Source organism: Hippopotamus amphibius, chromosome 9 (assembly GCF_030028045.1).
Source record: "Hippopotamus amphibius kiboko isolate mHipAmp2 chromosome 9, mHipAmp2.hap2, whole genome shotgun sequence".
NCBI lineage: Eukaryota > Metazoa > Chordata > Mammalia > Artiodactyla > Hippopotamidae > Hippopotamus > Hippopotamus amphibius.
In genome coordinates, this window is record NC_080194.1 from 722,116 (window position 1) to 783,063 (window position 60,948).

Consider the following 60,948-nt stretch of genomic DNA (forward strand, 5'->3'; position numbering starts at 1 on the left):
CTTTCCTATCAGGGGCCATCGGTTTAAATCTCACAATATCACCCAGGAAATGGACACATTATTTCCAACTGGAGAAAAATGTTTTGCATTTCTATCAATAAAACTCAGCTTTTGTGGTCATTTCTTAATTGTTGTTAATGTGACATTATGTTTGCACCCTGAACCTCAAACAAATCAGCATGTAATTGGCACATGAATTTTCCTAATTGTCCTGTGGAGTGTACAAGGTGGATCCAAAGTAATCCAAAAAAGCGAGACCCCCTATGTTTCTGTACGTCAGGAGAGGATGGAGAAGAGGAAAGGATGGGGCAAGATGAAAACTCAGAAATAGTGACAAATAATCATCAAAAACTGAAAATCCGGGACTTCCCTGGTGGCACAGTGGTTAAGAATCTGCCAGTGCAGGGGACACGGGTTCCATCCCTGGTCTGGGAAGATCCCACGTGCTGGGGAGCAGCTAAGCCCGAGCACCGCAACTGCTGAGCCTTCGTGCCACAACTACTGAGCCTTCGTGCCACAACTACTGACGCCCATGTACCTAGAGCCCGTGGTCCACAGCAAGAGAAGCCACCACACTGAGAAGCGCACACACTGCAAAGAGTCGCCCCCGCTCGCCACAACTAGAGAAAGCCTTCGTGCAGCAACAAAGACCCAAAGCAGCCAAAAATAAATAAATTTAAAAAAAAATAAACAAATCTTTTTTTAAAAAATGAAAAAATCCCTCAAAATGAAAGATAATAATAGCTTTCTCTGAATCACCATTCAATCTGCACAGAATACTATCACCAACAGGAATCCTGCATTTACCAAAAAAAGGAAAGACAAAGCATTTTTTTCTAACTTCTTTTTTGTAGATTAATGGCTAACAACCTCTGGTATGGTAATTCAGCATCTTCTAGAGTTGATACAAATGTATAGGCTAAAATTCATAAGCAAATTTAATTTTTTTTGATAAAAAGATTTTTAAAAGTATGTGACCAGATTTAGAAATTGAAGAAAAAGTTAAGACTTTCAAAACTATATGTTACTAAAAATAACATTGACCCTTGATATTTGTCTGCGGAATCTCTGGAGAGAAAAAGATTTCATCCCTTGGAGATAAACAGGGCCAACTCATCCGCAGTCTTCGGTTTAATGAGCTAAACTCTTCCAGATGGAGAGCGTTCAAGGCAAAGGAATACTTCTGAGCCCCCTGGAACTGCCAACAAGCATAACAATATGTTACATGTAGAAGAAAATATGTGTCTTTTATCTTTGCCTTTAAAAGGCAAAGAAGGAAGTACTTGGTAGCATAATGATTTCCAATTTGATTATTGAAGAAGAAATGCTCTGGTTTTATTCAGCGTTGAACAGACACTGAGTGTTTGCTCTTCTCCTGTGCTAAGTTCTGGGGAGGGAGAAATAAGACAAGACTCCATCCTTATGGAATCTGTGATTTCACTAGAGGTTGCTTTCTCAGTGCCCAGCACATAGTAGGGCTGGATGACTCTTTGTTGCGTGAATGAGTGACGGATACAGACACTTGAATAAGGAATTGCATGAATAAAGGTCTGAGCAAATTACTATGGTTGGAGGGAAGCATAGGCCTCAAGCTCTCAGAGAGGCTTCACCAAGAAATGTGTCAGGGAGCAGTACAAAAGGTATCCAGACACAGCGAACAGCGTGCTGTGTCCTCAGGCAATGGCCAGTGACCTGGTGTGCCTGGAGCGTCCTGCGTGCCTAGAATGTGCCTGGAAGGTAGTGAGACCAGTGAGATGTGTTGGGCCTCATTTGAAGAGGACCCTGAAAGCCTGAGTTTGGACTTGATCCTTTAGCATGTGTTGGTGTTTGTTTTTGTTTTGTTTTGTTTTGTAGTGTTTATTTATTTGGCTGCGCTGGGTCTTAATTGCAGCACGTGGGGTCTTTTAGTTGCGGCGTTCAGGATCATTAGTTGCAGCATCCGGGCAGGGGGAGGAGCGGGTCTTTAGTTGTGGCATGTAGGACCTAGTTTCCTGACCAGGGATGGAACCCAGGCCCCCTGCATTGGGAGCACAGAGTCTTAGCCACTGGACCACCTGTGTGTTGGCATTTTAGAAAGGTGGCGACAGACAGTACAGGGCACGCCTGGAAGGGAAAAAGGAAGTAATAGATACCAACGGTTAAGTGCCCTGTTTGTGACCAGCACTATACATTTACATTAAATTTCATTCAATCCTTGCAATACTCCCAGTGGGTACGTAATATTGTCCTCCAGTTTCTGAGGGGGAAACTCAGAGAGGTTAAGCAACTTTCCCCAAATTACACAGCTAACAAAAGATGGAACTAGGATTTGAAAACCAGACTCTAAAAATCTTGTTGGAGAATAAAAATAGGGACTTCCCTGGTGGCACAGTGGCTAAGAATTCGCCTGCCAATGCAGGGGACACGGGTTTGAGCCCTGGTGTGGGAAAATCCCCATGCCATGGAGCAACTAAGCCCGTGCGCCACAACGACTGATCCTGTGCTCTAGAGCCGTCGAGCCACAACTGGTGAGCCCATGTGCCTAGAACCTGTGCTGCACAACAAGAGAAGCCACCGCACTGAGAAGCCTGCGCACTGCAACGAAGAGTAGCCCCTGCTCCCCGCAACCAGAGAAAGCCCATGCGCTGCAATGAAGACCGAACACAGCCAATCAGAAATAAATAAATAAATAAATAAATAAATAAATAAATAAATAAATAAATATTTACGAGAGAGAGAGAATAAAAATATCATTGGACTCATACAAATTAGAAAACATATACAGTGGAAGTTTGGAGAAAGTTAGTGAATATGAAGATAGACGCATGCAAGATGCAAGAAAAGCATGACTGTTCAAAAGGATATTCACAGTAAGGGAGATACAACACAGGAAGTGGGAAGATAATCATAGAAAAACCACAACATGTGTTTTTAAAATGCAAAGCCCCGGGTGGGGGGGAGGAGAGCAAATGATACAATAGTGCCATTCACTCTGGCATCCTGTGCATTTGGTTTTGCTCTGTACTCTTCTTTTTTTTTTTTTTTTTTTGAACTTTAAACAATTTGTTATGAGAGTAACAAAGATACAGCTCTTGATCTTGCAACTCTAAAGCCCTAATCAGAAACAGATGGTGCCTAGTGTACCCTGTTTCCTAGAAACTGCGGAATTTTGAGGACAACACCCTCTATGCACTGCACCACGGATTTTGGTTCCTTCGCAGAGACTAATACATGGCTAAATAATGTGGTTGCTGGGCACTGTAATGGAACATCTGTTTTTCTTGCTCCAGAATCTTTTTGAAGGTTAAAACGTCTCTCCATTTTTGTTGTATTTTTCTTTCTGATTTCCAGTAACTCATTTTTATTGTTAAAATTTTTGAAAATATTGAACAAGGAAGAAAATTTAAATCCCCCATAATCCTTCCACCCAGCAACAACAAATGACCCTGTTAAAAGTTTAACATAGTCTTCTAGTTCTTTTCCTACACACACACACGTGTACACACGCACATCACAGAAAACGGGGTGTGTAGAAACTGTTTTTTAATACGTTTTGTTTACTGACTTTCTCATTAGCATTTCCATACCACCAATACTTATGATGACTAATATTCTGTCATATTACGTAAATTAATGTATTTAAACGGATCTCTTTTTCTTTTTCTAATTTTTATTTTTATTTTTGGCTGTGTTGGGTCTTTGTTGCTGCGAGCAGGCTTTCTCTAGTTGTGGCGAGTGGGGGCTATTCTTTACAGTGCGTGTGCTTCTCAGTGCAGTGGCTTCTCTTGTTGTGGACCACGGGCTCTAGGCATGCGGGCTTCAGTATTTGTGGCACATGGGCTCAGTAGTTGTGCCTCACAGGCTCTAGAGCACAAGCTCAGTAGTTGTGGCACACGGGCTTAGTTGCTCCACAGCCTGTGGGATCTTCCCGGACCAGGGATCAAACCCATGTCCCCTGCATTGGCAGGCGGAATCTAAACCACAGCACCACCAGGGAAGCCCCTAAATTGATCTCTTTTTCATTCAACAAATTCAATTCGTTGAACATCTACTATGTGTCAGAATTGTTCTTGGCACTGGGTGCATTGTGGTGAGTGAAACGGGCAAAGTCCCTGCCCTCATGAAGTCTACAGTCCTATTATTGACATCCAGCTTGAAATGTTTTATTATTAAAAAATAGCACAGTGAGGGAATTCCCTGGCATTCCAGTGGTTATGACTGCTCGCTTTCACTGTCAAGGGCCCTGGGTCAATCCCTGGTCAGGGAACTAAGATCCCACAAGATGTGGCCAAAAAAAAAGCATGGTGAAACCTGGAAAACACTACCTCTGCTATATGATTAACATTATTGGTGAAAATTATGTAGACAGCTGGTACCCCTGATATGACGTAACAAGAATGGCCACTTACCTCTGCGTTCTTCCTCCCAGGAACCAATGACCTCAGTCTAGTCATGATTTTTTTAAAAAATCAAACCAACCCAAATCAAGAGACATTCTACAAACCACCTGACCAGTGCTCCTCAACTCTATCAAGGTCATCAAAATTAAGGAAAATCTGAGAATCTCTCACCATCTCTAAACGTAACGTAGTGTTCTGGATAGAGCCCTGGAACCGAGAAGAGACAGTAGGTAAAACTAGGGAAATATGATTCAAGTACGGATTTTGCTTAATAATCAGGTATCAATATGCGTTCATTAGCTGTGATAAATGTGTCCTACTAACATAAGCAGTTCACAGTGAGTGGGGGCGGAGGGTAGATGGCACGTGTGGGAACTGTCTGCACTATCTCTGCAGCTTCTCTGAAAGTGTAAAACTTTCCTAAATTCAAAATGTATTAAAAAAAAAAAAAAAGAACACTGTGACAGTCATTCTTGTACCTGGAAGCACATCTCTGATGGCTCCCTTAGGACAAAGCGCCCAAAGTGAAATTGCTGAGTCAAAATGTATACATCGTTTTATTTTCCAGAGATTATTCTTTTAACGTATTTTTTTATATATAGAGGTTTTGCTGGCTTCTTAAAGATGTTTTAGCCTTATGTCTTTACTTCCACGTTTTCCTACGTGTAGACGTCTGAAGCTGGAAGGAAACCAAAGGGATCATGACACCCAACTGCCCTGTTTTACAGATGAGGAAACGGAGGCCCAGAGAACTGATGTGACTTGCCCAAGGTCAAGTGGCTAGCTGGCAGTGGGAAGTAGAGGGACTGCCCTGATGGTGCCGGGGTTAAGACTCCGCCCTTCCAATGCAGGGGCGCCTGTTTGATCCCTGGTTGGGGAACTAAGATCCCACATGCTGCTCAGTGCTGCCAAAAAATGAAGGAAAAAAAACCAAAACAAAACAGTGGGAAGTAGAACCCGTATTCCTGTGGACTCTAATCCGTGCTGGGCTGTCCCTGGGTGTGTCCTAATGAAATAAAATGTTCTGATTCATGGCAGAATTAGCAATCAACACGCAGACCTATGTCTACTTTCTGTAAGTAAATATAAGTGTTTGCTTCCTTTGTCTTCGACATGGTTTTGGTTGCTAGCAGCTAAAAGGACTTTTAAATAAAATTTAAAGAATGGATTCAGACACAACTCATAGAACTGCTTGACTACATCCTTGGGCGTATCAGTTTTCCTTTCTGAGCTATTGTTTCCCCATCAGAAAAATTAGAATTCCAACGCCTACTTCTTAGCCTCTGAGAGAGACCTTGTAGAAATTAAATAGCTAAGTGCGGATATATCTGCAGGAGCCTTAGAAATGTCATTTAAGGAAAAGGCAGTTGAATGGGAACAAAGGGCACATTTTCTGTTAAGTGGTCTGTCAGATCCCAAGAAAGTTCATTTCCTTGCCTGTATAGTCTCTAGACAAGGAAAAATCCCAGACTTGGCATTGGTAGGGAAGAAGAGGGCGATGGAAAGGAAGGGAGAGAATTGTTAGACTTCTTGGCTGGAGTTCAGAAACAAATAGTTCCCGAGCCTGGCATTGTTGGGGGCCAGTGTGAGGACCAGCCCTAGAAGGCAGACAAGGAACCTCAGCGTTCCTGACTTGGCTCTGCACACCATCACTCAACAGAAATTGATGCGTGAGCAGGAGACGTATAAACAGTCACTGGGTGTGGGCCTGCGGTTGCCAGGCCCAAGATTACAGTGCTACATTGTGACTTATTTAATTTCCAGACGTTCTTGTAGGATTTGGACGGTGACAAAGGCAAGCTAAAACAAAACTAACGTCTGGAATTTAGAAAAGCACTGGCCTCTGACCTCACACTGGGGCCTCTAGTCAAAGTTCTAACCCTTACTCAGGTCAGTGAGCATCCTTGCCTTGCAGTATGGAAATGACTTATTTCCCTTGCCTATAAACATCTGTCGGCACCTGCACCAAATTGAAACTTGGCAGGCAAAATGAGGAAGGGGTAATACTTCTTAAAACTCTCTTTTTATGGTTTGGAACTTTTTACTCTTTGAAGGAATAAACAGGAGAAAGAGACAACTCGCAGGAGGAGACGAAAGGAGACAAGAATTAAACAGCTGGCAAAATCTCCCAGTTGTCATGAACTGCCATCATTAGTTTGCAGAGGAAGATGCAAAGACAGGGGTAGGTTGATTGGCACTGCCCACGATCTCATAGCAACAAAAGAAGTAACAGCCCTGAGGTTTTAGGAAAGGACAGAATGCGAATGGAGCGTCTGAAGTGGGTGTAACGTCGCAAGAATCTAGATTCAAGCGAGAATCTATACTTAAAAACCTGAGTCTCTGGATTCTTAATTGTACTGTGTGCTTTCACATGAAAAAGCAGCTCTGGGCTTTGTGTACATGCAAGTAAAACTCTTTACTGGATCAGCTTTGATCTTGGTCTTTTTTTTTTTTTTTTTGGCACATGGGCTTCGTTGCTCCGCGGCATGTGGGATCTTCCTGGAGCTGGGATCGAACCCGTGACCTCTGCATTGGCAGGCGGATTCCTAACCACTGCGCCACCTAGGAAGCCCTTGATCTTGGTCTTTAAGCTCAATATTAATTATATTTTTTTTGAGATGACAACTGTCCCTGTTAAGCCTGTCTACACATCATTTCCTTGTTGGTGCCTCCGATTCCACCATTAGAGCTCCACTCCTTTGAATTAGGTAGTAAATGGATTATATATCACATGTTAATTGCAGTCAACTGATAACAGCTGTCTGACTCACTGTGTTGAAAGGATATTGAGATAGGAAAGGACTCCCAAAACCGATTAGCAAGAGGAGCAAGAAAGGAAAGAGTGGGCTTCCCAGGTGGCGCAGTGGGTAAGAATCCACCTGCTAATGCAGGGGACACGGTTGAAGATCCCACATGCCCCGGAGCAACGAAGGCCGTGCACCATAACTATTGAGCCTGTGCTCTAGAGCCTGCAGGCCACAGCGATTGAGCCCACATGCCACAACTACTGAAGCCCATGCGCCTAGAGCCTGTGCTCGGCAACAAGAGAAGCCACCTCAATGAGAAGCCCACGCACCACAATGAAGAATAGCCCCCCACCTCGCCGCAACCAGAAAAAGCCCGCGCAGCAACGAAGAGCCAACGCAGCAAATAAAGAAATAAAATTAATTTTATTATTAAGCTTTTATATCATTGGCATCTCAGTGTGAATTCATGTCAGATCATTTCCAATGCTGGTTTCAATTGGTATAGCACATATAGAAGCAAAATTCAGGATGTATGTTTCAAGCAAGGATGTTTTTTCTGATTTTGTGAATTCGATACACACAAGTGCTTACGAAGATATAAAAATAACATTTAAGTAAACATGTAATGAATCACAACATATTGAAATTTATGGGAAACATTATAGGAAAGGTGAAAGCAAGGCATACGGTCCCGGAGAATAAGTCCAAAGCACAGGAAGATCAGGTCTGGGTGTGAACCCTGGGCTTTCAGGGGCCATCAGAGGGCCCTGCTGTCTGACATCATGGTGGTTTCCTAAGCAGGTAGAAAGAATCATGAAAAGGGAAGTGAGATGTCACCGACACATTTCACTTATTCCACAATTTTGCCTTTTAAAGAAACTTCTCCTGCAGGGCTCTGGTCTGGGGGTTTCCTGGGGAGATTTTCAAAATTCTAGACAGCGTGTTGGGGCAATTATTAAGAACCTACAATGTCATCCTGGCTTCCCCGTGAGCTACCAGCCCTACAGTGATGTCTGCTCTGTTTCCACAAGACCCACTCACATGAAGGTCCCCCATGCTGAGGTCAGATCAACCTTTCAAAAACATTTTTTTAACTATTTACAAAGTTTGGTTTGAGATCCAATAAAATTCTTCTACCAAATGTACAACAAGAATGTATAGTAGAGTACTTTAAGCACTGAGTTGTAAGGAAAGACGTTTAAGTACATCTAAACTCTTCAGTAAGAAAGGAAATGCTCTCACAAAAGGTCCCCAGCTCAAAAGGTCCCCTTCTCAAAACTGCTCCTCACCCCAGTTCTCTCCATGCTTTTGAGACTTGTTTTGCCTGGAACGCTCTCCTTCCTTTTAGTACGTAGCTCTTTTTATATTAATTAACATATTTTATTGTTATCTGTATTCCTCCTCCATTTCTCTATTAAACTGGGAGAGTCCCAGAAGCAGAGAGTGTGAAAGTTTTATTCTGTCCACAAATACTACTTCATGAACCCTGAGGAAGTGTTGGTCACCGTACTAGGACCAGCGATACAACAGAAAACAAGGCAGACAAGACCCCTGACTGCACAGAGCCTACATCCTGAGGGATCTTTCTAACCCCAGTGACTAGCACGTGGTAGGCATGCAATCAAGCCTGCAAGAATAAATGAAGGATAAATGAAGCTCCTGCCAGGAATTTGAAATTTAGTCGCTGTGATTAACACAGCAACACATAGGTGAAAGGCAATTATTAAAAAACAAAAACAAAAACAAAAAAACGAGCAAAAATAGAAAATCTTAAGTCATTTGCATTGTGGTTACATCCCAAGTCATTTAGTCATTTCTGCTCTCTCTAACAGCTATTATTGAAAGTAACTGTCCAAACGGCAGGAAACCACATTCCTAGAACCCAAGGAAGTTTCGTAAAAAGTATTCAGTGTGAAATAATGCTAATTTCAATGAAAGAAATTATAACCTAAAAATTAACTAAGATCCTTATAAACGTAAGGCATGGCTACTGACTTCTTACAATGCTCCTCAAATTCACTGTGTCTATTCACGGGAGGTCAAATACTCCTGCACGCTATGTAGGAATTTTTTTTTTCAATTTTAGAATCTTTTTTATTCATAAAATGTAGCACAGTAAATTACTCTTAGTGACTTTTCGCGTACATTAGTAAACCCAAACATGCTTCTGTACAAACAAGAAGTCTGCATATCCACCAAAACAAAATGAAAAATCTGGATGTTTTTAACATATGTGGGAAATGACAATAAAGCAGTGTTTCCCTCAACTTTTCCCCATAGAACAATGGTCCAATGAATTGTTCCTTGAAAAGAGTATAGAGTCTGGGAAACACATCACACATAAGGCCCTCTTGGAGCTTTACAAAGCACACTATCATCTGTCTGTCTTTCTGTCTTTCTTTCTGGCTGCGCTGGGTCTTTGTTGCGGCACTTGGGCTCTCTCGTTGTGGTACACAGTCTTCGTAGTGGTACACAGTCTTCATTGCCCTGCAGCATGTGGGTTCTTAGTTTCCCGACCAGGGATCGAACCCACGTCCCCTGCCTTGAAAGGCGATTTTTAACCGCTGGACCACCAGAGAAGTCCCACACTATCATATATTTTTTTAATAAATTTATTTATTTTATTGGCTGTGTTGGGTCTTCGCTGCCGCACATGGACTCTCTAGTTGCAGCGAGTGGGGGCTACTCTTCGTTGTGGTGCACAGGCTTCTCATTGTGGTGGCCTCTCTTGTTGCAGAGCACGGCTCCAGGCACATGGGCTTCAGTAGTTGCGGCACATGGGCTCAACGGTTGTGGCTCACGGGCTCTAGAGCGCAGGCTCAATAGCTGTGGCTCACGGGCTTAGCTGCTCCGTGGCATGTGGGATCTTCCTGGGGCAGGGATCGAACCCGTGTCCCCTGCATTGGCAGGCGGATTCTCACCCACTGTGCCACCTAGGAAGTCCCCACACTATCATATTAATGTCTCTGAAAAGTTCTGCAGGAAGGAAATATGTTAAACTTTATCATCATTTCCATGCTTATTTCAACCACTGAATTCTTAAAAATATTTTTCCTATGAAAGTATCTGTAAACAAAACTTGCTGCACAAACAATAATCTTGGTAACATTCTGCATTGTTTCTAAATGGTCATCACCTAACCACTAGATGGCAGTATAATTCCATTTATGCTACAACCATACCATGCCAGTATATTTACAGTCCAAAGGACAACTGAGTGTTCTAAGAAGGAATATTGCATTTATTCATTTTTAGTCATTCTTTCAAACACTTACTAGGAACTTTTAAGTTCTGAGAGCTCTGATGGATGTTGAAAACAAGAGGAAGAATGAGACAGCTCACTGTCAAAAACTATAATTGGATTCCTGGGAAATGAAGATGCCCCATCAATTTACCCACCATTTTCGAAAGAAAGAAAGAAAGAAAGAAGGAAAGAAGGAAAGAAAGAAAGGGAAAAGAGAACGTATGAAACATGACTACATTAAATAGGCATATTGATTGTGTGACATTCTTTTTGTTTCTTTTAAACATTTTATTTTTTTCTTAGTTAAGCCAACAAAATTTTTAATCTTTTTTATTCTTTTTTTTAAATAAATAAAAAAATTTTAAGTATACATCACAGAAGTGAGAAAATGCACTGACAGAAAGCACTGTGATAGACAAGTACCTAAGAAATTATCACAGTCTGAACTAAGTGGCACAAAGGTCACAGGTTGTGTGACTACGAAGTCAATTTTGTCTCAGGGAGGACATACCAGTCCTCAGTCTAAAGGAGCATTCTGAGCCTTGAAATTAAGGAGAGCTGAAGGTCCAGCCTCTCTCCAACGTTTAGGCCACAGACCCTACAGCTTCAGTGCCAGGAAAGAGCTTGAAGGTCAGTCAATAAGTACAACACCCTCTTCTAAGAAACTGAGGCACAGAGATTTTGGGGGACTTCCTAAGTGACAGAGGTTAGCTGAGACAGAGCTAGACCTTGAACCCCAGGCTTCTAACGCCCGGCTGATGTTGTTTCCAATATTGTATCACCAATTTTGGAATTTAGAAAAGATCCTTCCCTAAATTCTTTCCAACTTCTTTTTCCCTGCTGGCCGCCCATCCTTAGACAAGAGGTGACACGTGTCTCCTGCAGGATTCCCCAAGGAAACACTCTGAGGCAGAGATTCGCATGCAGGAGGCTTGCTGGAGAGACTAAGAAGGCAGGACTGGGCAGAAAAGAGAAGCTGAAGCCTCAGATGATCCCACTCAGTGATCTGGAGGGGAGAGGAGTCCTTCACGGTTGTTCTAGATCCAGGCAAGGGGGCAGGACCTCCAGCCTTTCCACACGGACCGCTCATTGGACACAGGGGGGCACAACCATGGGCAAGGCGGCTCCCTTTCGCTAAGAGCAAAGCTCGGTGAGCTGACACCAGGGTGTGGGCAGGGTCCCACTCCTTTCTGGAGGCTTTAGGGGAGAATCTGTGTCTCTGCTTTTTCCAGCTTCTAGAGGCTGATAACATTCCTTGCTCATGGCCCCCTTTCTCCATCTTTAAATGCCAGCCATTTCATATGTCTCTGACCTTTCTTCTGTCCTCACATCTCTCTCTTTCTGACATCAGCAGGGAAGTGTTCTCTCCTCTTAAGGACTATGTGATTAGACAGGGCCCACCTGCATGATCCAGGCTCATCTTTCCATGTCTAGATCCTTACTTTACTCCCATGTAGTACAAAGTCCCTTCTGCCATGTAAGTTTACAGGTTCCAGGGATTAGGAAGCAGACATTTGGGGGTGGAGGGGGGGTGGGGGAGCATTATTCTGCCTACCACAATCTGGATTACATATTTTTTGCAAGGATACTTTACACGTTCATAGCAGCATTATTCGTAACAGCCAAAAAGTGGAAATAACCCAAATGTCCAGCAACTGATGTACACACGTGTGCATGTGTGTATATCTATATGCTCACACACACACATGTAGTACAGGCAAATCTACAGAAACATAAGTAGATAAGTAGATTAGTTTCCAAGGGCTGAGAAGGGGGCAATGGTCAGTGATTTGAAGGGGTGATAAAAATATTCCCCAATGAGATTGTGGTGACAGTTACACAACTATGTAAATATACAAAAATTACTGCATTTAGAGGGGGGGATTTGATGGTATGTGAATACTATCTTAAGAAAGTCATTTAAAACTGCCTTACAAGGAATTCCCTGGTGGTCCAATGGTTGGGACTCCAAGCTTTCACTGCCGAGGGTCCAGGCTGTGTCCACATCCTCACCCCTGGAACCTGTGAATGTTACTTTACATGGCAAAAGGAACCTTGCAGATGTGATTAAGTTTAAGTATCTAGAGTTGGAGAGATTACTCTGGATTATCTGGGTGAGCTCAACCTAATTACATGAGTCCTTAAACACAGAGAACCCTTCCCTGAGATCAGAGAGAGAGAGATGACATTGCTGGCTTTGAAGATGAAAGAAGGGGGCCACCAGCCAAGGAACGCACTGGCCTCTAGAAGCTGGAAAAGACACGGAAAGAGAGTCTCCTTTACAGTCTCCAGAACGAATACAGCGCTACAGACATCGTGCTATTAGCCCCGTAAGACCCATGCTGGACTTCCACAAAAGTGTGAGGCAACAGTACTGCTTAAGCCACTGAATCTGTGGTAATTTGTTCTAGCAGCAATAGAAAACTCATACCATAAAACACACAGAACTCTAATAAAAGAGGACATTGCAAGTGAAATAATATGGTAAAACCCAAATTTCCCCAACCCACGGGTAAAAGTACAGTTGCATTAAAAATGAGAACAAATTCTACTGACTTCTGCCCCCACCTACTCAGGCAGATTCTCAGACCCTGCTGAAGAGTCCCTCAAACATTTCTAGGAGTACTCAGGGGATGTCTATGTTCGTGAAGTAATCTGCTTATGAAACAATCCATTTCTAAGTAGTGTAAGTAACGCTACTAATTGTTAAGAATTGCTAATAAACAAGGCCCTACTGTAGAGCACAGGGAGCTATATTCAACATCTTGTGATAAACCATCATGGGAAAGAATATGGAAAAGAACGTCTACGTATAACTGAATCCCTGTGCTGTACAGCAGAAATTAACACATTGTAAATTAACCATACTTCAATAAATTTTTATAAAGATTAAAGTACCCCCCCCCCCAAATAATTGCTGTGCTGGCCAGGCTCCAGGCTCTACTGGGGACCACCCCTGCTCTACGGGACCCCAGTTCTTGCCAGGAACTTATTCCACCCTTTGATCACCAGACTTCTGGAAGGCACCCCCTCCAACGTGCCGCAGCCTTTAAATGGGCAAAGCTGCTCTGAGGTCATTTGCACGGGCGTGGGGAGGGAGTACTGGCTCTCTCCTTTGCGTGCACACTTCCTGAGAGCAGTCTCAGTGCAGCACTTGTGGGCCGTCGATGTTTTACTGAATTTGTAATGAGCTTGGTCTCTTTTTCGTCACAGTCCTCCATTCTGCCTCCACAGGCCGCAGCGTTCAGTCCAGCGGGAGCGGGGAGGGAGATACATCACACTGTACCGAGAACGACCCCTCCACGACAACGAAGCGCTACGGCCTCAGGCTGTACCAGGTGCCTCCTCTCCGAAAGCGCAGCGTATCCCAACACCCTTCCCAGTCCCCTTGCAGACAGATCTGAAGAGCAAGAAGTGAGGGCCAGTGAAGAGGTGACCGGAGCGGCGGCTCGCGGGTAGGATGGAGGGACTGCACTGCTGGGTCGGTGTCCTGGAAGGAGTGCGCTGCGGACAGCGGGGAGTGGTCGCCGTGCCGGCACGAAAGCGAGAATGACAGCGAAGGGCTGCGGTCACCGCTAAGAGCAGGAACAGCAACAGCAGAGCTCAACGGACGCCGACCGCAGAGGGAACACACGCCTCCCCCCCGGAAAATTACCGTCGCCCCCCCAAATCGATCATCGGCTCTGCCCTAAACGCTGGGGAAACCGCAACATCCTCAAGCCCCCAGACCACAGACGTCGGAAGAGGCAGGTGCCTCTGGCGGACGCCGGCAGCAGCATCCCCGTCCGGCCGCCCACGTTACGACCCCGCACACGCACACACGGACCCGGCCTCCGGGGGACACCCCGGCACCGCACGCGCCTCTGCCCTCCGCTCCGCTCGCCCGCCACGCCGGGGGCCGCGGAAGGCTGAAGCGCAGGCGCGGCGGACGGGCCCCGACGGACCCGGCGCCGCAGGCGCGGGCGGCCTTGCCCCTCGGGGAGACGGCCCCGCCGCCCGCCGCCCGCGCCGCCGATTTCAAAATGGAAACGAGCCCGGCCCCGCCCCCTTCGCTGAGGCCGCCGGGAAGAGGGCGCCGCCCCCGGGGCTCCCCGGCCGGCCCCGCAGAGGTTCCCGCAGGTAGAGCCGGCCGGTTCCCCTTCCCTCCGCCCGTGCGGCGTCCCGCCTGCCCGCTCCGTCCGCAGCTAACTAACCCCGGGGCAGGCTCGCCGCGCCGGGCCGGGCCCGCCCCCGAGCTCCCCCGGCCTCTCGCCCCGCCCCCGGAAGGGACGCCGGGCTCCCGTCGGGCCTCGCGGCGGCGCGGGAAGATGGCGGCGGCGGGAGCCGTGGAACGGAGCTTCGTGGAGCTCGGCGGGGCCGAGCGCGAGAGGCCGCGGCGCTTCCGGGAGTTCGCGGTCTGCGGCATCGGTACGGCAGCGTCCCCGCGGGGCGCGTCCGACCCGTCCCCTCGGGCGCCTCCCTGCATCCCCGCGTCCCAGGTCCCCGGGTCCGCCTGTGCGCCCGCGCGCCCGCAGCCCCGGGGTCAGAGCGCCGCCGGCGTCCGGCCGCTTGCTCTCCGCGGCCCCTTCCTCTCGTGGGGGCGGTCAGCGCGCCCCTCGCCGCGCCCGCGGTCCGGGCCGCCCCCGGAGGCCCACGTGCGCGCGCTGACCGCCCTCGTTTTGCAGGAAGCGCGCAGGCCACGGCCGGAGCCGCCAAGCACGGGGAGAGCGCGGGAGGCTTCCACTACGTGGAGAGCGGCAAGCTGTTCTCCGCCACCAGAAGCAGGTCCATCCACTGGTGAGTGCCGCTCCTCAGACGCCCTGGAAGGCCGCGTGGTCCTCACGGCGTCCTTCGGGCTCCGAAGCGGGTGTGGACAGGCGGAGGGAGAGCCTGCGTCCTGTTCCTACCAGTGGAGCGTGGAGGAGACCTAGAGTTCTAGAAGAGGTAGCCTCCCGGGCGGCACTGAAAGCAGAAGGAATGTCGCTTAGGGGGTAGCGCCCGAAAGGCCGGTTGTAGCAGGAGCCCGTGGTGTTTTCACAGGGCTACACAGCTTCTTCCTTCGTTCTGTGGAGGTGTTTGAGCGTTTACTTGTCAGGCGCTGCTAGGTGTGCTGGGGGTGAAGTGAGGAACAGAAACAGCGTTTTCATCACGCAAGATGTAGCAGCGTAAGAGTAGCTGTGGACGGACCTTTCATGGGGCAGCTTTGAGAAGGGCAAGACAGTAAGGTAATGACTACACGTAGGTATATAAATACAGATTTTTCATGCTTGCCTCAGGAGAAGTTTAGGGGCTTTGAGGGGCTAGAAATGGGAATACGAGATGTTATTGGTAGTGCTGGGAGGGCCTGAAGTAAGTCACATTTAAACTGAGATCTGAAGGATGAAAGGTTAGCCAGGCAAGGGGTTGAGGGAGAGAGCAGTTCAGCAAGTGGGATCACCGTACGTAGAATCCTTGAGGTGGAAAGAACTTGACAGGTTTGAGGAACTGACTGAAGGTCTGTGTGGCTTAAGTGTAGATGGGCAAATTGGAAAATGATGTGAGAGGTGCTTCGGAAGTAGGCAGGACTCAGATCAGGAAGGACCCTCAGGTCCTTTTTAAGGATTTTGGATTTTATCCTGAGTACATTGAGCAATCATCAAAAGGTTTTAAAGGATTATTAACATGATCGGGCTTCCCTGGTGGCACAGTGGTTAAGAATCCACCTGCCAATGTAGGGGACACAGGTTGGAGCCCTGGTCTGAGAAGATCCCACATGCTGGGGGAGCAGCTAAGCCCGTGCACCACAACTGCTGAGCCCATGCGCCACAACTACCGAAGCCCACGTGCCTAGAGCCCCTGTTCCGCAACAAGAGAAGCTACCACAATAGGAAGCCTGCTCACTGCAATGAAGAGTAGCCCCCGCTCTCCGCAGCTACAGAAAGCCTGCGCACGAAGGCCCAATACATAAAAATAAATAAATATTAAAAAAATAAAATAAAAAGTAAGACTATAAACATGATCAAAATCACACTTTAAAATAGTCTACTTTGTGAAAAGTAGATTTGGGTTGGATGGGTACAATACAAAAGAAGAATTTGCTTTTATGATGGATCAAGTATGATGACTCAGTTGTGGCTGTGGCTAGGAAAAGAGAAATAGATTCAAGATACACTTAGAAGGTAGCTTCATTAGGACCTGGAGATAAATTTAACAGAGGTGAGGGACAGTAAGGGAAAAGGAGGGAGAAAGGACAAGTCCCTGTTTTTTAGTGTGATGAACCATACATTGGGCGGAGGGGTTGTCATTTACTGAGATACAGAAGATGGGTTTTGGAGAGATGTAAATAATTCTTTTAGAGGTACTATTGAAGTATCTGTGTAGTAGTTCCTTGGCAATGTCAAGTAGGTGTTGAAATTTATAGGCTCAGAAGAAAGACCTGTGTTAGAGATACAAGTCTCATTTATTTAAGAAATATTTTTGAGAGATTTCCCTGGCAGTCCAGTGGTTAGGACTCAGCACTTTCACTGCCAGGGTCTGGGTTCAGTCTCTGGTTGGGGAACTAAGATCCTGTAAGCTGCTCAGCGTGGCCAAAAAAAAATTTTTTTTGAGTGCTTAATATGTTCCAGTCAATGTTTAGGGGTTGAGAGCTTAGCAGGGAACAAAGCAGGCAGTCCCTGCTCTCGTGGAGGGAGCAGATCAACAATAATAACCAACAAAACAAGTAAATACAGTTCATCAGGTGATAATTGGAATAGAGAACAGGGAAGAGGGAAGGGGAATTATTATTTTTAATATTTCACACAGGGTAGTCAGGCAAGACCCAGTGATAAGTTGACATTTGAGCAGAGGAAGTAAGAATATCTAGGGGATGAGATTTCAGATAGAGCCTTCCAAGAAAAAGGAACAAAAAGTGCACAAACCCTGAGACAGGAGCTTGTGGGTTGTTTTCAAACAGTGGCAAATGGCCAGGAGTCTACAGCTGAGTGAACAAAGGATAGCGGAATAACGTAGCCAAGGGCCAGATTAGGGCTTTGTCGGTTATTTTAAGGCTTTGACTTTTACTCTGAGTGAGATCGGAGGTTTTTAAGTGAAGAGATGGCATGATGCAAGTTGTATTTTTAAAAGGTTGCTGGTCTGCTGTGTTGAGAACAGGATGTAGTGGAAGAGGGTAGGAGCAGGGAGACTAATTAGAGGTTGGTGCCACAATCCAGGCCAAAAATGACGGTGACTTAGACTAAGGGTGGTATTGTTACAGGCAGTGAGAAATGTCCTGAGTGTGGCTGTGTTTTAAAGGTGATTTTGTTAGAATTTGCTATTGAGTCAGATGTAGGCTATATAGAAAAAGAAGATTCAAGGTTGACCCCCCAGATTTTGGCTTGAACACCTAGAAGTTATAGAGATGCCATTAATGAGCTGGAAAAGAGTGCCCGTGAAGCAGGTGTTTTTGTTTCTTTGTTTTTTAGGTTTGTTGCGTCCAGGAATTCGGCTTTGGACAGGTTTAGGTTGAAATCCCTGTTAGATACACAGGTGGAGGTGTTGAGGCAGTAGTCAGGTCAGTGGAGAGTTTGGGCTGAATAAGATACAGATTTAGGCATTGTCGGCTCTCAGTGACATTTAAGGTGGTGATACAGAGGAGGTCCTCTAGCGAATGGACTCGGGCAGTGTAGAAGATGCGCCGATGAGACGTCAGGGCATTCCCAGGGCAGTGCTTTCTGTGGTTCCAGAGCTACCACATGGCAGAGTTGTGCCTCAAGAAGAGTCCGCCCTGCATCCTAGCAGAGGAAGCTATAGAACGGGAAGTACCCACATTTATAAGGTCACTGTAGTTTGACGCTGTAGTAAAATATTTGGAGGCTACATTACAGTATAAATAATGAGGGTGTGTGGTGTGAATTTTCATTATAATTGAGTTTAATTGCATTGAATGTTCTTAAAAGATGGACTATCAAGTTTGGAAATGCTTCCATTTAACAGAGAATCATATAATAAAATTTGAATTTCATATAGTGCTGTGTTTTGTACACTATGTAATGTGGTCTGAGTTAGTTTATCCAAAATTTCCCATTTGGGAGAGTTCCATTGTTGCCATACATGTCAATGCAACAATCAGAAAGAAAAGCATAAACTTTTTTTTTAACAAATGTCTCTTCTTTTTAATAGGAAGACCTCTGGAGATACATTAGAACTGGTGGAAGAGTCACTGGATGTAAACCTGTTAAATAATGCAGTTCGCCTCAGATTCCAAAATTGCATCCTCTTACCCGGAGGGGTTCATGTCTCTGAGACTCAGAATCATGTGATAATCTTGATATTAACCAATCAAACAGTGCACAGGTTACTTTTACCACACCCTTCCCGGATGTATAGGAGTGTGAGTTGGTCAAGTATAATATCCTTTATTTTCCAAGCGACTCTGACTGTCATGAATTTAGTACTAGAGCAACGTCCTTTGGAATTGAAGAGTATTTGGATTCCTTGCTAGCCCTAACCAGGCATACTGTCATAGTTACTATTTTAAAATGATCAGACACATTTTAAGTTGCAAAAATAATTTCATTAAAAAGAATAGCTTTTAGGACTTCCCCGGCAGTCCAGTGGTTAAGATTCTGAGCTTCCACTGCAGGGGGTCGGGTTCGTTCCCTGGTCGGGGAACTAAGACCCTGCATGCCTCGTGGCACAGCCAAAAACAAAAAAGGAATAGCTTTCTGGGAATTCACTGGTGGTCCAGTGGTTAGGACTCCGAGCTTTCATTGCTGAGGGCAAGGGTTCGCTCCCTGGTCGGGGAGCTAAGATCCTATAAGCCCCTCGGCCAGGCCAAAAGTAAAAGAAAGAAAATAAAGTGGAGAGCCGTGATTTCAAAAAGAAAGAAAGAATAGCTTTCTTTTCAAGCTCAACAATTTTTTTACTTTAAGACCTTTGATAGCAATTGGGAGGAACTGAGCAAAATCCAGTTTGTTTTAACAGATTTTTCTTTCTGATTACTCCACAGGAGTTGGTAATTGAAAGTCAGATGCAATCAATATTCACTGACATTGGAAAAGTTGACTTCAGGGATCCCTGCAACTATCAGTTAATTCCAGCAGTGCCTGGACTCTCCCCTCATTCTACCACCTCGGCAGCCTGGCTTAGCAATGATGGGGAGGCTCTGTTTGCTCTACCAGCTGCCTCTGGGGGAATCTTTGTTCTTAAACTTCCTCCTTATGACATACCTGGTAAGAATGGGAACTGAGCATGGATTTAATTTTAAGCAGAGGAATACTGGCATTAAAATAGGTGTTAGAAGTCCAAGGCCATCGTCCCGTGCGGGCATTTCTCCTGTACTAGCCTGGGATGGTCACTCGTTGCTCGCCTCAGGAGTCCTAGTGGTTTAGTGCTTTTTCCCGAGAGGGCGGGATTTTACAGTGGATGAGGAACCATCCGGCTTCCGCGAGTGTGGGAAAGCATAGCTGGGAGGTGACTTAATTCCAAGGCCTTTAGCAGACATGAGTTGACGGGTTTTCTACCTTTCGTTTGAGGTCCTGTAACTAAGTTAACCGAAGCGAGGAAGCCCAGTGCTGATACCCTGCTCTAAGTCACCACTCTTCTTGCTCGGGTTATCTCCCCAGGTTGTCCTTGTCCCCCTGCAGAAGCTTCTCGGGCAGACCCTGTCGTTCCGCTGCGCAGAGCCCTCCTATCAGGGCTGTTCTTCGTCTCCCTCCGAATAAACCCAGAGCCCTTCCAGCGACACTCTGCTGCTTCTCTAACCTGGGCCTCCCCTTCTTTCCCCTCCTCCTCTGACCAGCCACGTGCCTTCCTGCAGTTCCCTGCACACCCCAGGCTTCCCTGCCTCGGGCTTTCTTGGGGCCAGTCTGCACCGCGGCCAGAGGGGCCCCTCCCTCGGCTCCTGTAGCTTCTTACTCAGCGTCCCCTCAGTGGGTGACCTGACCACCCTTTTAAAACCGTAACCCGCACCCACCCACCCCCCATTCACTATACCCTTTCTGTGTTTTATTTTTCTACACTCATTACATTCTGCTTAATTTGTTAACTGTCTCTGCTTCTCCCTGCCAATGGAATGTAAGTTCCATGAGGACAGGCGTGTTTTAATTTGTTTTATTTACTGCCATATCTTCAGCACCTAGAACTGTGCCTAGAACATGAAAGGTATTTGGTGTTTCTTTTGAAAGAATGAAGTGCTTCTCAGTAGCGATATGGGTTCCTGTTTGTAAATGGCAAAAGTTTCCCCTAGGAGTATAAAAATGCTGTTGTTATTGATCCAGTAATGATTCAAAATATTTTCAGTATGATATACGTGGAAAGGTGCAGCCTAAGACTTTCATAGTATAGAAATGTAGAAGCCTGTCACCTGTTATAGATTCCGTGTTCGTGGTTGCATCCTTCTTGCCTTTGGGTTTCACGAAGTGTGATCAAGAAGTGCCTTGGGTGTCAGTGGTCTGTTTTCAATCTTGCAGGGCTGGTGTCCGTTGTGGAGCTGAAGCAGAGTTCAGTAATGCAGCGGTTGCTTACAGGCTGGATGCCAGCAGCTATCAGGTGAGCGCATCACAGGGCCCAGGAGCTTAGCCTTTTGCCCTGGTCACCACCTGGCAGTTGTGCTGGAAAGGAGAAGGGTCTGTACCACGTTACATTCCTCCTGAGAAGAGCTGCACTCCAGGACCCGCTTCGTTTGGGACCGGACACTTTGACAACAGAAACTGGCTTCCTGGATTTCTTCTCACAGTATCCAGTTCAGTGCTCTGCCCTGACTTACCACATGCAGTTTTGTGTAATGTCAGAAGTAGAAAGCGTGATGGTTAGAACAGGGTTCCGTTGATATGTAGAGTTTTTTAAAATTTATCAGCATAATTGGCTGTAAGTCAAGTAGAAAATGTAGTTCTCTTGCACCAGCCTGTGAACTCTTGCTCCTCCTGTTAAGAGCGTACATTTACAATTTTATTTGATCCCTTAAGTTGTGAATTCTCATGATCAGGTAGTTTGCAACACTGAGACTCTAAAACTTGGCCTTGTGTGTGCAGAGGCGAGCAGGGGCCTTCGGATCGTCCCCTGAGTCTTGCCGTTCATTGTGCCGAGCACGATGCCTTCATCTTTGCTCTGTGTCAAGATCATAAACTCCGCATGTGGTCTTATAAGGTGAGTGCTACGGCTTTAGTTACTGTAAGTTAAAACAGGATTGCAGACTCTCAGGGAGTTGAATTAAATCTTCCTTCTTCTCGTAAAGATGATCCGATCTCTTAGTTTGGAAATTATGGGGCATTTCCGGATTCAGACAGTTTCATTTAGCTTTATTTTTCATACATTTCTCCCCTAACTTAGTGTATTTTTATTTTAAAAGTTATGAGTCCTACAGAAACATTGAAGTGGTACGGACTACACTCTTCACTTCGGAACAAATGTGTTTCTAAAATGCAAGTTGGTAAAATAGCTTTCGATGTTTGCAAACAAAACAGCTGATGATTTTATCTATCAGACTAAAGAGATATTTGCATCTCAGCCCTTTAAAAAAACACCTCTAGGGCCCTTCAGCAGATAAATTAGAGTGCTAGATATAATGGATGTGCATTCTTTAAGAAGGGAAGGAGTTTGGTTTTCTATCCTGAATATTCTTTAATGTTACTTACTGCATGTTTTCTTGGGCAGGACCAGATGTGCCTGATGGTAGCTGACATGCTGGAGTATGTCCCTGTGAATAAAGATCTTCGGCTCACTGCTGGGACTGGACACAAATTACGACTTGCTTATTCCCCTTCCATGGGGCTCTACCTGGGGATGTACATGCATGCACCAAAGCGAGGACAGGTATGAAGCAGATAAGACATGTGTCAAATGATTCTGTATGTACTGATGTGGGGGGGTAGCTCTAGACTCACTGAGTCTATTTAAGCCCTTCTCACCAACCTAGATGTATCTTGCGTTGTTTCCATGGAGATGGTAGGTTTTGTGCTAATGTGTGAATTAAAAGATCTAGAAGGATGAAAGGGAGTAGAGAGTTTAAAGGAATACGAAAGGAAACGTTAACCAAGACAAAACAAGAAAGAGCCAGTTTGAAAGTCTGGATGAAAAAATGGGAGTTGTGGAAGGGCTGCAGGTGTTATTAAGTGGTGGGGGGCGGGGGGGGACAAGTTTTAGACGCTATTTCGCCCCTCACCCAGACGCCAGCTGCCGTGCGCCGGCGAGGGTGCAGTGCAGGGGGACGATCACATGATGAACAGCCACGGGTAGCCCCTGGCGGCCCAGTGGTTACAGCTCGGAGCTTCCAGTGCCAGGGGCCCGGGTTTGAAGGGGGACTAAGATCCCACAAGCTGTGTGGTCAGATGAACAAATGAATAAATAAATGAACAGCCACTTGCTGGGTGCTGTGTGTTTGGCACGTTGTGAGGCCTTTTTGTACGCGTACGTTAACAGCAAATGCTTGGGCCGTGGTTGCTCTGGGCTCACACCCTACACGTCGTATGCATTTAACCCTGATGACATTCCCGCGAGCTCGGGCTTGTCCTGTCCTCCTGCAACTCTGCTGGTTGCCCTCCTCACTCCTGTCGGGCTCAGATGTCCCGCTGCAGGTTGCCCTTCCACACGGATGCCCTCCTCACTCTCCCTGGGCCCTGACACTCTGCACTAGTGCACCCCCCGTGCAGGGGACCCCCTCCTCACCTACTTGGGTGCTCGTCCCCAGTGCGGGCTGCCACTCTGTGGACGCTCTCCTCATCCTGCTTGAGTTTTCCCCCTGCACCAGGCCTTGCGTGTATGTGGACACCCTCTCGTCCTGCCCATTGCACCTCGACCTAAGCCAGGCTACTCCCAAATATGGAAATACCTCGTTGGGTTCTTGATTCCTTCCGCAGCCCCTCCCTGGGCTCAGTAATTTGTTAGAATGGCCCACAGAACTCAGGGGAACGCTCACATGTACTAGATTGTTGTCTGATAAATGGTGAAGAGGTACATAGGGCAAGGTCCAGAAGGGTCCCCAGCACATGGGTACGTTCACCAACCTGGAAGCTCTCCAAATCCCATACCTTAGAGGGTTTTTTAAATTTAATATTTATTTATTTATTTGGCTGTGTCATGTCTTAGTTGCGGTGTGCGGGCTCTAGAGCATGTGGCCTCTCTAGTTGCGGCATGCAGGCTTCGTTGCCCCGCGGCATGTGGGATCTTAGTTCCCCAACCAGGGGTCGAACCCGCCTTGGAAGGTGGATTCTTAACCCCTGGGCGTCCTGAGGGATTGTTAAGGAGGCTTCATCACATAGGCATGGTGCGATACTAATTCACATTCTTCACCTTCCAGAGGATGAGGGTTAGGGCTGAAAGTTTCAAGCTCTTAATTAGACTTGGTCTTTCTGGTGACCAGCCCCCATCCTGAAGCTATACAGGAGTCACCTCATAGAACAAAAAGTGTTCCCATCACCCAGGAAGTTCAAAGCAATTTAGGAGCTCTATGTCAGGAACCAGGGTCAAAGAGCAAATATTAGGGACTTTCTAGGTGGCACAGTGGTTAAGAATCCGCTTGCCAATACAGGGGACCCAGGTTTGAGCCCTGCTCTGGGAGGATCCCACATGCTGTGGAGCGGCTGGGCCCATGCACCACAACTACTGAGCCCATGTGCCGCAGCTGCTGAAGGCCACGTGCCTAGAGCCCGTGCTCCAGAACAGGAGAGGCCACTGCAATGAGGAGCCCGCGCATCACAATGAAGAGTGGCCCCCGCTCGCCGCAACTAGAGGGAGCCCGTGTGCAGCAACGAAGACCCAGCACAGCCAATAAACAAAATAAATTAAAAAAAAAAAAGATCAAATATTAGAACAAAAGATGCTCCTAGCATCTCTGTCACTCAGCAGATTGCAAGAGGTTTAGGAGCTCAGTGTCAGGAGCCAGAGCCAGAGCCCAATATATATGTTTGTTATTACTTCACAGATTCCAGTAGGGATTTGTTGACTCTGTAGATCATATTGGAAAGCATTGCCATCTTAGCAATGTTAAGGCTTCTGCTTCATGAACATGGGATGCTTTTCCGTTTATTTTGATTGTCTTTAACTTTTTAAAGAGTGTTTTATGGTTTTCATAGTATAAGTTTTGCAGGTTTTTTGTTTTTAATTTTTTTATTTGTTGGCTGCATTGGGTCTTTGTTGCTGTGCACGGGCTCTCTGTAGTTGCAGAGAGTGGGGGCTACGCCTCGTTGCGAAGAGCGGGCTTCTCAATGTGGTGGCTTCTTTTGCTGTGGAGCATGGGCTCTAGCATGCAGGCTTCAGTAGTTGTGGCGCACGGGCTTAGTAGCTCCACAGCATGTGATCTTCCCAGACCAGGGCTCAAATCCATGTCCCCTGCATTGGCAGGTGGATTCTTTTTTTTTTCCTTCTTTATAATCACGTACGTTCTTTTTTTTTTTTTTAAGGTCTTTTATTGAGATATAATTGACATACAATAAACTGTATTTAAAGTGTACAATTTGATTTTTCTTTTCTTATTCGTTATGTATATATGGCAGTCCCAATCTCCCAATTTATCCCACGGCAGGCGGATTCTTAACTACTGCACCACCATGGAAGCCCTTGCAGGTTTTTTTAATCAGTTTATGTGTATGTATTTTAGTCCTTTTGATATTATTGTAACTGAAATTATCTTCTTAATTTCATTTCAGATTGCTCATTGCAGTTTTATAGAAATACAATTCATTTTTTTATATTGATCTTATAGCCTGTAACCCTACTGAACTCTTGTTAGTTCTAGTGGTGTTATCATGGAATTCTTGGGACTTTCTATTTACAGGACAATATCATCTGCAAATAAAGATAGTTTTACTACTGCCTTTCCAATCTGGGTGCCATTTTTTTCCCCTTAAATTGCCTTGGATAGATCCTCCAGTACAGTGTTGAATAGAAGTGATAACAGTTGACATCCTGTCTTATTCCTGATTTAAGAGAGAAAGTTTCTAGTGTTTCACTGTTGAGTATGATGACATCTGTGAATTTTTCATAATGCCCTTTATCGTGATGAGGAAGCTCCTTTCTATTCCTAGCTTGTTGAGTGTTTTTATCATAAAAGAGTATTCAGTTTGATGCTACTGCCTTGATTCACATTAAGACACTAATAATTTTAACCACTGTTGCTTTTGCATGATCAGTGCAAATATTAACACAAGTGAAAAGGACAAATAATGTAGTATTATTATGAAAAGTATTTTGACCTCACTGAGCCCCTGAAGCAGTCTCAGGGGGCCCTAGGACTCTATGGACCATATTTTGAGAACCACTACTCTAAACGTGGGACCGAGATGGAATGTGCTGTTCTAGGAGTGGAATCGGATTGAGCAGAGCTATTACCTCCTTTGGTTTGAGCATTATGGTTCTATTAATGAAGCCTAAAATCAGATACACTTTTAGCCTCCATGTCATGCTCTTGTGCATGTTCAGAGTATAATGGAGTTGAGGTCCTTTTGTTTGTTTTTTTTCTTTTTCTAAACAAAAACTGCTCTTCAACATGTTTTTTCTCCCTAATCTGCACATTTGAAGGTTTGTTGTGGTTTTTTGTTTTAATTTCTGTAACGTTTACATCCATTCCTATTAATTTCAGTTGTTTCTTCTTGGTTTTCTCTTGGTTCTTTGGGTTCTAATTCTGTTCAAAAGTGCATTAATTTAATCATTTCCAGCATCATGTCCTCAGTGTTATAAATATGCCGTCTGTATTTCCATCTAGGACACTAATAAAAAATCTCAAAACAGAAGTCCTGTAGACCTGTGGTGTGGTCTGTGGAATGGTCCTGGGCCACAAATTATTTGTTACTAGTTTGCAGTAAGATAAGTACAGAAAGTGAGAAAATGCATTAGAAGCTTTTGTAGTGACATTGCCACAGACATTCAAGGTTTCTGTATTTCATAAAAGTGTCAGTCTGAGACGGTTTAGAAATTAAAAGAGAAAAAAAAACACAAGCACTTTTCCTTTCCACAGGTAGTTTGAGAAGCACTGCATTAGACCAGCATTTTTCCAACTTTTTGGCTAGAATCTGTGATAAATACTTTGCATTGCTACCTAGTATACACATATATGGTGATGGGCATATAACAGAAAATAATTTTCATGAAACCTGTTTACCTTGACCATGAGTGATGAACTGATAAACTCTGATACTTTGTTTCTTTTTTTTTTTAGTGCTGGTTGAGACTTCCTAAATTTGATTCATGTCCCACTAATGGATTGAGATGTGCAACTTGTAAAATAAGCGTAGGCCAGAATGGATATGAGCATTACGTGTATTTCTCATATTCCATACACTCCAGCTTTTCTCTCAAAAGGACTCTCCCTGTGTATTTTTATTTTAATGCTTCTTCATGAACAGTTGCTTGTGTTATAAGGATAGAATCTTCATCACTCTTACCAGTTTATAATACATTTTCTTTATCAAAAAATTATTTAAAATATTGTTCATCAAATATTATTTTTGAGTTTGACATTTTTTGTTTTGGCAGTGGAGTTAAATACTAAACAGGATTTTATTTATTTTATATATTTTTATTTTACTTTTATTTTGTATTTATTTTATAGGATTTTATTTTTAGTGAAGATTGACTAGAGTTGATGTGTATTGTGTGTATGTTTTAAACTATTTTTGGTACTTTGGTAGAAATATAAACTTAAAAATAGGTTTCTGACCATAGTGAGATATCACCTCATACCCAAAAGGATAGCTACTGTGGGGGGAAAAAAACAGAAAATATCAAGTGTTGGCATTGGAACCTTTGTGCGTTGGTGGTGGGAATGTAAAATGCTGCAGCCACTGTGGGAAACAGCATGACAGTTCCTCGAGAAGTTCGTCATAGAATTTCCACATGACCGAGCAGTTCCACCTGTGGGTTCATACCTAAGAGAATTCAAAGCAGGGTCTTGAAAAGATACTAGTACACCCATGTTCATAGCAAAAATATTCCCAGTAGCCATCCGTGCATGAATGTATACACAAGATGTGGTACATACATAAAATGCAGTATTATTCAACTTTAGAAAGGAAGGAAGTTCTAGGACTTCCCTGCTGTCCAGCGGTTAAGATGCCGCGCTTCCAGTGCAGGCGGTGCAGGTTTAGTCCCTGGTCAGGGAACCAAGATCCCACATCCCACATGTTACTTGGCTGAAAAAAGAAAAGGGAGGAAGGAAATTCTGACACATGCTGCAACATGGATAAACCTTGAGGGTGTTAACGTTGAGTAAAAACACAGTCCCAAAAAGACAAACACTGTTAAGATTCCATTGTGTAGTAGTCAAGGTCATAGTAGAATGCTGGTTGCCAGGGGCTGGGGGAAGGGGGAATGGGGAGTTATTTAATGAGTACAGGGTTTCTGTGTTTTGTTTTTTTAATTTATTCATTTATTGGCTGTGTTGGGTCTTCGTTGCTGCATGCAGGCTTTCTCTAGTTGTGGCAAGCGGGGGCTACTCTTCGTTGCAGTACTCAGGCTTCTCATTGCAGTGGCTTCTTCTATTGCGAAGCGTGGGTTCTAGGCACTTGGGCTTCGGTAGTTGTGGCACATGGGCTCAATAGTTGTGGCTCACGGGCTCTAGAGTGCAGGCTCAGTAGTTGTGTCGCACGGGCTTAGTTGCTCCACAGCACGTGGGATCTTCCCGGACCAGGGCTCGAACCCACGTCCCCTGCATTGGCAGGCGGATTCTTAACCACTGTGCCACCAGGGAAGCTCAGGGTTTCTGTCTGAAAAAGTGAAAAAAAGGTTTGGAGATCAGTTGCAGAACAATGTGACTATACTTAATACTACTAATCTATGCACTTAAAAATAGTTAAGATGGTAAATGGTACATACAGTTAAGGATGGTAAATGTTTTACCATACTTTAAAAAAAAAAATTGGCTTCTGAATGCTAATGTCATGCATAGAAAAATAGTATGTTGGTTATTTGTACTAAATTTTCAACTTGTGTTTTAACAGTTCTGTGTTTTCCAATTGGTGAGCACTGAGAATAACCGCTATAGCCTAGACCACATTTCCTCACTATTCACTTCTCAGGTAAGTTGAATCATCCTTTGCATATCACATAAGTACAGGAAAGAAGCATTGGCTACCTTAACTATGTTGTAATGAGATTGAAATCTTAAAATGGAATGTTTAATGAAACTTCATGCAAACAAAATTTCATTTGGATTTTACCAAGTACATGTGATATTGTCTTGTTTTCATGCTTTTACCTTTCCTACTAATACAAGTTTAAGTCGCTGTAACTTAGTACCCTTTCTTTCTTATTTGAACCTGTTTTTCTTTGTTTTCCCCATGCATTTCCTTCTAGGAGACACTGATTGACTTTGCCTTAACCTCTACGGATATCTGGGCCCTGTGGCATGATGCTGAGAGCCAGACAGTTGTGAAATACATCAACTTTGAACAGTACGGGTGCCTCACCTCTGTCATCCCACCTTACCCTGAGCAAATTCATACTTAGAAAAGAAGAGAGCTTTTTATATAGAACAAAAGTCAAACGTTCGCATTTAAAGAATTCAGACCCGGGTTTGCCTATTTTCTGACATACCTTCTTTTTCATTTTGTGTTATTTCTTAACCTTATGATTTTAGGACAAAATAAGGATTCTTAAGAGTTGGAATGAGGTAAAGAAAATACCATCTTTATTGGGAGAGAGAGCACATATCCAAAATACTTTTTTTTTTTTTAACAAGCTCTAGCTGGTTTTATTAAGGAAAAATTGTGCGTGCTTTACTTTTTACCAGTTTGTTCTGACATGCTTCTAATGATATCAGAGTCACCTGCATCCGTGATAGCCAGTGTGCACACTCTGTGGTATTTTCCACACACTGTGCCCTGTTCAGTATTGTTGCTGCTGTACTGACAAATGCCTGTCTTGGCCAACATGGCATAATACCCTGTTTCAGATTTCCGCAGGGCTGGGCAGTGTTGACAGGGATGACCAGTTTTGCTTTGCCTTGTCTGGTCATTTTCAGAGTCTGCTGTTATCCCAGCACATACTTTCCCCTTTGCATAACGAATTGCAGCCTGGAGTTGATCGGCTCTGGCAACATTTTTGTCTTCTTTGCGGGCACCATCTTCCTGCCTTAGGTGAGGGAGGCCGCCAGCCACACGCAGCTGCCACGACAGCTGGGGAGCGAAAAGGCCCCAAGTATTTCTAATCTGTGCGTTTTCTTTGCTTCTAAGCAAAGACTGTTTCTGATACCCACAACTTCCAGGAGACACTGCAGCCCCTTTGGGGTCTCAGTTTCCTCTTAAGATGAGAAGTGGATTGGACAAATACAGTGTTTCTCAAACCTTTTTTTAAAGCGGGAAACCCTTGTTTTTCTCCAAAAGATAATGAACTCCAATATATAAGACCAGTATTTTAGGAGTATAAAATTATAACAGAATTTAACATGTTGATAACTCTAATATTAGATATATTTGGTATATCTGATATTTTTAATGTACATGATACTCATTTTAAGATTTTTAATAGTTAAAAAATACATTCAAAACCAATTTTGAATCAGACACTTGTGTAATCCCTGAAACACCTGTGGCGGATTCCCTGGACCATAGCTTGACGTCCCTGGAGCTACAGTTGACTCTCGAACAACATGGATTTGAACCATAGGGGGTCCACTTAATACACACATTTTTTTCAGTAGTAAATACTACAGTACTGTTCAATCTACAGTCGCTCAAATAAGTTATAATGGATTTGTGGCTGCACAGAGGGTCGACGCCCTTAACACACCGTGTTGTCCAAGAGTCAGCTGTAAGCTAACTGAGCCCGCAGGGGCCCCTCATGGCCCCACATAGTGGCTGTCCCCAGACGGACCCTGAGCCACACCTCAGAAGACAGAGAGTACTCCTTAGAGACAGCATTGAGGCAAAGACTCTGCGACTGGGTGAGAGTTTGAATCCTGGTTGCACAATTTCCGAGCTGTGAGATACCCTAAGCCTGACTTTCAACACCTTGAAAATGAGGGCGATGTACCCTTCAGAGAGTTATCCTAAGGTACATACATGAATAGTATCTAGAACTGCATTGAATTTGTAAATTGCTTTGGGTAGTACAGTCATTTTCAGAATGTTGATTCTTCCAATCCAAGAGCATGGTATGTCCCTCCATCTGTTTGTATCGTCTTTGATTTCTTTCATCAGTGTCTTGTAGTTTTCTGAGTACAGGTCTTTTGCCTCCTTAGGCAGGTTCATTCTTAGGTATTTTCTTCTTTTTGTTGCAATGGTGAATGGGAGAGTTTCCTTAATTTCTCTTCCTGCTTTTTCGTTGTTAGTGTATAGGAATGCAAGAGATTTCTGTGCATTAATTTTGTATCCTTCTACTTTACTAAATTCATCAATTAGTGCTAGCAGTTTTCTAGTAGTGTCTTTAGGGTTTTCTATGTATAATATCATGTCATCTGCAAAGAGTGAAATTTTACTTCTTTTCCAATGTAGATTCCTTTTATTTCATTTTCTTCTATTTCATTTTCTTCTCTGATTGCTGTGGCTAAAACTTCCAAAACTATGTTGAATAGTGATGGTGAGAGTGGACACCCTTGTCTTGTTCCTGTCCTTAGAGGGAATCCTTTCCGTTTTTCCCCATTTAGAACGATGTTGGCTTTTGGTTTCTCAAATATGGCTTTTATTATGTTGAGATAATTTCCTTCTATGCCCATTTTCTGGAGAGTTTTTATCATAAATGGATATTAAATTTTGTCAAAAGCTTTTTCTGCATCTATTGAGATGATCATATGGCTTTTATCCTTCAATTTGTTGACATGATGTATCACATTGATATGCGTGTATTGAAGAATCCTTGCATCCCAGGGATAAACCCCACTTGATCATGGTGTGTGATCTTTTTAATGTGCTGTTGGATTCTGTTAGTTAGTATTTTATTGAGGATTTTTGCATCTATATTCATCAGTGATATTGGCCTGTAATTTTCTTTTTTTGTGACCTCTTTGCCTGGTTTTGGTATCAGGGTGATGGTGGCCTCGTAGAATGAGTTTGGGAGGGTTCCTCCTTCTGCTATATCTTGGAAGAGTTTGAGAAGGATAGGTGTTAGCTCTTCTTGAAATGTTTGATAGAATTAGCCTGTGAAGCCATCTGGCCCTGGGCTTTTGTGTGTTGGGAGATTTTTTAGTCACAGTCTCAATTTCTGTCCTTTGTGATTGGTCTGTTCATATTTTCTATTTCTTCCTGATTCAGTCTTGGAAGATTGTATTTTTCTAAGAATTTATCCATTTCTTCCAGGTTATCCAATTTATTGGCATATAGTTGCTTGTAGTAGTCTCTCACGATCTTTTGTATTTCTGCGGTGTCAGTTGTTACTTCTCCATTTTCATTTCTAATTCTTTTTTTTCCCTTTTATTTATTTATTTATTATTTTTTGGGGGGTGCACCAAGTTCAATCATCTGGTTTTTTTTTTTTAATTTATTTATTAATTTTTTGGGGTTACACCAAGTTCAATCATCTGTTTTTATACATATATCCCCGTATTTCCTCCCTCCCTCGACTCCCCCCCACCCTCCCCGTCCCAGTCCTCTAAGGCATCATCCATCCTCGAGTTGAACTCCCTTTGTTATACATCTAATTCTTTTGATTTGCATCTTCTCTCTTTTATTCCTGATGAGTCTGGCTAATGGTTTATCAGTTTTATTTATCGTCTCAAAAAACCAGCTTTTAGTTTTATTGATCTTTGCTATTGCTTCCTACATTTCTTTTTCATTTATTTCTGCTCTGATCTTTATGATTTCTTTCCTTCTGCTCACTTTGGGGTTTCTTTGTTCTTCTTTCTCTGATTGTTTTAAGTGTAAGGTTAGGTTGTTTATTCGATATTTTTCTTGTTTCTTGAGGTAGGACTGTATTGCTATAAACTTCCCTCTTAGAACTGCTTTTGCTGCATCCCATAGGTTTTGGGTTGTTGTGTTTTCCTTCTCATTTGTTTCTAGATATTTTTTAATTTCCTCTTTGATTTCTTCAGTGATTTCTTGTTTGTTTAATAGCGTATTGTTTAGCCTCCATGTGTTTGTATTTTTTGCAGTTTTTTTCCTGTAATTGATATCTAGTCTCATGGCGTTGTGGTCAGAGAAGATGCTTGATATGATTTCAATTTTCTTAAATTTACCGAGGCTTGATTTGTGACCCAAGATGTGATCTATCCTGGAAAATGTTCCGTGTGCACTTGAGAAGAAAGTGTAGTCTGTCATTTTTGGATGGAATGTCCTATAAATATCCATTAAGTCGAGATGGTCTAATGTGTCATTTAAAGCTTGTGTGTCCTTGTTTATTTTCTGTCTGGATGATCTGTCCACTGGTGTAAGTGGGGTGGTAGGGTCTCCTGCTATTATTGTGTTCCTGTCAATCAGCTTCATGTTTACTTATCTTCTTTATGTAGACTGACAGACCTTCTCTCTCTGTAGTAATGTTGCAGGTCAGTGGAGTCCAGTTTTTATGCAACCTCTGCCAGAGGAAGAAATTGTTATCAGAGATGATCAAGACCCCAGAGTAAGTGATGCTAAAGTCTTATGTAACACACGATTTACCCTGATCATTAGTTTGAGAAGAACCAGTTGTATTAGCAGAACTCTTTTAGCTGCAGATGAAGGAAACCCACGTCAGACTTACTTAAGTTGAATGTGCTTGTGCAGCTGAGAAGTTCAGAGTTACCTGGTTTTAGCCATGGCTGGAGCAGTGCCTTCAGGGCTTGCGCTCTCCTTTGTCTCTATTCTGCTTTCCTCTTTGCTGGGTTTATTGTCAGGCAGGCTTTCTGAGCACGCTTGCCTTCTGTGAACTTAGCAACCCCAGAGGAAAGAGCGCACTTCTGTTCCAGGTCCTTGAGTTGACAGTGTCCTGGCTTGAGTCCTGTGCTAATTCCTGGTGTAGTCACTCTCATTAGAAGGAACAGAATATTCTGGCTTGGCATGAGAAATACGTCCAGCCTGGGCCTTGCTGTCGTGGAGGGTGAAGTCAGTGGGTATGGGTACGGGAGGAATGGCTCTTTAGAGAAAGGTAAGGGATTTGTTAGTAAAAGAAGGGGAGATGGATTCTAGGCAGGCACAGACAGTTTGTGTCCACAATGCTAACCACGTGGGTATATGCATAAAAACTAGAAATAAGATAGATTCTGATAGAGGTATATGCAGTGAAGAAGATAACCTTAAAAAATAATGCAGTAGAGAGCAGAACAGGCTAATATCTCTGTTTTTCAGGGGCATCCTCAAGATAAGTGGAAGAAAAACTTTCAGTTGATGCATTAATGTTAAAATGAGATTAAAGATTATGGGCTCTGGGTCTTGGAACAGTGACTGTAGGATTGCAAAACCCGTTTTGAATATCTGAAATTGGGTATTGCTAAATTTTTAATCCCAAGAGTTTATTGGCACTTAACTTTTCCTCTAAAAGCCGAAATCACATGCTAATTATTAAACTTCTTATTTTTCTCTATTTTGGTCATTTTATAAATATCCCTCAGAACCTCCGGAGAAGGAAGGAAACTTGAATGGTCAACAGGTTTGCTACTTATTGGCAGATCGGGTTTATAAAATTTGGTCAAAATAATTAGGCAGTATGAGACTTACCATTTTGTTCTCTCTACTTCATTTCCCCACTTGTGAGAGCTTATTGCAGTTTTCTGTTTGTTTTTTACATATGATGCCTATTATTATTGGTTCCTTTTCTTTTATATGTGAACCATAAAATGAGTTCTTTGTGGATGGTGTAGAAACCAGCTTAGTTTAGTTATTCTCTTACCAATGTTTATCACTAATAAACTATACACAACTCTTGGATTTAAGATTGGCATTTGACAAGCTATGTTTTCCAGTGGAGCCCATTGAAGTGCTCCACAAGGAACACAGCATTCTCAGCGGGTCATGTCTAGTTGCTCTGCCACATGTCCCTGCTTCGGTGCAGGACGGCAGACTTGCCATGTGCCCATAATAGAAGTGCAGGCTTTGCTTTTACTGTGTTGAATTCTTCATTCAAGGTTTTCCAAATTTTCTCTTTTTTGGGGTGACACTAATTCTTGTTTCAATGTTCTAACAGGAGATGTATTTGCAGAGTCTTTTTACACCAGGGCGATTCATTAATGCAGCTTTATGTAAAGCTTTACAGGTCAGTGAGAAAATATTGTGTTCATTTAAGACTCTCTTAGTTTATTACTATTATTATATAATTAATCATTACTACTAATTTTTGTTGTTTTGCATATACTAACACCAAACATAGTTTTGCAATTGTATATACATGTGTTTATAAATACTATTGTAATTTTTTTAAATGTTCTTTTCATAAAAGTAGCAAGAGTCCCAGCGGGGAGACAGGATTAAGGGCACTTTCCCAATGACTAGTGAAGCGTGCCAGTAGTAAAAAGAGAAGTTTGTACCTACACTGTTGTAAAAATATACCATACTACACTGCATATAATCTCTATACGTGAAAGAAATTTTAAATGTTTTCTTGTGTAGGTTTGATGGTAATGTTTTTACCCTTTTGTTAGTACAGTGAAGATCTGACTTGGTTCAGGTTCAAGAAAACTGTAAAAATCTAAGCTTCAAAGCTACATGGTTTAAGAGATGCTTAACGTTTTCCAAAAGAATTCTTTACTTTAAAGTCACTTAGGCTTCCTTAAATTGCCACTTAGCTTCCTGAATTTAAAATAGAATAATCACTCATAGAATTGAAAAGTTCCTTAGAGTCTGCTGATCTGACCTCCCACACAAAGCGGAAGCACCTTCTGAGGCTTCTCTGACAGACAGCTATTCAGCTTCCAGTTGTCTCTGCCTCCAGTGACAGATTTCTCACTGGCTCTTGTGTGACTTACTGTTCAGAACCGTGCCACTTAAAAGGTCATCCCAAAGAATCCCCTGGTGATCCTGTGGTTAGGACTCGGCACTGTCACTGCCAGGGCCTGGGTTCAGTCCCTGGTCGGGAACTAAAATCCCCTGAGCTAAGAGCACAACACGGCCCAAAAAAAAAAAGTTCACCCCAGTGTTGGGTCAGGTTTAATCCCCCGTCACTCAGGTGACATCTTTCTTTGGGAACTTCATAGAACATGTCTCTTTTCTATAAAGCAACCCTTCAGAATATTTTAAGAATCTGTCCATGTCATCTTTCTCCAGGCTGAATACACCCAGTGCCTTAACTTTCTCTCAGGTGAAATGGTTTTCAAATCTTTGACTTTTCTTCTAGGTACATTCTTAAATATCGGGCTAGTCTGTGTTTTCTGTTTTCTCTCTAATAAAACTCCAGGGTGACATGGTCACTTTCTTCTAAGGTATTATTTCTTTCATCTCATCAGCCTTCTTGTTAACAGTGGTCAAGTGTATGATTTCTCACGGTATCTCTTGCAGACTGAGATACTGAATTATCGGTGAGGCTTTGACCGCAAGCTTTGCTTTAAGAGAGTCAGTCCCAGTAGAGTGACTTCCCTGTGCCACGGCTCTAGCTCGCCTTTTTGCCAGTCAGGATGTATGTATGTGGCATCGTCTGTATCTTCCTTCCGGCCGAGCAATAGGTGTTATGTTTCCTTTTGCTTCTTGTAATGATCCAAATGTACCCTGTTATAATGCTTGCAAATTCATGAGCTTCTGTAGTTTATTCCGGACAATAGAAACTATTTCAAACTTGTTATGATTTCACAGTTAGAAATTATTTGCACAATGTTAAGTGAATGTGTGTTTCAGGCCTGTCCAGTCTCTATTGTGTAGTTGTATATTGCCTCAGTGTCTTCTGAACTGGATCATTTTTCATTCAGTTTTTAGTATTATGTGATACTCTAAAGTGTCTCTTTGTGTCTCTTTTATTTTTAGATTTTCTGCCGAGGTACTGAGAGGAATTTAGATCTCTCTTGGAGTGAACTAAAGAGAGAAGTTACTTTAGCTGTTGAAAGTGAGGTGAGGTTTGGGTAAAGAAAGAATGATAATTTCTTTCATCTCACTGTGGGGCAGATTGGTACTGAGAAACTGTGCACATTGCTCACTGGACCTTGTTAGTAAGATATAAATGTCTAAACCTTTTAATTGGAGAATTAGGTGTATATTTTAGAGTCCATGACATGTATGGATAAGGAATAATCATTTGCCTATAACTTAGCAAAATGATATGAAACAATTATTTTTTGGCAGGGGAAAGATCTTAAATGGTGTCAAGAGTTTCTTTTTTCCTTTTTTTTTTCCTTTGCAGCTCCAAGGAAGTGTAACAGAGTATGAATTTTCCCAGGAAGAGTTCCGAAATTTACAGCAGGAATTCTGGTGCAAGTTCTATGCCTGTTGTCTTCAGTATCAAGAAGCCCTTTCTCATCCTCTTGCCCTACATTTGAATCCACACACAAGCATGGTGTGCCTGTTGAAAAAAGTACGAGCGGAAACATACAGCAAAACTCCTTTAGACTGTTCAGTGGATCTTTCAGAATGTAGTGTCTGTTGTATATTGCAGTTAGCTTTTAGGATTTTGGTGGGATTTTTGTTGGGGGTGAGGTTCCTAAAATTATAGTTCATTTGTGTTTAAATAGTCTTCTGCATTATTTATACTTTTTTACATCTTGTTTACCTTTTATGTTGAAGTGATTTCTAATTTGAAAGTTATGAGACTAGCACAAAGAACTTCTGTATACCCTTCACCCAGATTCACTGTTTATTAACTTCTAGTTGCTTTTCTTCTGTCTGTAGATATGTTTTTTTCTTCCTGAGCCACTTGAGAGTTAGTTGTAGACATCATTTTCCTTAACCCTTATGCATTTTAGCACACATCTAAGCACAGGGTGTTCTTCCATGACCACAGTATGATGTAAAGATCAGGCAGCTTGATATTGATATTATATGCTTTATATTCAGATTTTACCACTTGTGCTTATAATTTTTCTTCTTGATCTAGGATCCAGTCCAAGATCGTACATATATTTAGTTGTCGTGTTTCTTTAGCCTAATCTCCAGCTGTTGTCAGCCTTTCTTTGTCTTTCGTGACATTGACATTTTTTGAAGACTGTGCCTGTTGTTTGGTGGAGTGTCCGTCAATCTGGGTTTGTGTAGGGCTACCTCATGATAAGATTCAGGTCTCAACTATTTTATAACTTTAAACATTCACTGAAAGATGTAACTGGAAGATTTGTATTTCCAGGGGTACCTGTCTTTCCTTGTGCCTTCCTCCTTAGTGGATCATCTGTATCTCCTACCTGATGAGAATCTTTTGACTGAGGATGAGACAACCATATCTGATGGTAATGATAATTGTTATGTCCGTATTTAAGCTCCCTCCTCCGTGAACCCTGTGCTTTCTTTCACATGGATTCAGAAAACATTGATTCCCTCTGTGACCTTTCCTGACCAATTTACCACATTATAGATACTTTAGGGGACCTTGAAGAGGCCTTAAGACCTCAGATAGATACCTGGCATATAATTATTAATATTTTACTTTAGTATAATATTCACTAGCAGCTCTTCATTGGCTTAAGACATGAATGTCAACTTTCTCTCACTTATAGATGTGGATGTTGCTCGAGATGTCATATGTCTTATAAAATGCCTTCGGCTGATTGGAGAGTCAGTAACCATGGATATGTCAGTAATGATGGAAATGAGTTGTTACAACCTACAGTCTCCAGAAAAGACTGCAGAACAGATTTTGGAAGATTTGATCACTAATAATGTGTAAGGAGAATTTAGGGTAAAGTCCTTTTCCTAAAGGAAATTTAGCAATTCGTAGTGCTAAAATCAGGTTGTTTTTGTTTGTTTGTTTTATTTGGTTGGATTATTTTTATTATTATCAGTGCTGTGTGCGGGCTTTCTCTAGTAGCTGCGGCGAGCGGGGGCTGCTCTTCGTTGTGCACAGGCTTCTCATTGCGGTGGCTTCTCTTCTTGTGGAGCACGAGCTCTAGGCGCGCGGGCTTCAGTAGTTGAAGTGTATGGGCTCAGTACTTGTAGCTCGAGGGTTCTAGAGCACAGGCTCAGTAGTTGTGGGGCACAGACTTCGTTGCTCCACGGCCTGTGGGATCTTCCCAGACCAGGGATTGAACCCATGTTCCCTTCATTGGCAGGTGGATTCTTAACCACTGCGCCACCAGGGAAGTCCCCCAAATCAGGTTTTTGATATACATTCAATTATGTACAAAGTAGTGACTTAAAGGGAGTTGCCATGATTCTGAGTAGGTGTTTCAGCTTTTAAACAGAAAATCTAATATGTGAATTGAGGTCTGGAAACAGACTCATGAATTATGGTCTAGCTGTTAACTGTTAACTGAGATGTAAGTTCTAAAATGTAGAAGTGTTTTTCTCACATTCATTTCGTCTGTCATTTCTGAAAAAAATGAGGGAAAATTTACTACGTGGAGTAAACGTGTCTTGTATGCCGGAGTGCTTATCTCCACTGCTTTATCATGTGGCTGGTTTTCCAGTTTCACAGAGCAGTTAGCTTACAGGACATGTGGAGTCTATCTTACATATTCTCAGTAGTAGTAGACGTTTTCTAATTCCCTTGCAGACACAATGTGATAGAGGATATTTGTAGTAAACTGCAGGAGATGAGGAACCCGATCCATGCCATTGGACTTCTTATACGGGAAATGGATTATGAGACAGAAGTGGAAATGGAAAAGGGATTCAATCCAGGTAAATGACAAAACAACAAATGTACCTCTTTGATTTAAAGAAAACAGTGATACATGTAACTTTCTTTTTTTCAAACTACAGCTCAGCCTTTGAACATTCGCATGAATCTCTCCCAGCTCTATGGCAGTAGCACAGCAGGGCATATTGTGTGCGGAAGTGTGTGTAAAATCGCCAGTACTCGCTTCCTCATCTGCCGAGACCTTTTGATCTTACAGCAGCTGCTGATGAGACTAGGAGATGCAGTAAGTACTACTGGAGGGAAAGCATGTCACATCTGAAACCTCATCTTGACCTATGGGCACGTAGCAGAATGTCAGCTCTGAGAGCACAGAGCCTTCTGTCTTTGTTCACTGCTCTGTCCCCTATGCTTGACGCTTAGTAGGTACTCTGTACATATGTGTTGAATTAAGAATGAGTAAGCATGATAACCTAAAATTACAGGTTAAGAACATACATGAAGCAGGTTATTTTACTCCTAACCTTTGTATATATAATGGTGGGTTAATTTCCTAGGGTGGCTCTCCCAAAACGGGGTATTGTCAGCACACCCTTGCATGTGATAGCAGGGTACCATTTCGTGTGGAGGAGAGAGGATGACAGCACAGGTCACCCTGAGCAGTTCCCAGAGTTTGTTTTGGGGGTCCTCCCCACTCCGTTCTGTGCTGCCTTTTCCATCCTTTTCTTCTCAGGCCACCAGGCTCTTGTTGCTGTGCTGCTGTGCTCGTCTTCTCCCACTGCTGAGTGTTTTAGGTTCAGAAATTATCTCTCTGCCTACCATCAGAAGTCCCATTTATCTCACTCATCTGAGTCTGGCGAGGAAGCAGTCTGATTAAGCTAATTCATGTTCATGTGTAAATAACTGAAAGACCTTTGGAGCTCCCAGGGGCATTTATACTTTTTAAATCAAATTTTATTATCTCAGATACGTTGCTAATGGCGGAATTTCAGGTAAAAATAAGGAAAAAACATTTAGGAAGATGATTTGTTTAGGATCACCAAGGAGAAACAGGGACCTTTCCTGAGAGTCTGTCACTTAGGGCAGCCCTTACTAAGTTCTTTTTAATCTTTGTAGATTCTTCCATTTCTTCAAATTTTGGGGGGGGAGGGGGGAATGGAGTTTTGTTTGTTTCTTTTTGTTTGTTTGTTTGCTGCACAGCTTGTGGGATCTTAGTTCCTTAATTCCCGGGCTCCAGCAGTGAAAGCCTAGAGGAGTCCTAACCACTGGACCCCCAGGGAATTCCCTTTGGGTTTTTTAAGTGATAACTTTTATCAGTTTTTTCTAAACGCAGAATAGATGTTCATTGTAGAATCTCTATATGTAACGCTTTATATATAAAAAAAAAAAGAAAATAAAAATTCATCCGTAATCTTCTACCCAGCGATAACCACTATTTACATTTTGGTATATACCCTTTTTTTTCTCTGCAAATAGTTTTTAAATTTTATTAGAAAATTAGGATATGGTGTATGGTATTTTTTTGTAATCTCTTTGTTTTTATTCTTCCACTTTACAAATCTCACCAGCATGGTCGCATTACTAAGTATCTTGGTACATTATTTTTAATGGTTACCTAGTGTAATTTTAGTTTATTCAGCCAACCCTGTGGCCATCCAGATTGTTGCCAGTTTTCCCCTTGTAGATGGCACTTTCTGTACCCCTTTGACTGTGTCTCCGGTATGAATTCTAAGAACTAGAATTGACAGGTCATAAGTTACGCACTTTTTTTTTTTTCTTTTTGGCCATGCCGTATGGCATGTGGGATCTTCGTTTCCCGACCACGAATCAAACCTGTGCCCCCTGCAATGGAAGCGCAGAGTCTTAACCACTGGACCCCCAAGAAAGTCCAGAAGTTACACACACTCTTCAGACTTTTGGTATTCTTGTCCAATTTTCCTCTAATGGTCATACCTATTTTTACCCAAGACCAGAAGCTTAAGAGAGGACTGAAATTTCCCTGTTCCTCTTCTTGAGCTCTCAACCTACAGATTTAGTGAAAGTTAAGCTGTTTGTTGCTGTTTTCTTGTTCACCCTCAGCATCCATGACCTGGTGAAATGGGTTTTTTTTTTAATTTTGTGCTGATGAATGGGTAGGTATTTTTGCTGCCTGCTACCCCAGAATGTGATAGTTATGTTGCTGTTATGTATGTGTGTGTGTGGCTTTTATGTATGCCCTGTGTAACTGTTTGTTATTTTATTTTGCCTCCACCTGAACCTAGGCGTTATCGTTACTAATTACTGTTTACTGTCTCACCCACCCACCCATCATGTATAGGTGATTTTGGGAGCTGGTCAGCTCTTTCAAGCTCAGCAAGACCTACTACATCGAACAGCTCCCCTACTCTTATCTTATTACCTCATTAAGTGGGGAAGTCAGTGCTTGGCAACTGATGTTCCAGTGGACACACTGTGAGTTTCATTGTTCTGATTATTTTAAAAATAAATTGTGAGCTTAATTATTTTTTCCATTGTCTGAAAGAAAAAAAAATTTAACTATTATGCCATAGCATGATATACCTTTAAAATTCAGAGCTTTCAGATACTCCACTCTCTAAAGGTTAAAGGCAAGTTATAAGAATGAAACTAATAAACATATGTTTATTATTATATATGTGTATGTATAATGTAAAGACAAATTCTGTTGAAGGCAAAATAATAAGATGAGGTCATGGGGAACGTTAGACCACACATAAAAATGTGCTAGTTATTAAGGGTAGGCTGAGATTTTTTATAACCAAAAGAAAGAAGAAAATTCAGTATGTACCTACAAAACTCACATTTCAATTAGGTAGGCCATTTGCATTTTTCTGGCACGGGAAGGCTTTTCGTGGCCTGGAGTCTAAGAAATGTCGGCTCTGGCTTCTCATTGGAGGACCACTGAGTGATATGATGGACAACAATCTAAACCATGCGCATTTTCCAGGTTTTTTTCTGCGTTCAGTGGTGCTTTCATGTGTAATTTATTAGTGAAATTGACAGTGTTCTTGATAGGCTAACTTGTTGAAGTAATGTTTAGCATAGGAGAATTTAATGAGCTGGTTTTTTTGTTCCTTTTTTTTTTCCTTTTCCTCACAGGGAGTCTAATCTTCAACATTTATCCGTACTGGAACTGACTGACTCTGGTGCTTTAATGGCAAACAAGTTCGGTAAGGACTGGACTGCGTACGCATTTGACTTTAAGTCTGGCATTTATTGCATATTCATTAAAGTAGCCTTTCGCCACCTTTGCTTTGGAACAGTTGGCTAGGCTGTGCTTTCACTTTGAGAGGGTGAAAGCTCTGGTTGTGGCAAGGGGTTTGTAAAACTGTAGTTCCAGATCAGAGATAAATGGTGTGTGTTTATATATATAATTTCCATTGTATAGTGATACGCCAGTGATTAATTCAGTAAAATCAGTTTTTTAATTTACTAAGTTCAAGTAGCTTTTGTAACCTTGTCTTCATGAACAAATACTCAAAAGGGGCCCTCTCTTAATGCTTGAGAACCATTCTGGAGAATTTATTTGGTATTGTTTTGGTATAAAACTTAGAATCTTAGGACTATAGTTATTGGAGACACTTTCTAGAGAAAAGGAATGACTATAATGTTGATTTAAGTGGCTTTTTTTTATTGCATTTGTATGGTACTTCATAGTTTACAGATTGCTTTTATTCATATTGCCATTGATTACACCAGTGATGCAGTTTATATCTTAAAATAAAAAATGTTCTTTGTTATGGGCATGAGATGAATTGGTAGACTGTCTTAATTGAAAATTGATACTGCTGTGACAACTTGGTGACTATTATCACTTTTTATTTTTAAGTATCTAGCCCTCAGACAATTGTGGAATTATTCTTCCAAGAAGTTGCAAGAAAACACATTATATCTCATCTATTCTCTCAACCAAAGGCACCTCTAAGCCAAAGTGGGTTGAATTGGCCTGAGATGATTACCGCGATTACCAATTATTTATTGCAGCTTTTGTATCCTTTCACTTAAAAGCCAGCTGAATGGTTTCTTCTATCCAAATAGTCTAAGATTCAGTAATATTCTGCCTGTGTAATGGAGATTTTTAATGAGGTTGGATACTTATCCCCTCAACAAGAGATGGTATTTATTTTCAGATATCCCAATTTTTATTTTATTTTAATTTGTTTTTTGTTGTTGTTCAGGCGTTGAGCCAGATTTCATTGGTGCGCACACATTTGATACCTAGATCTCTTTTAAAACATACATTCATCAAACGTTTGTTGAATGGCTCTGTATGCCAGGCACTGTGTTGGGTACTGGGTACCCACTGGCATAGTACGCTGGTGCGGTATACTAGCTGGGGTTAGGAGTGACCACCGGGATGAAACACAGCTTCAGTCCATTGTTTGAGTTCTAACCTAGGTCACTAGGCTCCTCGCGTAGATGTTAAAGTTACATAGTTACGTAGAAAGACCGTGGCCGTGCCACCTTCTCTTTACCTTCTTTTTTAAAATTAAGCCATTTCGTGGAGTTTGATGCCCAACATGTATTGATATATTTAAGTTTTGTCAAAACTGTAAATAGTCTCCTTAACCAATGACTAGATGGCCTAGCAATCCCGGTTGTCTCTTTCTAGAATGTTTGATGGGAAATTGTCAGTATGTGCAGTTGCAGGTGAGTACTATTGAACATTTCAGGACAATCATTCTTGTAAAGAATGGGATTTCTGGGACTTTTTTCTTTGTGACTGTTTCCTGCATTTTACTTGGACTGATGGTGAGAACCACAGTAATTTACACGCGATTACACCGAAACATACTCCAGAGAGACTTTCTTTACTTCCCTCTTGGCAGTATCATTCCTAACAATTGTTTATAGAGTACTTTTTTGTTAATTTTCTCTATTAGGTTCTCTTACCTTCATATACATCCTTTACTGGGATCAAGTCGATTGAACCAGTATATACCAAAAGGTGGAAAATTGCTAAGATGGAAAGTGCATGTTTGTTTACGTGTGTTAGTGTTATTGGACTCCTGTTCGCTTTCTTAAAGTGTCTAATAACCTAGTATAAGAATGCACTTAACAGGATTCGGTTTTAATCTCAAGATGATTTCTAGAAATATAACTTGTGTGTTGAATTGACCGCTGTCTTCTCTCCCTCTGTGAAGAACTTGGAAATGAGTATCTCCTTAAGGAATGTTTATTCTCTAATCAGAAAGCATCTATTATGCCTTTAAGGATTATATTCAACTGCTACATCCCTGGTGTCAAGTCAATGTTGGTTCCTGTCGATTTATGCTGGGACGGTGTTACCTGGTTACAGGAGAGGGACAGAAGGTAAACTGCATTTGAAAGATGAGCAGACTTCAGTGCAAGGAGGACACTTAGTTTCTGTCTAAGGGAGGGGAGGGGATGGGAGGCGTAGAACCCTCCAGAGAAGGATAAAAAAGACTAACAGTGCCAACAAGGGGCGTGATATACCTGTGGGGACCATTTAGCTTCCTGTGCTTTGCAGATTACTTGGGACAGGAAAATATGAAGAAGAAAACACTAAAACCTTCCTGCCCCTGCAGGAGTTTTTAGGGATGCATTTTTGTAAATAAAACTTATTTCTCTATTACATTGTTTTTATTATATCTTTTTTAATGCTGTTTTTTTCCTATTATGGTAGTTTACATTTCTAGTTTTTTCTTGACATTCTGTTATGTAAATTTTCAAACATAAAGTCGGAAGACTTTCATATTAAACAATCATATACCCCCCACTCAGATTCTACAAATGTTAACATGTTGCTGCAGTTGGTGTATCACATTTATCCATCAATTATCTTATTACAGTTTACTTTTTAATTAACAGCATTTAAGTTAAAAAGTTAGATACATTAAAGAAAATATTAAATAACACATCAGAGAGTTTAGATGTGACAGAAACTGCAAACGTGGTCAGTGCATTTTATGTTTTTGGCTTTCCTTAGTACGGGAACCCTTGACTGTAGCACCTAGAAGTACAATGGTCTATCACAAGTCATTTTGTGTTCTCCTATTTCTCCAGGCTCTGGAATGCTTTTGCCAGGCAGCATCTGAAGTGGGCAAAGAGGACTTCTTAGATCGCTTGATCCGTTCAGAGGATGGGGAGATTGTGTCCACCCCAAGGCTGCAGTATTATGATAAGGTATGTTCTGTCATGGTTTGGTCCTTCCTACACCACCCTGTGTAAAAATGTAACGGGGTAAAGGAGGCAGATAAATTTAGGAGTTTAGGATTACATGTACACACTGCTACATATGAAATAGGTAACCAACAAGGACCTACTGTATAGCACAAGGAAGTATGCTCAATATCTTGTAATAACCATTTATAATGGAAAAGAATCTGAGGAAAAAATATGAATATATAGATATAGATAAATATGTATAACTGAGTCACTTTGCTGTACATTTTAAACTAATACAACATTGTAAATTAACTATACTTCAGTTAAAAATGTATCTGAAATACATTGCTTTGGGTTTTTTTAATATATATAAATTTATTTATTTATTGGCTGCGTTGGGGCTTTGTTGCTGCGCGTGGGCTTTCTCTCGTTGCAGTGAGCGGGGGCTACTCTTCGTTGCAGTGCACAGGCTTCTCATTGCAGTGGCTTCTCTTGTGGAGCAGGGACTTCTAGGTGTGTGGGCTTCAGTGGCTGTGGCACACAGGCTTAGTTGCTCTGTGGCATGTGGACATGTGGGATCCTCCTGGCCCAGGGCTGGAACCCGAGCAGGTGGATTCTTCTTTTTTTTCTTTTTTTTTTTTTTTTGGCTGCGTTGTGTCTTCATTGCTGTGCACAGGCTTTCTCTAGTTGTGGTGCGCGGGGGCCACCCTTCATTGTGGTGTGCAGGCTTCTCATTGCAGTGGCTTCTCTTGTTGCAGAGCACAGTCTAGGCACGTGGGCTTCAGTAGTTGTGGCACATGGGTCAGTAGTTGTGGCTTACGGGCTCTAGCGCATAGGCTCAGTAGTTGTGGTTTACCGGTTTATTTGCTCCGTGGCATGTGGGATCTTCCCGGACTAGGGCTCAAACCCGTGTCTCTTTCATTGGCAGGTGGATTCTTAACCACTGCACCGCCAGGAAAGTCCCATTGCTTTGGTATTTGGGGAAAAAAATAACAAAAATTTAATCATTCCCTGAACTTCTGAGTGAAGAGAAAAATGAATTTGCCTAGAGAAATTGAGGAAACATGTATTTTTAATTAAATTTGATAAATGTTTTTAACTTAAATGAAGTTCCCATCATGATATCATTTTATTAGCCCTCTCATCATTAGAACTTTATTACTTAATATTAGTCTTGCTGATATCTCAACGAATTAACTTGTAATGCTGTATTTAGTCTTAGTTTATGATTTAGCTCTGGGTACCCCTCCTGACCTTTTTTTCCTTCTACTCTTTCCTCTGGTCACTCACGCAGTTGTAACAGTTGTGGCCTTCTTACTATCTCATACAAGCCAAGCACATACTCTGTTCTCTTCAGGATCTTTCTTCTGCCTGCTGGTCCCTCATCCCATAATGCTCTTCCTCCAGGTCGTCAGGTTTCTCACGCCCTCCCTTCATTCCGGTCTCTTCTCCTGCGTCACCTCCTGAGAGTCCCTCCCTGCCGCGCCTGCTCAGAAGCAGAGTAGCTGTCGTGCGCGTGTTCTCCTGCACACCTGCCCCTCTCTCCCTTAGTGCAGAGTGAGACACTGTGGACAGTCTCTCTCCTTGCCCTGCTTTATTTTTCTTTATGACATTTAGCCATGCTTGCTGTTATATTTTAGATTTTATGTTATTTATTATCTGCATTTCCTACCGAAAGGTCAGTGCGACAAGGGCAGGCTTCACGGTTTGTTCATTGCTTGTTAAAGAGAAAAATGAATTTATACAGAAGTAGATTTGTAGCTCTTAATAACCCTGTGCCATTCTACTAATGAGAAAAATACTTTGAATTCTAAGGAAAGATTTTCAATATGAGGCCAGATAGTTTTGAGGTATCAGCACATCCTCTGAACATATGTGCAGAATATTTTGCATTTTTCCTGGAGAGGCTCCGTAGTGCTCGTCACTGGAAAGACAAAACATTAAGAATCCTTCCTCCAGTGGACTCGCTCACAGGAGGAGGAAAGTGAGATGTGCTGATGTTTAATATGGGGAGTCGCTCTGGCGCCCTTATTTGGTCCTTTTACCAGGTGGGCGTTTGTCACTGCGCCTCGAGGTAGGCCTCTGGTGCAGAGCAAGGCACAGCGGCGGGGCACAGCGGCGGGGCACAGCGGCGGGGCCCAGCGGCACCCTCACTCACCCGGTCGATTCAGTAGGTTATGTCTGCCTGGTTAAGGTGCTTTACACATTATGTTGCTTAATTTTAATGAAAATCACCAAAAAAAAATATATATATATATATATATGTATAACTGAATCATTTGCTGTATGGCAATAACACAACACTGTAAATCAACTCTACTTCAATTTTAAAAATAAATATAATTTTAAAATAATGAAAATCACCTTCACAATATGGACTTGGCTTTTTAAAATTCCTGTGAAGCAGCCAGATTGAAGATAATATGAACAAACCACATACAAACAAATGAGGAAAAGATAGGTAGGTCTGGCACTTCTGCCTTTGATACAGAGAAATCTTAAATATTAACCAGATAATCTTGGCCATCTTGTTGTCAGCACCTTTGATTTAATCTTTATCTTACCTAGTTACCTTCCTCATTGATTTTTTTTTTTTTAATTTTTTTATTTTTTTAAGATTTATTTTATTATTTATTTTATGTATTTATTTATTTATTGGCTGCATTGAGTCTTCATTGCTGCTCGAGGGTTTTCTCTAGTTGTGGCGAGCAGGGGCTACTCTTCGTTGCATTGAAGGCTTCTCATTGCAGTGGCCTCTCTTGTTGTGGGGCACGGGCTCTAGAGTGCAGGCTCAGTAGTTGTGGCGCACGGGCTTAGTTGCTCCGCGGCACGTGGGATCTTCCCAGCCCAGGGATCGAACCTGTGTCCCCTGCATTGGCAGGCGGGTTCTTAACCACTGTGCCATCAGGGAAACCCCCCTCATTGATTTTAAACCGTATTCCAGTATGAAGTGCACTGCACCATGTGAATATTAATGGACATCTCTTCTGTTTCCCCTTAGGTTTTGCGTCTGCTGGATGTCGTTGGTTTGCCTGAACTGGTTATTCAGTTGGCTACATCAGCGATAACTGAAGCAGGTGATGACTGGAAAAGTCAGGTAAGGACTAACTGTAATCTAGGTGTTGCCCTTGAGGTTTAGCATGGGTGTGGTGTTTTCATTTCTATTGTTCTTTTCTCCCCTGTATTTGATACTTAGGCTACTTTAAGGACGTGCATTTTCAAACATCATTTGGATTTAGGTCACAGTAGCCAAGCATATGAAGCCTTAACCCAGATTCCTGATTCCAGCAGGTAGTCAATCCCACAGTCTTATTTAGAGGAGGCAGTTTGTCAGCCCTGTGCAAGCCACTGAGAAAATTCACCCTCATACCCCTTTCTTTCCTTCTAGGCAGTTAGATTGTCTACGGCAGCTGGTGGTAGTGCTTTGTGAACGCTCACAGCTACAAGATCTGGTAGAGTTTCCCTACGTGAATCTGCATAATGAGGTACTTTGATTTATCCGCTGAGGACTGGACTCGGCTGCTGTGGTTGTCATGCTGGCCACTAACTTGACATCTGATTGCTTCCCCCCTTTAGGTTGTGGGGATAATTGAATCACGTGCGAGAGCTGTGGACCTCATGACTCACAACTACTATGAGCTTCTGTACGCCTTTCACATCTATCGTCACAATTACAGGAAGGGTGAGCAGTGGAAGCATGCGGTCTCTGTGGAGGCAACCTTATCCGTTGCATCCCGTTTTACAAAAGTATTATCTGTTTGACTTCCGTAATTTTTACCTTATCTTTACCATTGGACACGTGTTCTCTACAAGCACTTGGGGAACTTATGTTTAAGTTCAAGATTATCTTCATCTTTTTATGGATTAGCTGTTAGCCTTAAAGGTAGGCATTTCTTGGGAATTCCCTGGCGGTCCACTGGTTAGGACTCCGCACTTTCACTGCCGAGGGCGCGGGTTCAGTCCCTGGTTGGGAAACTAAGATTCCCCACAAGCCACTCAGCATGGCCAAAAAAAAAAAAATGTTCTCCCGTTCTAGAACATTCTTGAGGCAGTTCTAGTGGCATTTTGTATGTATCTCCCATCTAATTTTGAAAGAAACTTTATTTCAGTAAAGGCACCTTGAATTCTTGTGGCTGGTTTTAAGTTCCTGGACCATTTTGCTGTTGGCATTTCTTTCTCTCTTAGTTTTGCTGATCCTTTTGAGAGTACGCTGTGGACGTCATGTCTCAGTGCATAAATACTTCAGATGCATCTCAAGGGCATTTCCTTTTATAACCTCAATACAATTATCAAATTGAGAACATAGAACTAATTTTGTGGATTAAATGTAAAGGTAGTGCTCTTATCTGATGTGCTGTTTATATTTAAATATTGCCAAACATAATGATTTTTTTTAATAATAGTACATTCCCTCCATACTGCCCTCACCCCCTGATCTGGGATCACATCTTGCATTCAATTGTCCTATCTGTTTAGTCTCCTTTAATCTGGATTATTCTTTTAGCCTTACTTTGCCTTTGATAACACTGATATATTTGAAGAGATATTTGAAGAGGAAAGGCCAGTCATTTTTGTAGAATGTTTCTAAACTTGGGTTTGTATGATGACGAACTTTTTATCAGGTCAGCTAAAATGAAGCGATTACATGTCTTTTTTAAGATCATATTTTACAAGATAACCATTGTAGTTACCCTTTGGAACCTCTAACATTTTTATACCATTTTCACTCAATTTTTTATTAGGTTTCTTACTGATTTTCATTGGAAAGAATGGATGGAAGTATTGTGTAGGCATGTTGTTAATATTCCTAATGGTAAAATAAGTTTGCATGTTCTTTGAATAATACAAGAAAGGAAATATAGATGACTCAAGATCTCTCACTGCTTTCACAATGACAACATACATTACACCAACCTTATTAAGACCAGTTTAAAAAAAAAAAAAAGACCAGTTTAGCTAGATTAACGTTCAGGTCTTTCTGGAGTGAAGCTGTTTTTCTGACAAAATGTCTTACGTATTGCAGGTACTCAAAAATATTTGCTGGGATGAAAAATTGATTTGATTTGGAAACTGAAAGAAAATTTTAAAATCTGGTCTGTGATCTTGCGGGACTTCACTGATGGTCCAGTGGTTAAGACTCCGAGCTTGCAATGCAGGGGGCGCAGGTTCAGTCTCTGGTCAGGGAACTAATATCCCGTATGCCACAGGCACAGCCAAAAGGAAAAAAAGGAGTTTATGATCTGGAACAGAGCACCCAGATCTTGGGTGGGGAATAGGTGACAATATGGCTGAGACTAGTTCTCCAAGCTAGTGTTCTGTACTATCTAGTAATGTATCTAAACGTCAAAATAACATTTTAGATGTTTGGGGGGTTTTTTTTTTTTTCTTTTCTCTTTGGAGATGGTATAATACACATAACGTAAACTTTACTATCTTAACCATTTCCAAGTATTTAGTGGTGCTAAATACCTTCACATTACTGTGTAACCAATCTCCAGAATTCTTTTCATCTTGCAAAATGGAAACTATACTCCTTAAACAACTTCCCATTCCCTCCTCCCCCCCATCCCCTGGCAACCACCATTCTACTGTCTGTCTGTAAATTTGGCTACTAGAATCATATAGTATTTGACTTTTCGTGACTGCCTTATTTCACTTAGCATAATGTCTTCAAGGTTCATCCATGTTGTAGCCTGTGTCAGAAGGTATAATATTCCATTGTGTGGATATATTATATTTTGATGGAAACTTGGATGTTTCCATCTTTTGCCTGTTGTGAATAATACTGCTGTGAACAAGGGTGTACAAATAATTCTTCAAGACTCTGCTTTCAGTTTGGAGGGAATGGTATATACCCAAAAGTGGAATTGGTGAATTATAAGATAATTCTATTTTTAATTTTTTTAAGAACTGCCATACTGTTTTCCACAGTGGCAATACCAATTTACACAAGGGTTCCAACTTTTCTACATTCTTACCAGCACGTGATTTTTTGTGGTTTTAAGTTAAACTCAGTTTTGTTTTAAATTTTAATGTTTGATAAGTGTGACAGATTCTCTCTGTACTCTAAAGAGACACATTTTTGAAATTCTAATAGCTGTTATTGCCTCATAGCTGGCACAGTGATGTTTGAGTACGGAATGCGTCTTGGCAGAGAGGTTCGAACTCTCAGGGGACTTGAGAAGCAAGGCAACTGTTACCTGGCTGCTATTAATTGTTTACGACTTATCCGCCCAGAATACGCGTGGATTGTTCAGCCAGCATCTGGTGCAGTGGTATGGAAACTTTCCATCCTGGAACTTGGGGATCATTTAATTTATTTGGTTTGGTCCTTTGAAAACTATTACCTCATTTTGCTTTATTTCGTTTAAAATTTCCACTGGGATATTTGTGAACTTAATCTATTTTTGCAGCAATTCATTTGCTATATGTTACTACCCTTTTAGTTTCCAAGTTCAGAATTATTGTAGGAATAAGCATTACAGAGTGGCTTCGGAGTTAGACATCCTAAGTTCAGGCAAATTACTTAATCTTTTCCTGTCCAGTTAGCCTCTTGCACAAAATAGGGGTGATGATGACAGCAGCTGCCGTGTAGGGTTGTTTGGGTTTTAAATGAGGTGATTCGTGTGATTGCTTAGAACGGAGGTGCCCAAGCCCCGGGATCCAACGCCTGATGATCTGAGGTGGAGCTCATGTAGTAACAATAGAAATAGAGTGCACAGTAAATGTAATGTGCCTGCATTGTGCCGAAACCATCCTGCCTCCCCATCCTTCAAAAAATTGTCTTCCATGAAAAAAAGGTCCCTGGTGCTGAAAAGGTTGGGGACCGCTGGCTTAGAACAGTCACAGTACCTGGCCTGCAGAAAGTGCTCAGTAAATGGTAGCTGCTTTTATTTCATTCATTTTTGTTACTTTAGTCTATTGTTACTATTTTAAAGGAGGTGAACCATGAGGGTTTTTTTTTCATGCTAATGGGGTCATATACTCACAGCTACTTGTATTGTATAGTTCCTGCATGCACTAGGCTGTTTCTCAGAGTTACGGGTGGAGAGTGTAACTCTGGAACCAAGGAAAGTCAAGTGGTTTACATGGAGATCAAGTCCATGTCCTTGGACTCAGTAGCATATTGTAGCTAAGTGAGCCAAGTTCGCAAACTCCATTTCTTTGTCTAGTAGTTACAGTAACTTTATGAGAAGAGCTATGCTAGTTGAAATAAACATAATGTATGTTGAGAGAATTTCAGCCTGAAAGCTCTGGATCATAGTTAATGATATTAAAATAAAATACTCATTTTTCAGAGACTTCCCTGGCGGTCCAGTGGTTAAGACTCTGCGCTTTCACTGCAGGGGCGGGGGTTCAGTCCCTGGTCGGGGAACTAAGATCCCACGTGCCATGCGATGCGACCAAAAAATAAAATAAACTTTTTTATTTTATTTATTTATTTTTTATTTTTTGTTTTTTTTGGGCACACGGGCTTCGTTGCTCCGCGGCCTGTGGGATCTTCCTGGAGCAGGGATCGAACTCATGTCCTCCGCATTGGCAGGCAGACTCCCAACCACTGTGCCACCTAGGAAGCCCAAAATAAACTTTTTTTTAAAAAAACTGATTTTTCACGGTTAAATCTCTTGTTTTGTCTTTTCAGTACGACCGTCCTGGAGCATCCCCGAAGAGGAATCACGATGGAGAATGCACAGCTGCCCCAGGTGAGTCAGGGGTCGCACGCTGATCCTCTGCTGAACAGCAGTTATGTTGCTGTGTTATAGTAGTGTTATCTATAGCTGTTTATTTTTTATATAGTAGTTATAATATGTATAATTATATTGTATATGTACGGTAGTTATATTATTAAAATATAAAGTTCCTTCTAAAGTTTATTTTCAGTATTCTGCTAAAGGTTGTCAGGTAGCCCTTTGAAAACTTTGTTTGAAAATGCTTAAAAAAGAACGTGTATGTGTTGTTTGTTGTGTTTAAATCAGCTTTGTACCAAATGTTTTTATATAGGCTGCTTTGGTATCATCATGGAGTCATGATTTCCTTCCTTAAAGAACCTGGCTCTAGAGTCGGGGACACCTGGTTTTACTTCTGCACCTCACTTTGGGCATGTTCCTCTCTTACTGATGGGAGTTAGCTGTATTTCACAGTTGTAAGAGTTAACTGAGATCATCTGTGGAGCGCCTGGCACGCGCCTCCTCGCCTGCAGCCGTTAGCACTAGAGCACTTGGATTTGACTCAGCTGCAGCATGAGACCCAGGGATGTTGCTTTCTTTTTCAAGTTAGCTTTTATTGAGCCCCTTGTTTTCTCCCCATCTTCATGAAATTAAACTGAATGTTACTTAATGCTTAGTGGAAAGTGACAGGTTGAGTTAGTCTAACAGGCACTTCCTGTGTACTTTGGGAATGGAAGATGTTTGTCTTTGGCTTACAGCGAATAGACAGATTGAAATCCTGGAGCTGGAAGACCTGGAGAAAGAGTGCTCCTTGGCGCGCATCCGCCTCGCCCTGGCCCAGCACGACCCCTCAGCGGTGGCAGTAGCAGGTAGGCACTCGGCACCAGTAGCGCATTTTAGCGCCGGGCAGTGGACGCCGTATGCTAGGTGGGTGTCAGGGCGCGTCATTGTTATTCTGAGGTGTTCATCAAGGAAGCAGTCTGGTTCGGTTCATTGCCACATGCCGTTGGGTGCACTAAATAGCTCTTTTCCATCTCCACAGGAAGTTCGTCCGCGGAGGAGATGGTCACTCTGTTGGTTCAGGCTGGCCTCTTTGACACTGCCATATCACTCTGCCAGACTTTTAAGCTTCCCTTAACGCCCGTCTTCGAGGGACTTGCTTTCAAGTATGTGTGAGCGTGTCTTTCTGTGGTCCTAATTTTCTAACGCAGAAATGCTGCTGTTCGTGTGAGGCAGTAGGCCCGCGAGCCAGCATTCCGTAAGCCACCTGGAAAGCAGTGTTGCTGTGTAATCCACACAGTGGATTTTTAGCTTCTTTTGAGAAATCCTGATCTGGCATTCGCAAGCCCGCATGCCCACAGGACAGCAGGTAACCTTGGCGGTGTCCATTTAGACAAGGCATATGTCCTCCTCAATCCTTTAGGACATCTAGTGGCCCCTGCAGACATTGTTAAAGAGTACTTCTTATTGAAGTTACATTATACCTAAATATTAGTCAAGATGGAAATAAGCCTTCAGAATTTTTCATCAATTTTCTCTCATAAATAAATAATCTCAACACTTACTGATGGCCTTGTGGGTCATCCAGTTGTGTGGCTGTGAGGAGAGGGAAGAGCCAGTAGCCCAGTAGTGAATTTAGTAATAGACTAGAGCTACAGTTGCCATCTTCTCTCCAGTCTCAGGAGCAGAACAATGTGGTGCTTTTAAACAAATTAGTTTACTCTGTGTGGAACCATTTTCATTGCAGATGCATCAAATTGCAGTTTGGAGGAGAAGCAGCACAGGCAGAAGCCTGGGCCTGGCTGGCAGCCAATCAGCTCTCATCAGTCATCACCACGAAGGAGTCTAGGTACAGCCCTGGTCTTCATCTGGCCCTGCGAGGGCTTACGCTGCGTGTCCTTCCCCAGAGTCTACCTGAGTGTACTTCAGTGTCTTCAGAATCCTTCTCTAGCAGCCCTAACCCTCAGTACACTTCCCTTCCCTGAGTTGCATTTATAATTTGTATTATGCAGCTTAGCACTTTAGAATTATAGCATTTTACACTTTTGAAGTCCTCTGACATTATTTTTCAACCCCTAAATTAATATCAGAATTACTATCAGAATACAGATTATGAGATATCACCCTAACCTTCTAAATCAGAACTTCTGCGTGATTCTGATGCTTGATCAGGTTTGGAAACAGTGGTCTGAGCCAACTTCTTTGTTTTAGAAATCTGGAACAAATAAGTACGGTGAATTGTTTAGTTGAGTTAATATGTGGTTATTGGGAAATACAAGAATCCAAGTCATCTAGTTTCTAGAACCACCCCTAAGTCACATTGGCCCTAATAATATTAGTTGTCATTGAGCTGTATTATCAATTCTGTTTTGAGTGTCTAAAGATTTTTTTCCTTGTAAATACGTGTTTTGAATGGTACTCCAATTATCTGTTAAGAATCTGGAACTATCTATCATAAAGTTCTCTCTCCTCTTATCAAGTGCTACAGATGAAGCATGGCGGTTGTTATCAACTTACCTGGAAAGGTACAAAGTCCAGAATAACTTATATCACCACTGTGTGATCAACAAGCTCTTGTCGCATGGAGTGCCTCTGCCTAACTGGCTTATAAACAGTTACAAGGTAAGTCGTATCTTAACTTGTAGAGAGTAAGAACCTGGTCTTTATCATCTTGAATACCTTCATGAGATGATTAAAAAGGAAAAGATACAGTGATAATTTATGGAAATATACTGACTGATATAGCTTCTCAATCTTAGCTAAAAACACTAAGAACAGTTTACTTCGGTCCCTGGGAACTACTGGGTGTTTAGGTTTAAAGTCCCCAGGTTGGCGAGTAAGTTGATGCATGCTTGTGCGCTCACTGAACAGTGAGTATATGTGGGACACAGCAGCTACTCTTCATTACTTAAAAAATTCATAGGACTGGGTGGAATAGTTTGTGAACACTACATCAGTGTTTGTGGGAGTTGTTGTCAAAATTGGGTTCTTGGGCCACCTGCATTACATTATTTTTGGGTGGTGGGCTTCTTCAACATATAGATTCCCAGGCTCCATCCCAGACTTACAGAATCAAATTACCTTGGAGTTGGGGTCCAGGATCTGTATTTTAACAAGGTCCTAATTTGATTCGATGCATGCCTAAGTTTGAGAACTACTGTATCTGAAATACATTGGGCGCGATAGGAGAAGAGAATATAAAGCTTAAAATCAAGAACGTTAATCTGTTTACGTTAGAAAGTAGAGAAGGCAGCTAAGATAGTAAAGGTTAAGATTGTGATCAAATCAGAACATAGAGGCCATAATTGACATAATTAGAAGAGCCCTAAAACTGGGGCTGTTTTCATTCTTCTCTCACCCTGAGTTAAATACACATATGATTCAAGCATTTAAAGTTGGTGATTCTTCTCACGTTTGCATTTGTCATTCATATATTTCTGAGAATTTATGTGACTGTGTTGTCTCTGGTACTCAGCATTTCTGGGAAGGTTTGTTGACTTTTACTACTATGGAAACGAAGTAGGAAAGAATTAAAGTGTGTCTTAGATCACAGAACAGATGAGGAAGGCCACTTAATAGAAAGGGTCTCAGAAGGTGCCCAGAGGTAACTGGGCTCTTGGGAATCCAACCCTCATCCCAAGATGCTCACTTATTTATAATGAAAAGTATAAATGCCAGGGAATCAGATACTCAGCATCCTTTGGTCAACACCCAGGTAAGACAGAAATTGTTAAATGTTCTTAACCACTAACTTTTTACAGAAGGTTGATGCCGCTGAGTTGCTTCGTCTGTACTTAAACTATGACCTTTTAGAAGAAGCTGTGGATTTGGTTTCAGAATATGTGGATGCTGTATTGGGAAAAGGACATCAGTACTTCGGAATTGAGGTAGGCTTATATCCACATTTCCTTTTAATTCTGTGTTATCACTCTTCCCTTTTCCAAAGTTTTTTCCAGATAGTTTGAATCTAAATTTCAGACCAGGGCTTCCTAGGTGGCGCAGTGGTTAAGAATCCGCCTGCCAATGCAGAGGTCACAGGTTCGATCCCAGCTCCAGGAAGATCCCACATGCCGCGGAACAACTAAGCCCGTGTGCCAAAAAAAAAAAATAAATAAATAAATTTCAGACTGGAAATAGTGTCATTCATTGACACTTCTTAGAAGAGTTTTGTTGAGTGTGTTTATCCTTAGTCAGCCCCAGGTCTGCTTTAAGATAAAAGATGATATGAATTTAAAATAACATTTGATTTAACTAAGAAAAGGACCAGTTCCCCAGCTGAAAAGAGATGGGGGTTCCAGTCACGTGCACGTGTGCACACGCACTTGCATGCATACAGTGCAGAATTTCTCATGAAAAAAAAAGTGAAGCACTTCATGTTCTTGAATCCTGTGAGAGTCACTACCCAGAAGAGATGGTTCACTTTTCAGATTTTCTTCAAGTAATGGATTTTTTCCCTGTCAGTTTCCACTGTCTGCAACGGCTCCAATGGTGTGGCTCCCATACTCTTCCATCGATCAGCTTCTTCAGGCTCTGGGAGAGAACAGTGCCAACAGTCACAACCTTGCAGTGAGTAAATCCTCTCCTGGGGCATCTTCGATAAGCCCTTGCACCAGCAGTTACACCCTAATAAAGCCGCTCTTCTGGTTCTCAGGGATTAAGGGGAGGGCAGAAGCCATTTGTCGCCCTTCACACGCTGCCCCGTCCCGGTCCCTTTATGAGATGATTAGTTAAATCAGATGTAACCTTTCTGGTTCTGGGAAGAGAGCTAATAAAGCTTTTATTAAAAATGCTTGATGTGATTTGCATATTTAGAATTTGTCAGGAAAACGGGTGGAGTATTGTATAGCAGGAAAGTCCAGTTTCATGAGTGGAGTCGCAGAGCAGACTCCCGTGCTGAGTGCTGATTAAATGAAGCACAGTGGCTAACAGCTGTATTGGGGGAAATGTGGTTGGTGAAGTCAAAGTGGTTGATAACTTTAGTCTTTTTCAGTGCGCGATCTATTCTCTGATGATTCCCTTCTTTTCTCCTACAGCTATCCCAGAAAATACTTGACAAATTGGAGGACTACCAGCAAAAAGTTGATAAGGCGACACGGGACTTATTATATCGTCGGAACTTGTGATCTGGATGGTTGCCCAGCCTTTGTAACCGCTTGGTGCCTCTTAGGGCTTAAGACTTTCCCCTACAGAAGACCTGTGCTCCAGGCCAGTTTTTCGACCTGTAGATGATGTGTACAACCGTCAGGTCTGCATTCTGCACGAGAGAGGAGGGCAGAGGAGTCACAGGACCTGTGCTTGCTGGTGGTGCTAACACACGATTTCTGGTTTCCAACCTTGGTCTCAGACAGCTGCTTTTGTATATGATTCACAAGCTTTTTTAGAGTTTATATTTTTTTAAACTACCGAAGACATTCTTTATCTGCAGATGAAAACCCACCTACACGTTCCAGAATAGTGAATGCTTGTTCGTTGGTTGTAGCTGACCACCGAAAGCAGTCACTACGCATTCTTTCATTCTTCCCCATCACTTTTTGTATTTCAGTGGATTCTTTTGGTCCAGAGCTGACATGTATTTTCTGTATTGCAAACAGAGGCTAGTGGTTTTGTGTACTCTTGTCATTATTTATTGTGGAGTTTTTTTATGACCTTCAATAAAGTATTGAATCATTTACCTAGATTAAGCCTAACATGATGACCAGCTGTTAAGGATGATATCTTGAATCTGGTTCTGAGGCTAAAGTGGAATAAACTCTTAGCTTAAAAAAAACCTGAAAATTTATCACCTGTAAAAGTAATAGATTTCCAAAGTAAATTCCATTAACCTCTATGATTTATGATAATCAAGCCAGACTTCATACCGGTAGGTAGTCTAATAATGTGTTGGACCAAACTATAAACTTCCCTGGTCAGATTCAGAGGCATTCACGGCCACACATTTGGGGGAATGTGAAAAAATAAACGCTTGAATTTTATTCTGTATATTAAAATGTATCTTTTAAGGAGGTGATCTGTATAGTACTTGCCTGTATGCCCTTTGACCCTTCTTGAGTATTTCATAAGCATTTAATTTTTATACTGTCAATACCATATTTACATTATATATTTTAAATAACAATATTAAGTTTCCCTGTGGTACTATTATTAGTAGATATTGTGGTATGTGGTTCTTGTTTCATTTTATCTCTGCCATGATTAAAGCAAAGTGTTTGATGCAATTAGGGGCTGCAAGAGGTCTTGCCCTTTCAGCTCCATAAACTTGTGGCTTCCAACTGTAGCAAGAAATATATTTTGACATGTATACACATACATAACCGAGAGAAATCTTTCACAAAATATGTATCCTCACTTGCTATATTTTCATGAGTGACTAATGGATGATAACCTAGAGTCTGAAAAATTTCAAACCCTGTTGTAGCCATTTCTGAAGGATAAGAAGTAGCTCGACTGGCCCTGTTCCGGAAAGCTGTTCATTTGCATTGTTGATCAAAACAGTGGTTTCCATGCAGTTCATAAGACACTGACCAGTGTTTCCTGTCCTCGCTGGTTTGGTTCAAGACCTAGAACTCATGCTGGAGCCAGCCCAGCTGTTCCGTCTGTTTTCTTCCACCTTCCTCACTTTGATCTCCAACCAGAGCAGAACGAAGGTGCCCACATTCGTTCACTTGACGTCTCTCATCACTCTGAGTCTGCAATTTTGTTTTCTGGACCATGTGCTGTGTTAATAGCATCATCTTTCCTTGTTTTTTCCAACTCTGGCAATTTTCTGATTACAAGTTGTTATTAAAAGAGCTCCCTTCTTTTTTAGTACTTAACTACCGTTAAATAAAGGTGTGACACTTGGAGGAAAACTTCATAGTTCTTAAATAACATAATGTAACTAATAAGGTTACACTGTTCCAGCCTGTGATGACGGAAGCAGGTATCATTTCTGTTAATAATAGAATTTATGGCACACAGAGTTTCATAGTGACCATTCTTACCAAGTTTATCGCTATGATTTTTGTGATCTAAGAAAGCTCATTTGTCCTACAAGGTCACCCATCAGTGAACACATGCTCGGTAACAGGATTAACCTAATTTACCTCAACCTGATAATACTTTTTTTCCTACTAGAACACAGTATATATTATAGAAAATTCTAACGTTTCTTTGAATCTTCACAGCCCTTTCCAATTTTGTACCTAAAAACAAAGACAGTTCTGGATTATTTTTTAACATAATCAGCTCATCATTAATCCTGAGCCTCAAGAATATACTTTTCTGTGTCTGCACAGAACAATATCAAAAGTTTCTGTAGAATAAAAGAAGGTATTTCTTCCAGTAAAGGAGGCTTTATGGTTTAAATGAACTTCCATGAAACACACAAGGTCAGATAATGTGGTATGATAAAGAATACATCTGGCTGAGACCTCCTAGGTGGTGCAGTGGTTAAGAATCTGCCTGCCAATGCAGGGAACACGGGTTTGAGACTTGCTCTGGGAAGATTCCACATGCTGCGGAGCAACTAAGCCCGTACGCCACAACTACTGAGCCCATGTGCCACAACCGCTGAGTCCTGCGCACCTAGAGCCCGTGCTCACAAGAGAAGCCACGGCAGTGAGGAGCCTGTGCACCACAACAAAGAGTAGCCCATAGCCCCCACTCACCACAGCTAGACAAAGCCCGTGTACAGCCACGAAGACCCAACACAGGCAATAAATCAATCTATTAAATAACATCTGGTCTTTTCCCCCTATTTCTGGCATAGAGCTTTTAAAATCCTTCTAATTTCCTGAGTGAAAGAAGTCTTTGTTAGGCTAATAAGGTGACTTACAGTGGGGCCCCTTAGACAGCTTCAGGATGGGGCTACTCCCTAGGAAGACCAGCCCTGTGATGGAGAATATAGGGTTAAAACTTCAGGCCAGCCCAACCTCCTGGAAGGGAGGGGCAGGGGGCTTGAGACTGAGTTCAGTCATAGTCACAGCAGCCAGTGAGCCAATCAACCATGCCTGTGTAATCAAGTCCCAGTAAAAACTGGACACCAACGTTAGGGGAAACACACTGAAACCGCCCACCCTGGCCAGACACCACAGTAATTATTTACAGAAGTTATTTTACGATGGGAGGTCCTGGTAAGGAACTCGAACTAACAAGCCACCATCAACCAGAAGAATTCGGGAAAGGTCAAAAGGAGACGCCAGTCCATATAGCCTACCAACCTCCCAGAATCCTCCTTGTTGGAATCCATCTTGGCTGAGCAATGCGTGCGCCACCAGGAAGGACCCTGAGTCACAATGATTGGCCAGAGA

The 60,948-nt window shown here is 42.3% G+C and overlaps 1 protein-coding gene and 1 pseudogene across 1 annotated transcript; one reads left to right on the plus strand and one right to left on the minus strand.

Annotated features, from left to right (window-relative positions):
- The first annotated feature begins 14,582 nt into the window (after positions 1 to 14,582).
- Positions 14,583 to 58,662, plus strand: NUP160 (nucleoporin 160). Its single transcript, XM_057749226.1, has 36 exons — positions 14,583 to 14,777; positions 15,035 to 15,146; positions 18,489 to 18,699; positions 19,318 to 19,540; positions 20,780 to 20,858; positions 21,341 to 21,455; positions 21,963 to 22,121; positions 28,241 to 28,318; positions 28,596 to 28,693; positions 32,705 to 32,789; positions 34,329 to 34,397; positions 36,095 to 36,178; positions 36,468 to 36,638; positions 37,401 to 37,500; positions 37,768 to 37,933; positions 38,763 to 38,890; positions 38,972 to 39,132; positions 41,164 to 41,297; positions 41,964 to 42,034; positions 42,694 to 42,853; positions 43,445 to 43,514; positions 44,079 to 44,177; positions 44,892 to 45,011; positions 47,995 to 48,090; positions 48,190 to 48,284; positions 48,382 to 48,478; positions 48,570 to 48,675; positions 51,108 to 51,268; positions 52,636 to 52,696; positions 53,419 to 53,529; positions 53,703 to 53,826; positions 54,408 to 54,509; positions 55,141 to 55,282; positions 56,422 to 56,547; positions 57,122 to 57,226; positions 57,694 to 58,662. The coding sequence occupies exons 1-36, from the start codon at positions 14,678 to 14,680 to the stop codon at positions 57,781 to 57,783; spliced, it is 4,209 nt and encodes a 1,402-aa protein (XP_057605209.1). The 5' UTR covers positions 14,583 to 14,677; the 3' UTR covers positions 57,784 to 58,662.
- On the minus strand, positions 29,018 to 29,364 carry LOC130860686 (60S ribosomal protein L30-like; annotated as a pseudogene).
- Positions 58,663 to 60,948: the final 2,286 nt, after the last annotated feature.

Coding starts and splice junctions, on each gene's coding strand:
- NUP160 (XM_057749226.1), top strand. CDS start 14,678: ATGGCGGCGGCGGGAGCCGTGGAACGGAGCTTCGTGGAGCTCGGCGGG. Junction 42,854..43,444: donor AATTATTTATTGCAGCTTTT/GTATCCTTTCAC, acceptor ACCAATGACTAG/ATGGCCTAGCAATCCCGGTT. Junction 48,676..51,107: donor TCGTCACAATTACAGGAAGG/GTGAGCAGTGGA, acceptor ATTGCCTCATAG/CTGGCACAGTGATGTTTGAG.